The 72,089-nt window shown below is 46.6% G+C and overlaps 2 protein-coding genes across 2 annotated transcripts in view; one reads left to right on the top strand and one right to left on the bottom strand.

Moving 5' to 3' along the window:
- Positions 1-2,423, top strand: part of LOC119456482 (translin-like) — a 20,428-nt gene extending 18,005 nt beyond the window's left edge. The window contains exon 6 of the mRNA XM_037718293.2: positions 2,046-2,423. Coding sequence (XP_037574221.1) covers positions 2,046-2,285 — 240 coding nt within the window. The 3' untranslated portion in view covers positions 2,286-2,423. The remainder of the gene's footprint in view (positions 1-2,045) is intronic.
- A 38,214-nt stretch (positions 2,424-40,637) lies between these two features.
- On the bottom strand, positions 40,638-55,359 carry LOC119456480 (lysM and putative peptidoglycan-binding domain-containing protein 1). The gene is made up of 3 exons (XM_037718292.2): positions 55,165-55,359; positions 52,588-52,850; positions 40,638-43,099 (listed from the first exon to the last, which is right to left on the bottom strand). Exons 1-3 carry the CDS (start codon positions 55,330-55,332, stop codon positions 42,958-42,960), a joined length of 573 nt encoding a protein of 190 aa, XP_037574220.1. The 5' UTR covers positions 55,333-55,359; the 3' UTR covers positions 40,638-42,957.
- Between the last annotated feature and the right edge of the window lie 16,730 nt (positions 55,360-72,089).

Raw genomic sequence — 72,089 nt, 5'->3', positions numbered from 1 at the left:
TGAAGGCATTTAGAATCGGAGGCATGCTACCGGTTTATTTTTGTTATAAAATCAGGTGCTTGTTACATTGGTGTGCACATTCTTTCAATTCAATTATGGGGTTTTACGTGCCACAACCACGATCTGACTATGAGTCATGCCGTAGTGAGGGGCTCCGAATTAATTTTGACCTGGGGCTCTTTAACGTGCACATAAATAAAATGTAAGTACACGGGCGTTCTTGCATTTTGCCCCTATCGACATGCGGCCTCCCTGGCAAAGATTTAATCCTGCGACCTCGTACTTAGCAGCGCAACACTATAGCCCCTAAGCAACCACGGCGAGTGTCTACATTTTTTACTATGAAACAAAAAAAAAACTCGGTGCGCTTTAGATTCGGGGACATTTATAACTAGGTAAATACTACCGAATGAAGCACTGGTGTGTTTTTTTCTTCGGCCTTTTCTTATATTTTTGACCTGGCAGATGATTTGGTCAATTTTGTGAAGTCCTGTTAAGGTTGAATTTACGGAAATCGACTATAGCAATGAGTTCAGGAACAATGAAGCTGCAGTCTAAACAAAGATTCAGTTTTGGGAAAAACTGCAGCGTAGGCTTGAAAACTTACCCTGCGTTCTGTGAATGTTATAGGTGACCGCAGTACTGTGGTTACTGCAAGAGCACAGCTATATGTTACACGACCCACGTAGCTGTGCTGTCTCTGTTTTGAAGTGGATTTACATACAAGAGATGACCACTCTGGAAACATGAGCAAGGGGCATCTGACATGGGAGTGCAACGAAGGCACCTCCAGCTGATTACGAGGCGTGTGCCATTCGTGTATTCAAACATATTTTGGTAAAGAATTGACAAAAGCAGTAACGAAATTGCAGATACAGTTGACCCATTGAGTTCCGAGCGATATTGTTCACAATGTTAAAAGAGGTTTGATTTCAGTGTCTTATTCACCCAGCTTCTCAAAGCAAGAAATAGTCACTGTGAGAAACATCTCCATTATCACATGTAAATTGATCTGAAAGTATACTTGCAAAAAAAAAAAAAAATAGAAAGCCTCATAGCCAATGACTTTAATTATCTATTGAGTTTCAGTTACACATATGAAAATGTAGTGCCATAGGAAAATTTCATACACAACCAAATCAAATTCAAAATCTCACAATTTGAAAGGTGCTGGCATAACGAATTATTTAGATAAATAGTAAATACTCGCATTGCCTTTTGATGTGAAATAAACATTGAGGTTGTAGTAAAGATGCAAAGAACACAACCTAACAGTGCTTTGGCTTAGAAAATTGCCCAACAAGAAAAACAATTACAAAGAGCCCCCCCCCCCCCACTCCAAAAAGTCTGAGCAACCAAAACCGTTGTACCTGCTCCAACTGTGTGTGCTCTTGCGTTCCGAATGTTCTGAAAAATATTACCGATTTGCCTTGATTTAACTTATTTGTTATGCTTACAAGATGTATGAGCCAACTAACTTTATTTTTTTGCTAAGGTGCATTGCTGTGGTTACGTTGTTACAGTGGTAACCATATTTGTAGCACTAACAAACCAATAGTGCATTACCAGCTGTCCACAATATTGTGCTTCACGAAGGTAAACATCACAGGCTTATGGAAAGTGTCCTCTTGTATATGTAATTCACTCCTTGATGTCCTGTTGATTTTCAATTTCACGCATAATTCATAGTGTGTGCAGGCTAACCATCTGCTGAAGACCACGCTGACAGAGTACACTCAGTTTATGGTGCTTGTCTTGATGTTTTGCCACTCACTATTTCAACACATTCATATTGGAAAAGCAAATAAGCATTCAGCAGCTGTAGGGGGCATGTGTGTATAATTTCTTGCCATTGACGTACGGTGTTGCAGTGAGCAGAAAGAACCCATGACACTTTAAAAACAAGTATAGTACACGAGAGTAGTATGTCATATTATATTTTATGTGGTTAGCGCTGCTAAGCTTAAAAAGGTTTAAACAACGAGGATAAAGTTGCCATTGGGTGGTTATGATATACGAGCCTGTAATATTATGTTCTTCCACAGAGCCGCTTCGCTGTGAACAGTGTGACAGCTGGAAACTACAGCTGGCCTCTGAAGATCTCTGCATTTGTGACTGAGATGAACTTGGGTTTTCGGCTTCTCAACCTGAAGAATGATAACCTGCGCAAGAAATTTGACGCGCTGAAGTACGATCTCAAGAAGGTTGAAGAAGTTGTCTATGATCTGTCGATCCGAGGACTCAAGCCGTCAGGTGATGCTGACTTGATGCCCAAGAGTGGCTGAGTGTGCGCCATCTCATTCAGACCTGGCCATTGACTGCCTCATCTTGTTCTGTTGTGTGTTTGCAATCACATTCTTGTTCATTCATTTAGTGGCAATGGAAGCCACTGAATAAAATGGTGTTCATTTTTGTTCATTGAATATGTGAAGTGTGCGGGCTTTATCTATAGGGGGTTGTTGGTCTTTCTTTCTTTCTTGTCCCATTTTTTTTCCCCTGTTTTCATTCTTAACAGCCTGTACAAACTAGCCTAAGAGCAAGCACTTCTTAAGTTTATCAGCATAATGAAAGTCAGAAACCAGGGAAAGAAAACTAAAAAAAAAAAAGTGGGGGGTGCTTATGCATTTTCTAGACAAGCAAGTCGCAATATTTTTGGATTCGGAATGCTTTTCTTCCGCGCAGCGTGGTCGACGATTGTGTCAAGTACCAGAAGTGAGAAGCTCTTCGACGACACGAAGGCCTGGTGGGGAGGAACAACGCCCCTAAGTTTGACGCACGTGCTCATCCCCTTTTTATCTGTGTGTGCGGAATTTTTAGCACTGCTCCCCCTCAGCAGTTATGGTTAACACGATCCGGAATGAGGTAGAGGCGCGTCACAAGAGGTCCTGGAGCCGTAATGTACTGTGCATGGGAGAGGGAATCGCCTACAGGACAACACCCCACCCCCTTCGAACCGCCACTAGCCCTCACCTTGCTTTCACATTCAAGCTTTCCCTTTTATCCATGTCGCTCTTTAGGAGCCCACCTGAAACTTTCTGTTCCGTGAGAAAGCAGGGAATAGGGGGGGGGTTCGTCCCCCTAAACCCCTCCCCTGGCTACACCAATGGGTGAAGGACATTGTTTATGATGGCGTGAACAGCACTGGAAAGATTATGCACAAAAAAAATTATGCAGATCCAACGCAAGTGTTAGAATCTATGTGAAGTGAAGCTTTAGTGGATAAACGAAGGCACGGCCCCAGCTTCAACGCACTTCAACACTTTCCACAGAAAGGCGCCGTCAGCACACAAGTTTCCTGCCATGCAAAGGCATGCGTTGCAGTGAAGGTGCACTGCTGGAAACGGCACATGGATTAGGGAGCAAGCTTCAAAATTTGTTTTCTTGCCTGAAACAAAAATGACTGATTAAATGATTAAACTTTCTATAACACATTGTTAGGTGCTCTATAAAATAAGAAACGTTTATTTAAGAAACAATATTTATAGGTAGACCACTTCAATGCTAAATTTACAGCTGATAACTTGAAACAAATGCAGTGCATGCAAATTCGGGATCATTTTTCTCACATTTCGCTGTTGAATGCCAAAATACTTTAGTCAATTATTTGGGTACAAAACTGCCAAGAATAGTTCACAAAGCAACTGTACATAAATCTAAACATTAGGTATAAAAAATCTCAAAGGTGCCCAAACTGGGCTTTTTGCCCGCATTAAAATTGTATAAAAAAAAAAAAAAACTTGGGGCCTACAAAAGACAGTGCATAGTAAAGAACAGTCGCTCCAATGTACAGAGACGAAATTCTCACTTTCCCTCAATCAAGCTTTACTTTTTGAGATTTTTTCTTTAACATCTTATTTTGCTTTTAATGGTAGAGTTCAAATAGCTCTAAGGCAGACAAACATTTTTCGCAAAAAATTTCTTGGGGATGCATTTCTTTTGGCCTACTAAATGGCCACAATGTTAAAATAGAAATTGGAGAGGCTCGGGTTTCTGGCTAGTGTATTTCGCATAGAATGATCCAGCAGCTAAACACGTCCGCTGAAGTGCTATTTAAAGGATGCTAAAAAGAAAAGTAGACAATTACCAGCTCTGCAGCTTTGCCAAGATTGCTTTTATAGTATATATCTACCCATATATTACCAATTTAGCCAAGGTGAAAATTCTTTGTAGTTGGCTTTTGAAGGATTCTGTAGCTCTGATGTCGCAGTGGCGCAGACCTATTCACTCTCATGTTCCCACTTGCCGATTGTGGTCTTAGCGTCTCACGCAAGGTCTGGCCGTGCATTGTGGTGTCCGTCGCAGAGCATCTGGTGCATTGGCTGAGTGAAAATGGCTAGGAGAAGGCCTACATCATGTACTTCTTGAGACATTTGTAGCGAGAGTCGCTACGGCGGTATCCATGCATCGTGTTAGGCACCCTGAAGCCTGCATGTATTAGCAGTTCATCATGAGGATATACGGCGTGGATGTGGCCCATCCTGTGAAAATTATCTGCAGTTGGGCCTAGATCGACGCCACAATTATTGTTTGCTAGTTGTTGAGACGGATCTAGAGCTCCACTGTTTATTGTGCATGCTCTTCAAAATATCCTGTTGGCGTTTGGCAATGCGAGGTTCCCTGGAGAATGTAAACAGCTGCCTCAGCTTGGATTGCACTGGCTTCTTTGGGCCATTCGTGTACGATGTTTGAGACAAAGCAGCCTTAGTATTTGCACAGCCTTGGCCCATACTCCGCGTGTCTCCTGGAGCAGGATTGCAATGTGGTTACAGTTCAGCCCAGCTTCTTGAGCTCTAGTTCAGTCCAGTTCAACTCGTTGAGCTTGACTGTTTAGGCGTTGAGGCCTCAACAATACCATTGCAGAACAGTCGACTTATAGTTAGCAGTCGTGTTTGGGCGAGCTGGTTGTGTTCTCTACAACGATTTCGGTGTTTGTAAGCTTTGTATACTTGGCTGTACGTCTGGCCTGAGTCTCTTGCTTATTCACCTGAGGTACGAGTTCTGGCACTGTGCCTTTTATCAGTTTTTGACCAAACCTTCAATCATCATCATCAGCCTATATTTAGAAAGAAAGAAAAAGAAATCTTTATTCAAGCACAATACTGTACTACAAAATGGTTGACAGTGTCATCTGGATTCTTAGCTTATGTGGCTAGTTTTGGATCCATACCATAAATGTCAGCATAAATTGCAATCCAAAACAAAAAGCAAAAGTAGGTAATCCTATATACACGCTTTAAAGTGATGTTTTAATGATGGAATAGCTAGAATGAGAAGCATGTATAGCATACCTGATTAAGCAGGCAAGGGGACTATTTGTCACCGCCCCATTTCAGAGGGGATGCCAATAAATCATCATCGAGATTGAGGAGAGCGTGTCAAAGAAGCAGGGAGAGCGGAGGGCCGCCGGCCGCACGATGAACTTATTGAACAAACCTTGATGTTTGTTCAATTCGGAAAATGTGCACAGCACCAAAAATGAAAAGGTGCAGGTGGTGCCAGTTCTGGTGTGGTGGGCTGCACCCACTCAATGCAAGGTTCCGGAGTGCACTGCACTGCGACAGCACCTTGCCTTACAGGCCGTGCAATCGAGCACGGTGGTGCAGGGTGCACCGCTAGTTGTACCTCGGGTAATCGAAGGCCTAGGTGCAGTGTACCGTTAATAGGTACAGAGAAACATGTTTGAATCAAATAAACCTTAAAATTGAAGGACACTTTGTAAGTTCCAAAGTGTGTGTGGCGAAAGCCTGTGGTCATTCGACTGACTATGCCCCCATGCCTTTTTTTTTAATGCATGACACTCCCAGTGGAATGGATAGCTGAGAGAGTAAGGGGATAGGCCACAGCTGGCACCGTTCCAGGGCACGGACGGTCGGACGCCGCGAGTATGAGCCATTAAAGGCTTTTGCCTTAATAGTGTGTGAGTGGTTCGCAATTGCAGCATTCCACCGCGTCGCAATACAGCTGTCAACGCGGAAGAGAGGAAATGCAAGCGCTGAAGCATTTACTCTTATTTTTATTTTATTACTTTTATTTATCTATTCAGACCAGGGTAACAGTTTACCAGCCCGTTACAAAGGAAAGTTCACCCATGATCATCATCATCAAACTGGGACAGCCTGCCTAATGCATTTTGGACACACGCGCGCCTCGGGTCAACAGTAAACAATTAATAAAATAATACAGAAAAGTTCTAGGGCCTTCACATTTTGATATAAGACGGCTTATATTGCCCCCTGTAAAAATGTCTTCCCAGCAATGCATTTGTGTTTAAAAGTGACGACTTTAAGGGCATCAGTGTAAGCTTGGACTTTGTAAGCTGGCTTTCCCACGTTGTGTGATGCAGTGAAGCCTACTCAAAGAAAAATGCGATGCCAACGGGGCCCGATAGCGCTATCGCGTTCCACTCAAAGGCGAAGCTTAAGCGTCCTCCAATTTTTTCAAAGCGAGTTTCCGCTGTCATCGAGCGAGATGTGTTCATGTTTACCAGTGTGTGCATGATACCGTGCTTGTGAATTTAGTTAGTAAGCGAATGTTTGCATGTTAAAACGGCCGATAAACCTAATATCCTTACTTCGTAGAGCTGTCTACTAATTGGCTATCGCAATCTATGCTTCACCTTTCCGGCGAAACTGTGACTTTTTTAATGTAAGTAGTACTTTAACTATCGAAGATTTGTTAGAATTAATTTTGCCTACCTGTGTATAGATCTCATCACTTCGTATTCCTTCCATGGTATCCCCCGTAACAACTTATGACGGCGGCTTTCTTCCTTCGGTAAGAACACGGGTAGCTGCAGCTCGTTGGAGTAGTTGGCGCGGCACCTTTGCACACAACGCTTAAATGCCATGGCTCTCACGTTTCACAAAGCAGTAGCACAACCACACATGCAGTGAACGCAAATAGCGCGCACTCATCACACGCCGAGGTAGTACGCTGCAGACATGACGTGCCACGACCACAAAAAGACGCGTTCCCAAGCCGGCGGCTCGTTGCCTACTGCCGGCGGACGGCACGAGAAAAACAAACAGGCTTTCGTTATATCTAGGAGGGGTTGAACTGGCGCGGAAAACCAAAAAGCGCCTGTGATGTCAATGGGCATCTTCGATTATCCGCCCCTAACAATCCCGGACTGCCCGAGGCGGTGCTTTCAGCCAATGAGCGTTGCGTACGCAGCGGCTAGGACAGTCCGGGACTGCCAGCGACGGAAAATCAAATAGGCCCAATATTGCTCCCTGCATTTCGTCATAATGGCACCGTCACAGCCCCGCGAGGAGCTGATGATGATGACCTTGAAGTCTTTGGCACATACCCAATCAAGGTTTGGTTTGGTTTGCTTTGGTGCCTATAGAAATAGCACAACCCACTACGGGGGATTGGCCATGAATCGGGCGGCAGTGGGAAGAAAAATGAAGGATACCTAAATGGGATTTTCTTACTTAAGAATGAGACAATAAATGAATTATAATCGAGGGGATCGGAGCTGATTAGCGGTTCACCTTCGTTATCTTCCTTCATTCGCCGGCAGTGCAATATATGTCGATGTCGGTGACGCGCTAAATTTGCAACATCATTGTGTCGTGCATCCCTTTCGCGGCGCAGAAAGCTTTTGGCGACACACGTTCGCTGCTATATAAACATCAAAACTTTCAACTGCTTGCCTTTAAAAAAAAAAAAGAATAAAAAACATGAAAGTGGGCTGACCTGCTCACGGGGCCGTGTCTTGGATGACAATGGCAACATCACAAAAGGCTTTGCGCCGTAACGTCGACGTTATAGGCGTCCTTTTTCCGCTTTAGTTACGCTTGCGGAGAGCCTTTAAATGTGAAAGATTTGTTCCGATAACTGTTACAAGAGCTTATTTAATAAATAGTTCTTTCGCTCAGTCGGATAACGTCGAGGACGAGCTCCAAACTACTCAATTGCTTTAGCCACCTAAGATCTATTATTGAAAACGTTTTACGCATAGAACTGCACAACTTACTCCGTATCTATGAGTTACCATTCTGAACACTGGAATGATAAGAATAATGTCACCAAGCGTTATATTAGTCTAATTTTTAAATTTAGTCTAGTTTAGTTAGACAAGACGTTAGACAAGTACCGCTACCCCAAATGACGTCAGACGACGTTACACAAGCGACGTACGTCACGCGCGCACGCACGCGTGCGGAAGTTAAGCATACATTCTCATTCTTCTAGGCCGTCCGCCAAGCGCAAGTGCCTTATTGAAATAAATTAATGTTTAAAGGTAAAGGCGTAAAGTGCACACAAGCTGCAGACATGATAGCTTCGGATTGTTACTCGAATATAGGCGGAAACTGAACGACAACGTCCTTTCCCAGCTGCCGGTCGAGGTCTGTCTGAGCGGCCGCGGCCGTTAGGTGACGGTATCGTTAGCACAGCATATATCCTCATTCTTGTAGCCCTCCGCCTAGCGCAAGTGCGTTATTGAAGTAATTGAATATCTCAAAGTAAAATGCTTCAGAAAATTTGTAAAGTACGAATTAAACACAGCCTGCAGATAGCATCGGATTGTAATTCGACTATACGAGAAAACATAATTCTGTTACGCGGAAACTCAAGCCCCTTTTCCAGCTGCCATTTTTGGGTGAGCACGCCACGAAAAATCCCGACCAGAGGCTAACAGTTTCGCTGTAAAACTGCAGACATATTAATGATGCAGTACGCTTCCAATAAAGCAAGTGCGGAAGCTTGGACATATGTTTTCTTGTCGCAAATGAAGTTCATGAACCTAAACGTATGTGCCAAACTGGGCACTTCTGCCTTTACAATGGAGTGCCCTACATTATACACGAATCACCTCAGCGTTACGGTGCATCACAAAAGGTGTGCGAGAACACTGTGGGCGCTCCGGATCTGATTTCTGAGCGTTGGTGGCACCGGGCTCGGTGTGCAGTAATAACTTGCAAATAACTCCTGCAAATAATTCCTCGGGAAAAGCATTGGGTAATTTTTGAGCTTCCGCAATCGCATCACAGTATGCACGAAATCGCAAAAAAAAAATATACGATGTATTGAAACGTTACTTTAATAAATGAGGGCGTGCAAGGTCGCCCGTGAAGCGCACGCGCCCAGCTGTCGAGGGAGCACACTAACGAGGCATCACACTAGGGCCGGTATTTTGTAGCGATGCCTTATGACTTATTCTATATTAGTCTTATCATCCAACGCTCACGGCCGGCTGATCCATCATCCCGCTGATAACGCGAGCGGACCGTCGCTCTGACCACTGACAAAGCGCGATAAGCGCGAAAAGGCATTATTACCGGAAAGGCATCGCTACAACATACCGGCCTAGCTCTATCGCATACTTAAACAGCTAGCGGTATAACTATGCGAGACTTACACTTTTCTTTTTTTGCATTCCGGCCGTCTCGATCAGATTGCGGCCGCCGTGGTCGGGAGTCGAAACCGCGACCTCGTACTCAGCGTAAGAACATTGTAGCTACTGAGGTACGTCGCAAAACAAACAAGCCCAAAGACCTTGTAGGAATTAACGTGACGGCGGCGAACGAGCCGTGCCGTCGTTCCTACTCAGAAGGCGGCGAGCCGAGCGGAGGCTGCGACGACCAGCGTCTCAAGCACCTGGAACAACACTGCGCGTGCCGAGCTTGCGCCTCGAGCACGCGCTGCGCTTTATTTATTTTATTGCGATAGCAATTATATGGACACTCAAAAGCAGATTTCTGCCGTCGGCGTCGCCTTCGCCGTTGCCGTCGCCGTCGCCGTCGCCGTCGCCGTGAGGTTCCGTATGACGTCAATGGAGATGAAATCGTCGCCGCGCGCCGCCGAATGCTGTATGTGCGAGTGAAAGGGCGCGAGGGACGCGCTCTTTCAAGGGGAGTGAACGCACGGCGGAGAACAAACGCGCGTTCTGCGCCGTGCTTCCTTAAGGGCTGCAGAAGTAGGCGTCTCTTTCCTCTTTTACAATCACCATATATGTAGAGCAAACGCGCCTTCTTCTCACGCACGAAAGGCCGCGGGGGGGGGGGGGGGGAGAGGGAAGGGAGGCGACGTTTAGCTGCGGCACCAAGTGCCTATTTATATCAGAGGCTCCGGCAACAGTCACCAACGCCGCAGGAATTTTGAGCGAACGCGGGCAAAACGCCGACGGCGTCGACAACAGTTCAGCGCGTTGCCGGTGCTGCTGCATGTCCAAGTTTATACAGCTGATAAAGCTAATATCATTACTCCGTATAGCTCTCTACAAATTTGCTATCGCAATTGATGCTTCGCCTTTCAGGTGAAACTGCGACAACTTTTTTATTGCGATAGCAATTATATGGATACTCCAAAGCAGATTTCTGCCGTCGCCGTCGTCGTCGCCGTCGCCGTGAGGTTCCATATGACGTCAGTGGAGATGAAATCGTCGCCGCGCGCCGCCGAACGCTGTATGTGCGAGTGAAAGGGCGCGAGGGACGCGCGCTTTCACAGTGAACCCACGGCGGAGAACAAACGCGCGTTCTGCGCCGTGCTCCCTTAAGGGCTGCAGAAGTAGGCGTCTCTTTCCTCCTTTACAATCACCACATATGTAGAGCAAACGCGCCTTCTTCCGACGCGCGAAAGGCCGTGGGGGGGGGGGGGGGGGAGGGAAGGGAGGCGACGTTTAGCTGCGGCACCAAGTGCCTATTTATATCAAAGGCTCCGGCAACAGTCAGCAAGGCCGCACGCATTTTGTACGAACGCGGGCAAAACGCCGACGGCGTTGACAACAGTTCTGCGTGTTGCCGGTGCTGCTGCATGTCCAAGTTTATACAGCTGATAAAGCTACTATCATTACTCCGTATAGCTCTCTACAAATTTGCTATCGCAATTGATGCTTCGCCTTTCAGGTGAAACTGCGACAACTTTTTTTACTTCCTTGACAGTGGGCGCCAAGGCACCGGTTGAGAGCGCCGACCAAAGGTTGCAGCGTCGGTGGGCGCTACAACCTTTAGCAGCCGAAGTTGGTGCGACAGTAAATCTTCACCATATTGCAATTGCGAAACCATTGTGTGACATGATTTGTTACACAATGTAGTAAGCCAAGATACAGTATGAGCCGCCATAAGACTTATTCTGTGTGTTCATAAACACGGCTTCGAGACGCGTGCTGAACCCTGTCGGTATATGAAATTCAACGAGGGGATCACTATCTTAAAGATCTGAAGCCTTAACAGTTCCATCGAACCGCGTTCTTCTTCTACTGCTTGCAGATGTGTCGCTTAAAACAAAATAATACCTAGTAATGGAAAGTGTGGTGAGCCGAGGCATGAAGGAAGCCAGTCTCCTCAACCTGATCAACGCCTTCGTATTATGCCACTTCACGTACACGATTTCTAGGCACAACTGGCTCAGAGCAGAGCGAGACAAGCTCAACGCTCTCATCCGCAAAGTAGTCAAAAGGGCTCTCGGGCTACCCATTAGGACCCATAGCGAAGATCTCCTCAAGCTGGGCGTACACAACACCGCCGAGTAGTAAGTGGTTCGTGTGGAAAGGGAAATGTTGGCGCTATCTTCTGCAGCCCTTGAGGGAGCACGGCTCAGCGCCGCCGAGGAGATTGCCGAAGCCCAAGAACGCGCGCAACTCGCTCTCCTGACCACCACAGCGGCAGGTAAATGCATCCTCGAAGAGCTGGGTTACCCTACTGCGGGATCCTCGAGGGTCAGTACCCCGATCCCCAGATGCATTCGAGACCAGTTCGAAATGGCCCCCGTGCCTCGAAACGTTCATCCCGTCCACAACGAGGGCAGACGCAAGGCGAGAGCAGTAGCGATTCTCAAACAGATGAAGCAACAAGGCATCAGAGCAAGCTTTGTCGACGCCGCAGAGCACAGCGATGGGAAGACCTTTGCCTTCGTCGTGGTCGACTCCAGCGGCAAGATTTCCAATAGCGCTTCGATTCGCACTTCAGACCCCGAAGTCGCCGAGCAAGCCGCCATCGCCCTCGCCCTGCTAGACGGTCGTGAGTCCGAGATCTATAGCGATTCCAAAACGGCAGTTAGGTCCCAGACGTGTCGCTTGAAACGCAAAATAATACCTATACCTAAATATGGCACGTTGTGCTGCGGCACCAACTGCGTATCTTGCGACCGGGCCCAAGGGGAACTGGCGACGCAATCTCTCACGCGAAAGGAGCAAAGCGAGAAGGCAGTGCGGTAGGGAGGGGTGTGGCTTCTACTCTGCCAGCAACTGCGTACTTGTACTTTGCGCGGCTGCGGGCGGTCACGCGCACCGTATCTTGAAAGCGATCTGCACACTGCTCCTACCTTTGTATGCGCTGTGCTTTCGCGCCGCCGCTCAGTTTTCGTTGAAGCGATATACCGCACGAACCTTCGCTCGCTGCTGCAACCGCGCTTGTTCACGCCAGCGTTTTGACAGCGGTTGTCTGCGGTCATCGAGTGTGATCTATTCATGTTTTCTTGTGCGCGGTGACACCATGCTTGTTAATTCAGTTAGTCGAATGTGACCAAGTTTATACAGCCGATAAAATTACTATCCTTACTACGTATAGCTCTCTACTAATTTGCTATCGCAATTTATGCTTCGCCTTTCGGACGAAACTACGACTTTTTGCTTCAGTGCATGATATTCCTGTCGGTAATGACACTCACATGTCGCGCTTGCCACGACAATCGTTTTATCTTTTCCCAACTACATCCACTGAAGCTTTGCACCACAATTATGAATTTAAAAAATTTAATTCCTGGTTTAGATTCCATAGGCTCTTGTCACATCAAGGAAATTGTTGACAGCATATGTGAAGCTTTGAGTCACGTTGTCATTTATCTTTAAAACGGCTGTTTTCCCAAGTGACTTCAAAAGATTAAAAATAATTCCTGTCTATATAAAAAAGGAGACTTCATGACCTTATTATCAAATTACAGACCTACACCAATATTGCGCGGTTTTAGTAAAGCAGTAGAAAAACTAATAGAACAGCGCCTCTCTAACTACTTGGACAAGTTCCAGCTAATAATAACAAGACAGTCAGGTTTTCGTCCTGGATATTGTACTATCCTAGGTTTAATCACGCTCACCGAAAAGATCAAAGCGGAAATAAATGGGGGCAGATTTGTAGGATCTGTCTTTATCGATAAGTCAAAAGCATTTGATTCCCTTTATCACAACATTCTCGTTACTAAACTCAGCGCGTATGGCATAACAGGTCCATCTTCAGAGCTACTGCGAAATTATTTACACGACAGACAGCAACAGGTTTGCATCTCAGGAGTAATGTCTGACACAAAATTAATTAACACTCGTGTTCCACAGCGGGTCCATATTCGGTCCCCTCTTATTTCTTATATTCATTAATGATTTTCCAAATTGCCATAAAGTACTCCAACATGACCACCTGAAAGATAATGCATACCAAGTGTTTCATTTTTATCTTTAGCTGCACCAAGTTTTTTTTTATTGTTGTTGTGGCAGACAGCACAATTCTAACCCTTGAGTTAAATTACTCTATAAAGTGGTCATTACCTCTACGAGAAATCAAAGTGTTTAATTCAATAATTAGCATAATTACACTAATTAACGTATTGAAATAATTACTTTACGGCACCCATTTATATTTTACGAATTGTAGCCAATGAGTTCGCAAGGCGTATCGAATCCACTAGAAAAAATTCTCAGGGCTACACCAGTTTCGAGATAATTTTCAAAGTGTCCGACGAAATGCATTTGCGTTCATCATTCATTCATCATTTATTGTACCCTTAAAGGTCCCGTCAGGGACAATTCATAAAATGGGGGAGACAGGGGTGTGAAGCGGTCATACATGGGCATGGGAAAACAGAATGTGAAAAACAAAACAATAATAATAATAAGAATAACGAAGGGGTACGTATGACAAGCAAAACACCAGTATATAAAAGTAAATTTTTCAGCTGTGCAGGCAAAATGAAATGCGCTGCGCAAAAAAAAAAAAAACACTAAATGGCCAAAATTGGCATAGGTGTGAGGCGGTCATACATAGGCGTGGGAAAACAGAGGTGAAAAACAGCATATAAAAAAAAGTCAAGTAATTCAATCAGTACAACGCAAAATATGACAAGCAAAGTACCGGTATATAAAAATACAATTTCAGCTGTGTGGGCGAGATGAAATGCGGTGAGCCAACGAGGTGGCGGAAGATAGCGAAGCAGAGATAGGAGATGACGCAATATTATGAGCAGATTATACTGCTAGGAGAGGAGCATGAGGGAAGTAACTATTGTATGGTCAAATGGTCAGTTAGTAGCTGCCTAAATTTGGAGGGATTAGATTCGGTAACAATTTCAGTTACTTTTGTGCTTGAATGCATAAAACAGCGTTTTCTTAAAATATAACTAGGACAATACATTTTTACCGCAAGTTTGACGGCGCATACCTCGAAGCCGGTGCCTTGCAAACTCACTAGCTACCATTCGTACATTGAAATATGTGCCGTAAGTTAATTAAAAAGATAGTTAGTGTAAATATGGTAGTTATTCAGTTAAGCATTTTGATTTCTCGTAGAAGTAATGGCCACCTCATTGAGTAACGTAGTTCAGGGGTTGGAATTGTGCTATCTGCAACATGTTGCTAAAGAAACACCCTATAGAAGGAATGTCTATAATTTGAATAGTATAATGTATGCGGGCATGGTGCACATGTTGTTTTCACTGTTAGTACATATGGTTCTGGATCTCTCTGCTGATGACTTTTAAAGGGGTCCGAACGTTTGTCAAGTAAGTTAACTTGCTATATAAATTCAAGTTCGTGTATAAAAAAAAGCATGGCTCCCTCCTTTTTTTTTTCTAGCATGACAGGCAACAGACTCTGCATAAATGCAAAGATTTCCTAACTTTATGGTGTAATTTACCATTCCGCATGTGTAATTAGAATATTGCTTTTCTACGACGTCACAAAAGGCCACAGCTTGACTGAGAACTACAACACTTGATTTCTTTGACTTTTATTCATCAAAGCTTGTGACCTAAAATGGAAAGCAACATCGGTGATTTCGTTACCGGTAGGTATTTGGCACCGATAGAAAGAATTAACAGTAAGTTATTCTTGTTGGTTCATTTTCTATTCTTTGTTCTCTCTTTATGCAGCGTCATATACTGGGAGTCAAGAGGGTGATGTAAGGATGCCGAGATCACCAGCCGCTGTAAAACTGAGAGTCAGGACTCTGCTCTGGAGGCCGCCTTTTTTCTTCTTTCTTTCTTTTGGCGAACCTGAAAAATATGGTAAGGCAGTTCTTACATTCATATAACGGCAGCGCAAAGTTCACAGGCACTGGCATTAATATATCTTACATACACGCAATCTCAATAGCGCTAGAAAAAATTGAAGGACGCTTAAGCTTCGCATTTAAGAGTCTAACGCGATAGCGTTATCGGGCCCCGTTCGTATTGCATTTTTCTTTATGAGTAGGCTTCACTGCAACACAGGTTGTGGGAAAACCAGCTTACAAAGACCAAGCTTACACCGATCCCCTTAAAGTCGGCTTCACTTTTGAACAGAAATGCATTACTGCGAAGTCGTTTTTCTAGGGGCAATATAAGTCGTCTTATATTAAAACGTGCAGGCCCTAGGACCTCTTTATTTTATTATTTTATTAATTGTTTGCTATTGCCCCGACGCGCGCGCGTGACCTGCCGAGGATGCGAGCACCATCTGGATGGGATTTTCGCAAGTAACCTACCAGAGCGCGCCGCTGTTTGTATATGGTATAAATGCTGGAGAAGGGGTTTGTGTTTGAATTTCCTCGTAACAGAATTATGTTTTCTCGTACATCCAAATGACAATCCGACGCCACCATGCCTGTAGGTTGTGGTTATGTCGTACTTTACCATTTTTCTGGCGGATTTTACTGTGAGAAATTCACTTTTTGTTCACTAACACCTTGCGCCACGCGCAGGGCCTGCGCAGTCGGGGTGGGTCGGGATGATTTTTTCCGCCACGGACGCCGGCGCTTACGCCGACGCCGGATTTTCTGCGACACGGGGCCCTTAACGCTTTTGCGTTAAAACAGCAACAGATACAGAAACGACAGTGCGTTGTCGTTTCTATGTCTATTACTGTCTTTCTCGCGCTATTGAGGTTCCCAGTATGAAAGGCCAACTGTAGCCCGAGTCAATGCCTTGATACATAGCACGATTCATTTGTCTGCAAATGAATCGCTTGAGAGGGATCACGATTTCACATGTCGCGTATGGCACCACATTTCACTAAACTAACGGTTATCTCGTGAGCGTATTATCGCAGAAGTAAGCGGAGTTATTGCAACCGCAGTGAAATGTGCTTTCTGCTAATTCACATCAGCTTCTTTCGTGTCGTGGCACCGTTACAGCTCATTTTGTTATCCTGTGTACATATATGTAGAACGCCCTTTGCAATAAGTATGAACTGATCTTCAGATATTGCAAGCGATGAAAAGTACCGCGACCGTATTTAGCGTCAACGCAAGAAAACGCAGCGGCAATGCGGCTAATTATCCCGCGCACGTAAACACAATATCAAAACACACACGTTTCAGAACTACCATCGGGTTTTGAGGCACGCCGTAATTGGGGATTCCGGATTAGTTTATAACTACCTGGGCTTTTTAACGTGCACCTTAATTTAATTACGCGAACGTTTTTACATTTCGCCCCCGTCGAAATGCAGCCGCCGTTGCCAGGACCGAGCCCGCAACCTCGAGCTCAGCAGCGCAACGCCACAGCCCATGGGCCACCGGGCCGGGTTACACAATAGGGTGATGCACCCGTACGTATGCTTGCAAAGTGTATAGGGAACCAGAACGCAGCGTTGCATTAAGAGTGCTGCGCACTCACAGCTTGCAAGTGGGACTCCTGCAAGGCAGAGCTACGGCCTCCCGGAGCGCGTCCTCGGTTCCACCAGTTCCGTCTTCGAGGGCTGCGCCCGGAGTGTCCTTCGCTCCTGGAAGATCGGAAGGCAAGGAGTTATTACCGCCTATAAATTCGCAGGCGCTGATCAGACTGCTCCTTAGACATCCTAAGACGAATTCCAGCAAGGTAGCACTATAGAATGCGAGGTCTCGGTCGGTGTGACAATCATAAAGTAGCAGAGGAAGCGTTCACTCCTACTGATCAAAAACAATCATAGACATCAAGCTGCTGTTTTACAGCGAATGTTTCTTTGGAAACTTTCCCGAACTTTCCTGACCGTGGCTGATGTGTGCTGCTGCTGTCCTTGCTGAATAATTTATATTTAAATAGTATATTTACGCGCCCATTAGTATATTTACGGTCTATCCATTAGGCCACAATCACACTTCTTTATTTTTCTTTATTGCACGAAAATATCAATAATGTCGAGCAAACATTATTTCCATTACATTTAGACATAAACACGAAAAGCAATCCCACACGTGCTACACAGTCTTAGTTCAAAAATGGGACAAACAAACACAAGCGTCCACATGGGAAATCCACTCAGGAACGGGATCGAAGGTTTCAAGCACACTACGCACTTAGGCAGCCTGTTCTCGAAAGACAGACCTTGTCGATCCAGGTGCCTCGGGGTGCTTGTCGATCGTGTGGCTCGTCCATAATGATTAAAGTCGTAATAGCTCGAATGGTGTATTACACGTATATTTCTATCGCTCCAACGCCAACTAGCAGCTTGAGGTGATGGCCACGTGTATCACATTGCGTAGCACGGGGGCGCGAGAGCACAACGCAAGGGCGCCAGTTTCCTCTGCGCAAAGACGCAGGAATGAAGTGGGCAAATTTATAGCGTTTCATTAACCGCTTCCCATAGAATCCAAGATGTGTGCGTTGGATTTGTATATACTTTTCTAAGTATTTCGCCCTCTTTTTATTTCTTTCATCATTTTTTTTCTCCGCAGGAAGGGGCATTTAAGTCACGCTTTTTCTCATTATCCAACATTGCTTCGAACAAATACGCAAACCACATCATCGCAAATTCAATACAGTGAGATTATTCTAGCAGAAAATTTCTGGAATGACACAGCGTATCATATCAGACCCCGATTCGCATAATGCATACAACGTTTCGTGCGTGCTTATGAGGCGCCTTAGAAGTCTACCACAATGTGCCTAGCATTCATTCATTCATTCATATTCATTCATTCCAGTCATCTACAAGGCATTGCCCGCCGGTCAGGACGAAAGGAGGTGATCAACCTCCTGACGGGGTTCTGCTCGCAATGGCTACAATAGTTACAAGAGACGAAGAATGCCTCGCATTAAGAAGCATAATTTAGGTACAAAGTTGTCACTAACCCTTTTCGCACCAGGGGGAGCTCAGCTCGAGCAGCACGCAGACAATGCGATCCAGGTTCCCGTTCTTCACTTCCACGTCCCTCCTTAGGCGGCGAAAGGCAGCTGCGGAGAAGGGCGTTTATAAATTATAGGACGTCAAGGTTAATCTAAAACGCACGATGATTGCTAACGAAAACTATTAAATCGTGGGAATTGAACGTCCCGAACTTTGCACAGTCGGTTATCAGGGAGGGCTCCGGAATAATTTTCACTGCTTGCTGTTCTCTAACCTGCGCCTAAATATAAGCACTCGATCGTTTATGCACTTCGGGTGCACTGAAATGCCGCCGCCGCCGCCGCCGCCGCCGTCGCAGTCGGGAGTTGAACCCGCGACCTCGCGCTCAGCAGCAGAATGTCATAGTTGCTTAGCCACCACGCCATATTGAACAAAAAGCTATCAAGGCAGGCTCACGCCTGGGTGGATTGAAGCTGACCTAAGAAATGACCACAGCAGACTCATTGCCGGAATCGCACCTGCAAGATGTGGTTCGTGGGGGAGACGAAAGTTCAGGGACAACTTCGCGAAGCCGTGGAATAGTGACAGACATGAAAATGCACGGAAAGCGCAGTTTTCAAGTCAAAAGCGATGTTGAAAGCACGAGCACTTAGACGCTTGACGAAGGCTTCATCAACAGGGACATGCTGGGATGAAATTATCACATTTTAACCCATGCTTTCATACAGCAGTGTGTTAGATATTCAAGATTTACGTCACGATAACCTCAGGTGTCGTCGCACAAGCAACTTCCGATGGATCTAAAATAACGATGATAGATGGATATGATTCAGAAACTTTTGCGAGAGTCATGAGCAAAAGCTGATTTGCGAGATTTTTCTTGCAAGTCATCTGTGAAGCACGAATTTATTGGTAACTTTTTTTTAACTTTTTTTTTTAAGAAAGCAATCATTCATGTCCAAGATAGCGGCTGCCTGTATAAAGCTTCCTGAATAAGTGTATTTGGTAAAGTTTTTTTTTTCTTCAAATTTTGGTCTGAAAAAGACAGCAATTTTTTAATTGTCTGTTAGGCTTTTGCGCAAGATATATTCTTTACGCAAGCTGATAGATAAGCCATTCTGGTACTCCATAAGTTTGCCTCTGCTGACCTCAACACGAATATCCTATAGCTCGATCGAGGGCGTGCTCGAGGAGTTGCAGCAGGTCTCCGTCGAGCAGCATAATAGTTCCACGATATCTACTTACCAGCCTACCATTGAAACACGTCCTCCCCCCCAACATGCCCTCCCACCACAAATTACCACATAGGCAGTTATACGTAAGCTTATTGTCGCTCTCGCAATACTGCCTTTCAGCTAAGAATCCTATAGCATATTACCTTTCAGATCTCGAAAACATATGTCTGACAAATTTGTTCTGTTTATAGTAGAACTTATTCATTGTGGGAAATGCTGATACGCGCGTTATTGCGACGCAGTGCATCTTAGAGGGCTGTTTCACGTCATTCTAATTTATGGCGCACAGCGGACGCGTTTTTTTTTTTTTTTTTCCCTCTGTGTTTGTTTTCCAGAGCTCCGGAAAACAACAGACATGTTCTCTAAACTGCAGTATACTAATATTTTTACGCATTTTTAGCGGTCACAAGAAATTACAGGAAGAAAGTACTTAAGATAATCAGTCACTGATTAGATTAGAGTTGGGCAAGATACGAAATCTCTCTAATCGATTTTCCTTTGCCTTGCATCGGTACGAATATTAACGTTGAACTATGGAGCTCTAAAAGTCACTTCATAAAGGCCTTACAGGATATACAGCTCTTGTGTCGCATAGCGTCTTCTCCTTCGGGGCCAACAAAAGTTGCATAATTGACGCGCTATACGTGTGAACAAGAATGTGGCTACCAGGCTACACTGATGCATATGTACCCGAAAAAGCAAGCATAATATGATTTATACCGACAACCCGCATATATAGACCAACAAGTTTAGACACGTATGGCTATGAGCAACTTAAGCGCAGTATAAGCTCCCATCTCGAGAGGTGCAGAAGCTTAATGTATAGTTGTGTTCTTATGGGCTTGTTTACACCGTAAGTAATCTGTTATAATCGTTATCAGATTACGAAAAAGATTGAGCTCTACAGGCACTTCTAGAACAATAGTAATTGGTTCATTATATAACAAATTCGTAAAATCCGGTTTGAAATAACGGTATTCGGCTGCAGTTCCGCATGACGTGTCTTGAAGTGTTACCTGTGCGAGCCAAGTTCATGTCGCGCCGTCCCGTCCAAGTTATGGCTTGTCGCGGGGACGCAAGAGCTCCCACCACCACGTTCAAACCGATCAGCAGAAGAAGCGCCATCGCCGTCGCCATCGCGATCGAGTGTGCGGGTCTGGCCGCGTTAGCGCCCTTTGTAGAGCTTCCAAACCCGCATGCAATTTCCGGGTCTTGCCGTCCAATGGCTAAGCGCCGCTCGTGCGTCATCGCGCCGCCGTTGTCCAATGACAGTCCGCGGTGCAAGTGGGCAAGAAAGGCGGCGTTACGTGGTTGCCAGAAGGACGTGTGATTTCCAATCGACAGATGGGCAGACATTCTAGCAAAACAAAATAAGGGACGATAAAACGTCCGTCAGAGAGCAGCAGACGGCCATCGGCTATTCTTGACGCCGGCAGCACTCGCTCATCTCTCCGCTTTTATTGGGCGCTTATTTGTCATCGCGGGTACTGGCGCCCGAGGAACCTTTTACCAAAGGTGTACGAATCGAACACGCCACGTCTCACGCAAAGATCGGAAGTGAATAGCGGTGAAAGCCTGAACTATTTAAATATATGGTTCCACTTGCCGTTGACATATTTATGTTTTTTCACCCAGCCATATTGGAGTGATGTCATTGCTTCGAAAGGGAAGAACGGCACAAAAGAACGGGGTCCGTTTGCTGCAACAGAGTAGAGTATCCAAAGTTCAACTATATTTTTACCATTAGCAGCACACCTACATTCGAAGAACTGATTTTCTTTACACAGCACACCTGTATGAAAGTCAGTCAAGAGCCCGTGCAACTTATTTCGCATTCCTTGCATGTGGAATAGAATAAACTGAACCATGATATCAATACCACAGTTCGAACATTACACAGCCAGCTTCTTCCAAAAATACGGCCAATTGAAGTCATCGCATGAAAAATGGTTATGCCAGAGGAAATCCCAGAGGTTATCTATAGGGTTATCTTAACTGCGCATACGTAATGAGCGGCAAGCAATATCGGAAACGATAGAACCGTAACGATATGCTAAGATACCCTAATTTCTGTGGACGGTGTACAGTCGTCCTAGCGTCAGAGGCGAGGCCTGGGGGCAGTGTTCGGGATGACTGCGACTTCAGATACAAAGCCCAGGCAACAAGAACCCCCTCCTCCCTCTACCTCCAACTTGATTGCACACCACCTTCCCCCAGCTGCGAAGCACTTCAGACGTACTTGTAGTCATCTGCAATGCTCAGTCCCAGTCAGCTGTGAGAAACAAATAAGCGGGCCAAACAGTCACGCGAGTCGGCAATATCAAGTTCCGCCTCCATGAACGAGCAGTAAAGATGCGCCAGAAGTGCATTCGAATTAGTACCGCAGACTTTCTTGCGTTAAGAATCGGCTTTTAAACAGGCGTATTCAGAAGTTCAACACCGCCCGAATGGTGCGGCCATGCACCTATATATATATATATATATATATATATATATATATATATATATATATATATATATATATACCTATATAGAGCCGCCATTCTGCGGCTGTGTTCGGTCGACAAACATCGTGGATAGCAACCGCCAGCAAGGATTACTCCTGACGTATCCTGGCACGGAGCAATCTCAACGTCAGGCGCTCGATTTTAAATTGTGGCGGAATGGCAGCATGTACTAATCCGTTCAATTTTGGGACCTTGGTCGGAACTCGGACGAGCCGCAGATATTCCGCAATTCAGAACGCGGTCGCCGGCAGATGAAAACTCGTTAAGACATCTCCGCGCTGTGCCGCTAATCATAGTTCTACTCCTGCTCACCGTCTTGGAGGCTTGAAAAAAGTTATTTTTACCGGTGAGGAAAACAACGTTGCAGCACGTACCCGTGCCTATTCGGTGATCAAACTGCAGAAGTACGACACCATCGGCCGCGTATAGCACCATGAATTTGCAATAATAAATTGATCACAACTGGGACGTCAAACAGATTTCAGGCGGTGTATATGTCGTGCACCATAATAGTCATAGAATATTATGCACAGTCCCGCAGTCTCGCAGAAACTCGCCAGACACTATACTCGTCACATGTCAGCACGTAATGATTGACAAGCACTTACGTACCCCTGGTTGGAGCAAGGAACCAAACCTGCACTTCTCGATTCTGAGATGGGAGTTATACATATATACTATACCGGATAGCCACAAGCTCATCAGCGCCGGCATGGGCCGATGAAATATACCGATGACGCGACCACCGCTGTAGCTCACTGGCCATTGCGTCCTGCTGGTGAGCGCTTACATAGTGACACGCATACTTCTTTCTTCGGTCACCGCTTTTCACCGGCTAACATATGTTAAACGCTATCGCTCGGCGCAGGACGCGAATGCATGTATCAGAAGTTTCTGGAATGTTATAGGTAGTTTGATCCGTTGGCTGTTGTCACCAAACCTTTTGTAATCATATTGTAAGGGCGCCGCGGATTGTGTAGTACTTTTTGGAAGCCACGCGGGCACCAGCGATTACACTGGAACCGTCGACGAGTCATGTATAAAAGCCGACGCGCTTGACCCACAGATCAGATTTTCGATGATCGACGGCTCTGACGCCCCTATATGGTTATCTTAAGCATAAACTAAAACAAGCACCTACAAATAAATAAATGATAGCTTGCACATCGATTATAAGAACCAAGATTACGCAAGCTTATAAGATGCTGAGAACGCATACACCGTCTGGAACTCCTACATTAAGCGTAGCATAGAGGCACTGGGAAAAATTCAACGCTTAAAGCCGTTCGATTCGCATTTTCTAGGTATCGTAGAATTGACTCGCCAACTAACTAATGAAAGAGCACGATATTCCAACATTACAACTGCGAAAAAAAATTCAGACTATCTTTTTTTAATAAACTACAACGAATTGTCACTTCGCTCTGAATCATATATAATACCACTGAGAACCACATAAAGCTAACAGACAATGAAGCCAAGGAAAGCATCGGGGAAATTAAGTGTGGTTGAAATTGGAATGTAGAACGCGACACTGAGAACTGAGAACCACTGAGAACGTGACACACAAGACATCGCCATGCAGAATCATTGACTCCCTTCAACACCAAAATAAATTATTTTTGATATTCTTCCCTCACACCATCTCTGAATGGAATTAACAGTTTACAATCTGACAACACTACGCAGCACTGACTCGATTGCACAAATTATAGCATTAACTTGTTACTTTTAAAAGTTTTTTTTTTTTTTTTTTTTGTATCTAGCCACAATGTTTATTTACTGTTCTATTATGCAGAGCATTTGAAAAAAAAAAAAAAAACTCGGTATTAGTTGGAGGTTTCCACAGCGTGTTTGCTTGTTTAGCTTTGTATAACTACTGTATGTTGAGTGTCTATATTTATGTTATTGAAATTTCTCCTACTTGATGCACCTCCTGCGAGGGCCCTTTCCAGGCCTGTAGTATTCTTGTAAGTAAATAAAATATATGGGCACTCCAAGGTATGGGCATTTTCGGCCTCGGCATCGCCGCGTGTTCCGTATAAAGTCAAAGTGCGATAAGATCCTATCGCACCCCGCGCGCCGTATGCTGTCGGTGCGAAGAAAAGCATATGCGTGGGTTAGCGGAGAGGGGTGGTGGCTTGATGTGTGCCCAATGGCCACGGTCACGTGGTCAAGCGCGCGCTAGCGAGGGGAATCTACACCTCTGGCCCGGCCGTGACTGAGCATGGCTGTCCGCCTGTCTGAGCGCATACGCGGCCTACGCGCCTTATCTGCGACGGATGCAAGAGTCGAGTGCGAGCCATGATGGCTGCTGGCTTTGTGCGCGGTGTGTTCCCGCGCGCCTATTGTTGGAGGTCGCGTAATCTCAACTTTCCGAGACGTTGTGAAGCGAGAGGCAGCACGAAGCGGTCACTTCCCCCTGCCGGTGCTCTTTGTGACAGCGAGTGTTCGTGGTCATCGAATGTTGTCTGTTGTCAGCCTGTGCGCTTGACGTCATAGATGCTTGTTAATTTAATTAATAAGCGAATGCTTGCTGCAATTTATACGGCCGATAATACTACGAATCTTACTTCGTGTAGCTGTCTAATACTTTGCTATCGATATCAATGTTTCGCCTTTCGGGAGCAACTGCGACATTTTGACAAAACCTTCCAATAGAAAATTTCAAAAATAATGAAGCTTCAAGTTTACAACTCTACAACTCAGCTATAAAATTGCAGTTATCACAATTCTGTAAACCGAGTTTATTGGGGTATATCTAAAGCGGAAGAAATTAAAATATTCTAAACCACCTCGAATTATAGCAATAATTTGTGAATAAGACAATTACAGAACTCTCGCAAATATTTGTCCGCTTTGGATGGTTTTAAATGAACAGTTTATAGAGGTGCGACATGTACGCTGCCTTGTATGCTCCTTGACGCATGCGCGGATCCAGGGGGGTCCATCCTGATGCCCTGACCGCCTCACTCTTAATAATGTGAAAGCAGCATGCCCCATTACGCGAAAATTCGTCGTAGTCGGTGGCGTGACCGAATGATGGTACCAAAAATGGCCGACGGCGTAAAGAGTAACAACACTTCCACAAATGCTCGGATTGGCGTCACATTTCTCGGGGAGGCTCCAGTAAACAAAGTAAATTAATGGCCTTGAAAGGTAATTTTGAAAATTTCGGTCTGGGTGGGAATCGAACGCGGGCCGCCGGGGTGCCAGACGAGCACGCTTCCCCAACGCGACGGCAGCTCCACGGTTCGGTTGACTAAAGGTGTGCCTAGTGCGTGCGTCACTGTACACATCATGTCGCAGCCATGAGTGTATAAAATGAAAATTCGGCAGACACACTTAAGATTGCTTACGTGTGGGAATGCGAAAGCATTATACCGTTTGTAAACCTAGGAAGGTCTCCTCCAGATTGGTCCAGCAAGCTTGGAGGATATTTCTGGCAGGCGCGTAGCCAGAGGGGGGGGGGGGGGCTGATGGGGCTTCAGCCCCCCCCCCCCCCCGAAATTTTTTCGTGCCGGCATGCACCGCCGACCAAACCTACCACCGACGCCGGGAATAATAATAATAATAATAATAATAATAATAATAATAATAATAATAATAATAATAATAATAATAATAATAATAATTTACTTCCCATGAAAATAATGACATGGTGGGGTTCTGGATAAAAAGTTGCATGCAGGCAACTTGACCAGCCCAAAAACCCATCAAAGGCAACAGAGGGCGTCGGGCGCTCACATGTGAGTAAACAGATGGGAAGGTGTCAATTAAAAAAAAAATGTGTATACGAGACAGGCAGTAATACACTTTAACAATTAGAAAAACAATTAGTCTGCATTAACAAAGAAATATTGAATTTATACATGAGCATTATAGATTACATAAAGAAAGTCTTATTATACGAAAACAGGAAAAAAAATAGGGAAAAAAACAAACATAACATAGCACTATATTCAGTGCAGCATAAACTAAAGCAAATAAAGGGGGGGGGGGGGGGAAGTCATTCAGTATTGCATATGAACAAACTCATCAAACAACAAGGATTAGTTTGACTGAAAGTAGTTGTGCAGGCTGCATAAGGACAGAAGGTCTATTTCTCGTAAGGCGAGGTTAATGAGGTGAAGTCGGAAGTGTATGTCGAAGCATTTGTTGACCATAATTCGTTCTTGAGTGCAGAATTCTCCATTGTTCAGGTGTCCTAGTGTCATAGGCCGCGACATGTTCGTGTAGGCGAGCTATGTTCAATCATTCTGGATTCTGTCTACAATGTCTTTTTCACGCTCGAAAGACATTTCGGCACGAACATTGCGAACTCGGGCTGGATTTCGTGGCACCTGTGGTGGATTTCGTGGCACCTGGGGTCACGTAACGCAAGGAGCCCCATCCGAGCACAAACTTTCAAGGGCTTTTAGATAGCTAGCGGGCGCGTTGCGGCACCTCGCAGCGGCCGCGGAATCTACGGGCCGCATGGATTTCAATTCCGAAATTTGATGGGTGTAAAGTTCTGATAAATTTTTGACGCGAAAGGTGCACTGACATTTCCAAAGGCGTGCTTCAAAAGATTTTCAATTCTGGAGCTTTTTGGGGTTAATGCTGTTATAAACTTAGACCAACATGCGTGCACTGGAGCCCTCGTGTCCAAGCCGTTCCAGAAATGAAAGCACGCGCTCGCAATCTTCCACACACACGAAAATACTAAATATTACCGTGACTGTGAGCTAGCAGCTGATAATTTTCTCCAAACATTTTCAGGACGCGTGCCCAATGTGATCGATCAGCTGGACCAGGACAGGCAAAGTAAAATTTGAGAAAACAGGAGAAAGGAAATGGCCTATTATTGAGGAAATTCTTTTGCGGGCTACAAGGTCTGGCTCTCGTTGGCCAAAGGGACAGTGGCCCTATGGATTCAAGCATAGGCCCCCCTGAAAATACAGGTATTTTCAGAGCGCTTCTTCGCATGCGAGCTGATTTTGGAGATACATATCTGAAGAACCGTTTGGAAAGTTGCCCCAGTAATGCCTCGTATTTAAGCCCAGATGCACAAAACCAAATTATAGAAATTTGTGGCGAAATTATCAAAGAAAGCTTAGTTGCATACGCAGGCTGCTTCTCCGTACTTGCTGACGAAACGACGGACATCGCCGGAATCGAACAGCCTACTGTTTGTGCAAAGTACCTAAACAAGGATGCCACCGACATCGAGGGAGTGTTTTAGGTTTTAGCACCGGAATAGATGCCCATCTCTCATTGCGACTGCAGATTCTATGTAAATGTGTACAAACTGTTCCAGATTCTAGTCACCCTTCCAGTGACCACTGCCAGCGCAGAGAGAATAATTTTTTACAAGAGTTTACTAAAAAAAACTACTTGCGCTCCACAATGCCTGTGAAACTCATGGTTAGACTGGTGCTTCTATACACCCACAAAGACGTCGGCATCAACGTGTCCGAAGTCATTGACCGCTTCGCTCAACTTCCCCGCCGAGAGAAGTTTGTCCTTTAGATGGCGAAGCAGCAAAAATCAATGCAACTAAAAAGCTCTATTCCTTCAGGTCCATAAGCTCGTAATTGTGAAAACGTATGACTGTTCGTTAGCTTTTAAAACCGCAGAAATTTTAGCCGTTTATTCTAGCAGTTAGCATCATGATCAAAATTATCATACGAATACGAAAATTACGAGGACATCAATAACCAATTTTGACCGACCTTGCTCATTGAAAGCCCGGCCCACGATGCGTTTGCCAAAAATACACTCGGATATTGGGTAGTAACTTGCCGCATCATCTGTGTCTTTCGCTTGTCCTTTTCTTTCCTTTTTAGCTACCTGCTTTTATTTCTTTTTTGAATCGAAGCAAAACCCTCCTTTAATTTTGGCTGCAGAATAATTGTTGCCACTGTGCAGGCAGTTAAATTACACATTTTCGTACTGATTTCTGCATTATTCCTCTATTATTCTACCTGTATGGTGCTGTCGCGACCGCTGCATGGCCCGAGTACATATCATGATGTCTGCGATCGTAGTTTTGTTCTTGCCTAGATCATCTGTCTTTCTGTGCGCAAAGTTTACTATCTCTGACTCCGCAACGTGTTTATTTGTCTTGTTTGGCGCATAATATACAGTGACGTTTGCTTAAATACGTAGATTTATTGGAGACTTAGACGTACATTTAAATATCTTGTTGCGAGGTGTTGTGTATACACGCAGTGAACTTTGTTCCTAACGACTCTTTTTTGCCCTTAGCTAGTTGTATCTTCGCATTTGTATATTCCATTCTATCTTCGCATTTCTAATGTATATTTTGCAGAACTCCTACTTTTATGTGACTGCCACAGTTACGAAGATGAGAGCATTGCCCTTCGGACGGCTTTGGGGCACTTAGACGACAGGTTTTTTACGGAGGAAAATATCTTGGGCGCGTGGCCTCGTGCGTCTGCTATGTGCAGGGCTATAAAGGCGCTGCTGTGTTTTTTGAAGTGCACAAGTCTGTATGACCCCTGTGACAAAACTCAGCGATGAACGCTTAACTGTAACTGTGAAACGTGTGAACTGTGAAATTCTCTCTTCCTTCTCTTTCAATCCCTTCTCCCCCTTCCCCAGTGCAGGGTAGCCTACCGGGCTCAGCATGTTTAACCTCCCTGCATTTCCCTTACGACTTCTCCCTCTCTCCTACTTTTTTATTTGTACTCACTGTTGCGAGTATAATCTCGGTGTAATTACAATACACGACCGGTAACAGCTGCTCCTGCGCAATCTATTGCAACGAGGGACAGCGTTATTGAGGTTTTTTCCTGGCCGTTGCATATGTGCAAAAATGTAAACAAGGTTCTTGAATGACGAAGATTCATCAAAATATTTGTCCTCAACTTATTCATTAGATGGCCTTTACGTTCTTCATATCAGCTGTATACATTGCTTTGCTGGTTTCGAACTCATATAGTCCTAATGTCCGTGTGATATTTTCTTTCCTTATTAAATAGACGAAAAAAAAAAACGCGGCCGCATTGACATCAGTTATTTCTGCCAAAATTTTTAAGACATGCGAATATATTCTTTTATGAAAAAATACATATTTTACTTGACAGTGCGTAGCGTTCAATAATTCGTTTGCAGCATCTAATATACAATGGCATTGGCAATGCAGTTATTATTCATGTATTTGATCCCTCGACAAATTCTATAAGGAGGAGGCCGCGCTGCAACCTCACCCCCCCCCCCCCCCCCCCCCGAACAAAATTTCTGGCTACGCCACTGATTTCTGGTGAGGGTTAAGTCGGGGTTCGTGTCTCTTGTAGCACTTGTGCCGAGCCTCGTGCTATTCCTTGGATCGTTGACGAGTGTGAGATCCACGTCCTCAATAACTTTGTGAAGCAGGTTCACCCTGGGGTTGGTGTACGTATAACCCCAGAGGGAGTGGGCTACATTGAAGTCGCCCACTATTAGAAGCGGATGGTTGCCTGCTACGTGCGTGGCTTGCTCCAAAACATGTTTGAGGACCGATTGCGGGCTTTACGGCCACGTTTAGAAGGAACATGGGACCCTTCTTCTTTGTTGCCTGCGGGATAATTTCGAGCAGAATGGCAAGCGGTTCGGATTGTTGGAAATGGTGTTGAATGGCCACTAGCCTCTTACTGACCAGGGTGTCAGTAAGAGGCGATACGGGCTGTCACCCGTATCGGTGCCAAGCGTGACGTATCCGGGTAGGCGGACGTGTGCGTTCGTCTCTTGCAGTGCGATGATTTCAGGTGGTCTTGTTGATGTAGCGATGTATTGTGTGTATTGTAATCGAGAGGACTTTTCTATGGAGACTAGCATAGCTGCCCGAAAGAACTACTATGGCAGAGCCGAGTGAGGAGACGCTAGCGTCCGTGTAATAGAAATAACGGTTTGGATGAGTGTGGATGAAATGCTGAAAATAGCGGGTTCTAGCCGCGCGGCGTTGTGCATGTACACAGGGATTCATGTTGCGACGTAATGGCGCGATTCTTAGAAGTACCGCGCAGGATGACGAAAGTGCGGTAGAGGTGGTGGAGGGGGATGTGGAGACAGAGGAGCCGACATAGGGCCAGGATGTGGCGTCCCTGAGTGGTAGTGCTCAGGCGAAGTTCCTGGTTGCGACGATGAGTTAGGATAATGCCTTCCGTAGTGTAGCGGACGCCCAGCTGAGCTAGACGGTCGTTGCTGGTACTGATTGGGAGGCCCAAAGTAATTTTTGTTGCTTTGCGTACGAGTGCGTCAAGACGATTAAGGTCCTGTTGGCGAAGAGTTAACTAAGGGAGATAAAGGAGTGCCGTCGCGAAGACGAAGTTCAGATTCGCGTAGGCCTCTAACCAGGTTAGTGACGCGACGGATTAGATGTAGAATTTCTTCCCCTTGCTGGAGAATGTGTCGGATGGCCGAAGACGCTCCGCCATCGGCTTGGATGTGGAGGCCGAAAATTTTTTATGGATTTTACTAGAGGAATGGGATGACGATCCAGTAGTAGTGCTAGGGGAGGGGGTTGCCATCGACGATGGTGGACAAGGAGAAGAGCACATTTAGCGGGTGGGTAAGAAAGCCCGATTGTTTTGGCGGCAGCCGAAGCGGTAGCAAGGGCATCCTGTAGGCATGCAGTCTTGTATGTATCCCGGTGAACCTAGATACGACCAAATGGTTATGTCATCTCATCTGCATAGATAGTATAGCGGATGGAGGTTAACGGTTCGAGGGCGCGGTGAACGACGCACATGGCGAGGTTGAAGAGCAGAGGAGAAAGAACTGAGCCTTGCGGTATACCGCGCTGAGGGTGCGAATATACGGATAATGTCGGCGCATCGGCGAATCGTAGGGAGTAGGAGCGACCGTGTAGGAACGAGCGAACATAATTGAACATGCGAGCGCCACAGCCCGTGCGAGCACGTTCCTGCGGCATTGAATCGTGTGTTAAGTTGTCGAAGGCTTTTGAAAGGTCCAGAGCTAGCATAGCGCGCAATTGCGAGGTGCAGAGAGAATGTCATGTTGGATTTGTAAAAACGCATCTTGCATGGAGATGTGTTCACGATAGCCAATGAGAGTAGGAGATAAGTAGGATTTATTCTCTAAGAAACGCTGAAGACGGCGAAGTACTAAGCGTTCCATGAGCTTACCTATGCAGGAGGTGGGAGAGATGGGTCGAAGGGATACAAGTGCGGGTGTTTTCCCTGGTTTGGGTATGAAAATGATTTCGGCATGCTTCCATGCAGAAGGAAGGTCCCCAGTATTCCAGGCATTTTTCATAACAGAGAGTAGGAAGTCGTAATCCGAGTCGGCGAGATTGCGAAGGTGATGACAAGTTGGAGACCTTGTCCTGACCCGGACATGTATTACATTGGAGAGCTGAAACAGCTGCTCGGAGTGAAACAGCTGCTGACAACGTCGTCGCCAATGGAAGTGCGTGCTGTTATCCGGTATGAATGTGCACGTGAGACTAGTGTGTCCGTCATCCATGAACGCCTACAAATCGTGTATGGTGAAGAGGTCATGTCTCGTCAAATGGTTGGTCGCTGGTATTGCATGTTCAGTGAAGGACGGCAAAGTGTGGAGGATGAAGGTCGAAGTGGGCGTCCCTCCACATCCACGAATGAAAACAACATTACTAGAGTATAGGACAAGCCTCACTCTCGGGACGTCACTTCCAACCTGTGCCCAGCTCACCTGCTGCGTGACCTGTGCTGCTCCCTTGCTTCCCCTCCTGCCACTTGCGGAACAACTACGGCTCGAGGTCCTGCCATAGGATGGCGTCCGTCGTCGCGATGAGGTCCTGCGCCTGGAACCAGAACCGGAACGCGGCCTGGAACTGCTCCTCTCCAGGACAGCTCCGCGTCATTTCGGGGATCGCGACTTGCGCGATGCTGAGCGCTCGCCACGTGGCCTCGGAGACGAGGAGCTTGCTCTCAGGGCCTGCTGCGGCTTCCAGCGGTTCACGGGTGGCACGAATCTGTTAGGGCAGGTTTTGGCTAGCGTCGGGTGATCCCCGCCGCACAGAGAGCACCGAGGGTGGCACTCGTGCATGCTGCTCCGTTACTAGCAAAGTGCCGCACTCCCTGCACTCGGGTGGGGCGGGGGGCCGCGGGCAGGCGTCCTCTCTGTGGCCTGTCTCGTTGCAGGTTCGGCAATGTGGCACGGTCCTCTTGTAGAGGTAGCACCGCAGAAAAATGCCGGAAAATTCGATGTATATGGTACTATGTTTACCAGGAATGTGGTCACCATGGTTGCTGTGTCTCCCAGCCTTCTACATGTTAGCGCCTCGTATCCGGGAGATTCCAATGCGTTTAAGTAACATTTCGGGCATGGTGTCGTGATCGATGTTGTATATCACCCCTTGCACGAGTTATCGGGGGATATTCCGTATGATGCACATCATATTATATATTATTATTATTATTATTATTATTATTATTATTATTATTATTATTATTATTATTATTATTATTATTATTATTATTATATACTGTTGCACCAATCGTAATTTTCTGCATCTTGCAAAGTGCTGAGGCCGTAGCTTCTGAGGCAGTGCTCAGAACAAGAATTTTTTGGTCTTCGTCTATGCGTATTTTGAATCCGGTGGAGCCGATTTGTAGCTTTGCCTCATTTGTGATGGCGTCCACTAACTTCCCTGGGCTCACCTTGTTGACCTGCAGGCCGTTCCGTTGGCGACCCGCCAACTTGTAATCGTCGGCAGGTAGGGGGCGGGGACGTGTTGTCGGGGCTTGCGCATCGCCGGTCGGCTTTGGCGGAGAACGGGCTTCGGTGGCGTTCGGGATAGCTGGGGCGTGGTCGAGCGTGGCTGCACCCGACGACGACGGGCACGACTGGTAACATTGATCCAAGGCTCAATGTCTTCTTCGTTCTCCTCAGCGGCCGGAAGAAGTTCTTGCGATTAGCGAATTTCCATCTCCTCGTACTCCGAGGCCCCGGTGGACGATTGGTGTCCAAGAACGGGCGGCGAAGCCAGGCGGAGTCGGAGCTCGGTGAAAGCTTTGCTGACGCCGACAAAGCTTTCACCGAGCTCCGACTCCGCCTGACTTCGCCGCCCGTTCTCGGACACTTTCACGAACAGGCCGAGACTGAAATTCATACAGACGCCAGTAGCATTGGTCTGGACGCGGTACTCGTACAACGGCAGGAGGGCGTTGAAAGAGATATCGCTTTCGCAAGTTGCACTTTATCGCACCCAGGGTCCAACTATACACCCCTACGGAGAAAGAGGGCCTTGCCGTCGTATGGGTCTTTGCAAAGTTTCGCCCTTACCTTTACGGCTGCCCATTCAAGGTCGTGACCGATCACTACTCGTTGTGCTGGCTCGCAAACTTAAGGGATCCTTCTGGAGGACTGGCACGGTGGAGCCTACGCCTGCAGGAATACGACGTAACCATCGCGTACAAGGTATACACGATGTCGTGCGCGCCTGTCGAACCTGCTGATAATGACATTGAGGACGACAGCGCTTTCCATGGGGCTGTAAGCGTGACGTATTTGTACAAACAGCAGTGCGCAGATGAATTACGGCCTATTATCGACCATCTGGAAGGCCGCAACGCCTCCCTGCCCCGGAAAATAGCTTGCGTACTGTCGTCCTTTTGTTTACGACAAGGCGTATTGTATAAAAACAACTCTGCTGCAAGCAACAAAACCTACCTGATTGTCGTAGACAATCATTTAATACCTCAGTGATCTGACCGCGCGTTCTATGACCACGCATCAGCGAGCGTTTGTGTGTGCATGTAAATGCGCCTGTACTTCTACATTCCCCTGTAGTGTGTGTGCTTCGTTTAGGACAGAGTCGATGCTCTTCCTGGGGGAGAGAATAATACCACACCTTGCAACAGGTGCCGCAGGATTAGAAGAAAACGAGCGCCAGTCCATGCGCCACGTGCCAGCACCGGCTTTGACGGACACCAGTGAAGGGGCAGACGAAGACCGTCCGATCCACGCGCGGTCGCTTGAGCTTTTCGTGTGCTCGGTCGACGGTTAGAAACCCGAGCCCAACGCTTCGACTAAAGGTCACCTGTTTCCATAGAACGTGAAAATATCAGGATATACATGACAAGAACGACCTACATTCATGACATGAATGCCATGACAAACATCATCAAAACGCAAGAGAGGAGCCCGGCTGAATACACGCCTCATATATGACGCGCGTTTTGCCATTAGCAATACGTTATGTCGCTGCATAACTTCAATGCTAATTGCATTAACGTCGACAGCGATCGTGAAATGGGTTAACCCGGATTTTAAGTGCGAAGCATTTCCTGGCGAACATTTGCCACTTTGACAGTATCTATCTATCTATCTATCTATCTATCTATCTATCTATCTATCTATCTATCTATCTATCTATCTATCTATCTATCTATCTATCTAGCCGCCTACGTCTTGGTGCTCTCATGGTGGTTCCGTTAACTTCGTAGATACCAAAATTGGCATAGCATGACAAGACTGTATGGCGAACATAAATGATAGGTCATGACATTCGTGTCATGTAGGTCATGAAACATTCGCCTAAAATGACAATGACTCAGCGAAAAAACGGTAACACTCAAAGACTACTGAAATGTGCTCGAACGTAAGTGCTAAGGGAAGGGAACACTGAAGGATGATCGTAGAAGTCATAGACATGACCATGACTCAGCAAAAATGGCAATGACTCCGAAAAAAAAAAGATTACCACTCAAAAACCACTGAAATGAGTTTTGATGTAGGTACTAAGTGAAGGAAACACTAAATGATGATGGTAGAAGTCATAGTCATGAGCATGACTCAGCAGAAATGACAATGACTCAGTGAAAAATGATTAACACTCAAAAACCACTGGAATGGGTTCGAACGTGGGCACTAATGTAAAGGAAACACTAAAGGATGATGGTAGTCAGTCATTCGCATGACTCAGCAAAAATGAGAATGACTCGGCAAAAAATTATTAACATTCAGAAACCACTGAAATGAGTTCGGACATGGATGCTAAGTGAAGGAAATACTAAAGGGTGATGATTGAATAAAGTCATAGTCATGAGCATGATTAGGCGAAAATGACAATGACTCAGCGAAAAGAGACACTCAAAAGCCACTGAAATGGGTTCGGACATAAATATGATAGGTCCTGACATGACATGCGTGTCATGTAGGTCATGAAACAGCCGCCTACGTCTTGGTGCACTCATGGTCGTTCCGTTAACTTCGTCGGATCCCAGCACTCTGCTTCGCGCGCATAACATCGATTCCCACAGGGCGTGGGATCTGCTGGTTTTTTTTATTCAGCGATTCTTTGCAATGGTTGTAGAAGTTTGAGGCCCTAAATAAACTTCCTGCTTTCAATAATCATATATTTACCTTTCTCTTTTAAATGCAATGAATTCCATTCGAATCATTTCGGCAGTTGTCTTATGAGTATTTCTGCATTTTACAATGAAGTTGGCCCCAAGCTTAAATTGTTAAACTACCCCTCCAGAAACCTCCCAAAGTATTTATTTACCTTTAGCAGTTGCAAAGAAAATCATGAATAACGTGGCCACTCAATTCCTTCGCAATTCGTAGTCCTCGTGAAAGCAATATCTTGCATAACTGCACGGGCTATCAGGAGGTCATGATTTGTCCTTGGAGGAGACACCTGCACAGAGGGTATCACAATCCCACAAATCCAATAAAAGAAGCCAAACTGCATTTTTTTTTAAGTTGAAATGCAACGCAATGAGCTTTTTTTCTTTTTTTTAAGTACGAGTGGTTAACTGCAGTTAAACATTTAGAAAGATATAAGTAGGAGTGTGCGAATACTTGAACATCACCAAATCGAATCGAATATCTACTATTCGGTTTTCCGATAACTCGATGTCGTGTGCGCCGCCGAGCCCTTCGTACTCGATGCGAGCGTTTCACTTCGTTTTCGGCGCAATGGGAGCGCCGAGCCGGCCCGGCTGACGCAGTAACTAAGGTCCCTGCAGGGACCTTAGCAGTAACGGACTGCGAGCGCTCCCCGACGGCACGATGCGGGGAACGGCGCCGCGTCGGCCGGGTCCGTCTCTGTCGGTACAAGGTTCGTCCGGTTCTACAGGACCGATCGAAATGATAACGCGACACGGACAGAAGGAACGGCAACAAAAGCAGCGCGCATTTTGGAAAATGCGATAACATGCGATAGCCACGCAGATCGTGTTGGAATGCGGCGACGAACTTTACGCCACTTCAACAGCCGATTACTGATGATGAGCCAACCGTACAACCACATTAGCGGCAAGCATTCTGTGACGGCCTGCGTCCCGCTACCACATCGGCCAACAGCGAATTTGCGCCACGGCCATAGGCCTATGACCTGACCATAGGCCCGGTCATTAGGCCTATTCGGTGATGCTTCGCGGGCGTCAACAACTAAAGTTACGGTTAGGTTCGACGCAGATGTATCGAAGCAGCCGCGCGACACTTGAAAAGCCGACAAACCGCCTCACAAACGAAAACGAGTACCCGGGATGGCAACAAAGTTGTTCACGACCGACATTCCTTGCGACACACCGTACGGCAGCCTCTCGTTACCGATGCCGTTTGTAGACGCACATCAGTCTCTTTTATATCTTCGAGCAACCATTCACAAAACTAGCTTTGGATCACGGTGTAAGATATATCTGTTTAGGTGAGGACACTCGCCAGACTCGATCGACCAGATAAAGTAGCAAAGGCTCGCGCCGATCGGCGCGGTGCCGGCAGCGGGTACCTATCGGCAGTACGACGCAACTTCAACACAGAAAGCTTTTTATTGGTTTAATCTCCCGTTGTTATAGCAACCGGCCGTTCGCGGGAAATCCGAAATGATTGAGTGACGCACGAAAGTAGGTCACCGTGGAGAGGGCATGCGCGCGTTCCTTGTCGGCGCACGCTCTCGCCTGCGTTCTTAACTGAAGTTGCGTCGTTCCGCCGAATCCGATAGGTATCCGCTGCCGTCACCGCCCCGATAGACGCGCGCCCTTGCTACTTTATCTGGTCGATCGCGTCTAGCAAGCAAGCCGAGAAGTGTCCCCACCTAAAGAGTATATATCTTACACCGTGCTTTGGATTTACACGGCGGACGTGAAAGTGTCATGACCCGGTTGCAGTATATTTGCGCAGACGGCGTATGAACGAAATTGAGCTAAGGGGGTCGAGCGGCGCGCCAACTTTACGTGACCCTCCCCAGATTTCAGGATCTCTGACAGGTGGCGAATCACGCAGAACTAGGATAGAGTTACTGTATAGGCTCCCCTAAAGAGAGCCTATACAGTAACTCTAAACTAGAACCCGACAATGAAACGGCGCGGACGGCGCCGGCTTTTAACCGCCAGCGCCGACTGCGCGCGGAGCGGTGATCGAGTCACGTGGTGCGCAGTCCTTTCGTCTGTCGCGCAGGTTGGCCTTATGATAACCCATTTGCCGTAAAGTTGGGATAGCCCTAATGTATTTGGAGAAAGACTGGAAAGCAGAACTTCCTACGCAATAAATAAAATATTGCCCAAAACACAGGTCGGCTATTAAACGGTGAACCTCAATGGCATTCAGTACAACAGAACGTCACTAATTCATTAGTTTCAGAGGAAGAAAAGCATTCGATTCTATTGAACATAAATACAATTGATAAAAAATTATTTTCCAGACCTTTACATACCAGAACTGAGCTGTAATCAATGCTGGTATACTAATTTGGTATTCCTTTAAATAAGAGTACACCGCACAATATCTTGACTTATATGTAATGAAGTTACTGGTAGCTTGATACATTCTTGTTATGCAGTGCTAGAAGGCTCCCGAGCATGTTCAGCAGCATATTTTCTTGCACACAATTTGTAAGCATTAAATTTGGTGAAAATTTTTCTGATATATAAATTCGACATTTCTTTTTTCCTCGATTCGATTCAAAATCTGCTATTCAGTATTCGCACACTTCTAGTTACGAGCTACATCGAAGTGTAACTCAATAGGATTACTTTAGCTTTAGTTAATTGCTATAATTAAAAATAAGAGAACATCTAAGTAGACTTTGTTGCTGCAACTAAAGGATTATGAACCTTTCTTCAGCCCTCAATACAATTTTAGACATTACATGTGTGTCACTTATCTATTTTTGCCAGCAAGCTATCCTGACTATGGTGTTCGGCTGCTAAGCACGAGGTCGCAGGATCAAATCCCGGCCATGGCGGCCGTATTTCGATGGGGGCAAACTGCGAAAACACCCGTGTACTTTAGATTTAGGTGCCCATTAAAAAACCCCAGATGGTCCAAATTATTCCAGAGTCCCCCACTACGGCGTGCCTTATAATCAGATCGTGGTTTTGGCACGTAAGACCACATCATTTTTTAAGCCATCCTGAGGAGTGCAAACGGCTTAAGCACTTCAGGTGCAAGAAAGAAAATGAAGAAAAAAAAAAAAAGAAAAGAAAAACCTTTGTGGGCAGCCCTTCTTTTGGCTAAGACTAATGTTGCAGGAGATTAACCAGTTCTCTGCATGTATTATCACCTTCCCAAAATATGTCAATCACTTTCTGTGAGGGCTTTAATTAAGCTAAGTTTTCTTAAGGGAAAGGTCCTGCTTCAACAAGTGGGAAGTGAACAAAGCTATGCAAGACAAGCAATTGTAGTACTGGGCCAGTATTTTGTAGCGATGTGTTATGCCTTATTCTACACTAGTCTTATCATCCACTGCTCACGACCAGCTGATCCCGTTCGTGAGCGGACCGTCGCTCTGACCAAGCGCGAAAAGGCATTAGCATCCGGAAAGGTATCGCTACAAAATACCGGCCTTGAACAAGCACGTTTGAAGCTACGACCCGTGAAAAATTAATCCAGTCTTTTTTAGTCATGATAAATGGCTCTTAAACTGAGACATTGAGATATTTATTTTGCATCATTCACTGAACAAAAAAAATATAGAATTTTGGCCCATTCATCAGCCTTTATAAAGTTTTTACTACACATATGACAACATGCTTAAGCAGAAACTTGCATTGATCATGGGAAAGCTTTTCCAGCCTTTCTAACAGATAAACTATAACTAAAGCTTAACACATGATTTCAACAATGCTTAGATCCTCTTGCTACCTTGCAAAAGGCTTGTCAGCCTGTTTTCTAGCACACTAAGACAATCCACAACACAATACCACCACCATATACACATTCAGAGCACTGCCACTTTCAGAAAAATAATGGGAGAACTATAATTAATCTTGTTCTAAGATATGTAGTCAACCTCCAGCAGAGTAACAAGCTTACTTGCCATCAAAGGATGATTGCTTCTGTATTATCCTTTATTTACAGTTCTCACATCCATAACTAGTTACAATAATTACAAACATCCCAGACATTTTCGTCAGAATGGAAACAAGGAAGTCCTAGGAAAGCATCAACAAACTTCCACACGCTCCTTCAAATAGACATCACAAGCATAATCCACAGCTGCACATTGCTGCAAGAACAGTTAAGAGGCCTCACTGGCATTGATGAGCTACACACCTGACAACAGCAGCAACACATCACAAATAATAAGCTGATGCATGTGTGTTCAATAGGACCAAGACGAATTATTGCTTGCCAGCACTGTCCCCTGACAGCATCTTCAGTTGATGGTGGTTGGGAGCAACTAATTTAGGTCAAAATACTAAACCTATTTTTAACAGCTAGAGAACAACTCATTCATTGTGAGTTGCAGAATAAATGCCCTTCCTGAAGCTCAGTTGAAACCATTTAGCTGCATTTTGACCTAAAGCCCATATACTTTCAACGCCACAGCTCAGGGCTTCACTGCAACTGACTAGCAATTGCTTGGGAGCACTGAAATACAATAAAAAATGCATGACCTTGTTGATGTTGCATCTCACAACTGCAACATGGAACTACAATGCCATGCAACTGCATAACCAATAATTTTAGAGAGCCAATTTACAGGAATATATAGCGAGACTGCTCACTTTAACGCTACACAGGCAATGAAATCAACATTAATTCAAAATGGTCATAATGCTTTTGTCTGATCAAAGATATGACATTCAAAATTTTTGGCTGATAGTTCAATTGAATAACATTCACAAATGGTTGAGCAAGAAGCTTTCAGTAATGTTTTTTTTCCTCAAGTTGCTTATGCAAAATTATTTGATAGCAAAATGGGTGAATGCACAAATATTTCAATTTTTGCAATGTCGAACTTTAAACTGATCTTTATTATGTGACATGTGAGATCAAGTAACTTTCTGCAAAGACTGCACTAACCACACATACCTTAAGATAATTCTCCATCACATGCACATTCAGCAAGGAAGTTTTTATAAAAGCTTTTTTAACCTACAGTGTGCTCGGTGCAAAGTGTCAAGTGCACTTGCGGATATGGATTAGCAGGCGTTGCACAGAAGGACATTTGTCCTTGTTGCAAACTTCGGCCTTTGCAAGGTAACAAGAGGCAAGCTATATTTAGCACACTAGTTATGGTCACAGCATAAGAACAAGTTTCACAGTCAGCATATGTTCAGCAGCTTAAAATGCTGCAGGTTTATTAAGTATATTCTTGCAGCCCTGCCTTATGCATGACAGAGATTTTAAGGCCACCCAGGGCCTTTGACTCCAAGGTCTATGAAAGCTGCCCGACATCTCGAGGAGCATTCAAAAAAGAGCATGTCAAACAGACAACACAATTCAACACTGCTGTATCTTCATAGCAGGCTATTCCACACAAGGATAACAGTATAGTACCCTTTATACACTTCAAGACATCAATTGTTTCTTTCTAGATGCATCATGCATATTGTAAACCAGATGCAGCACATACCAGAGTAACACTTCAGCGTCAGTAATGTGGCAATGATGAATCCTTTTCACCTCCAACACAAACATGATGAGTGGTCATTAGATATTAGAGCACCAGCTTAATGCTCTCCCAAAGTGTTGCCCTTCTTATATCTGAACTTTAAAATAATGTAGTCTTGGAGCAAATGTCTATATGAACAAGAATCCAAATTACAGTATTTATGTACGTCATAATGCATGTAGTAGACAAAATTAATATTCCGTGTACTCAGAGCAGTTGCACCACTAATAAAATAAAAATGTTAACCTTAGAGCACAAGCACAACTCATAAAAAATTCTGGCTAATGATGTCAATTCCGCCCACCGAAACAACAATGCCCAGGATTTCACTGCACTCATGTTTCATATATAGCAGGATATGCCTCACAAGCTAAAGCAACTTCTTGCACTGCCTGCATTTTTTTAAAGTAAAAATAGCGCATCAAATAAGCAACAAAACATGAGAATATGTACCTGGATACAAGAGAAGCAAGGGCCTTAAAATAGTATGCAACTGGATGTAACATCCACTCATTATAGTCTGAACACACAATGGTGTTATTACGAGGGCATAGTGTTTAACCTTTCAGAAAAGATGCTGTAAGGTCAAAAAACATCTTGCACCAATTTTTTTGCAACTAATTACTTCACCAGTTTTGTAAATTGAGGATAATATGCCATTGTTCACTGGCCGTTTTCTCAATGCTTCAGCGAATGAACTGATTCTTTATAGCCGAGTGAACGTGATCCTGTGCTGTGATGTATCCAGACAGCTCACTTTGCGTTAAAGCATCCACCGAATAAGAGTTCGCATTCAATAAAAACCTAGCAGCTTATTGCACGACTCGGCAGCAGCTTGCTGCAACTAATGAAAAACAGCTGAAGCAGTCAAGTTAACACAAAGGTTAGAGTGAAAGGCATAGAATCGCACTGTCGGTGAACACTTTTCTATAGTACCTATACATTTGCATCTGAATGTTTCACAACACTTCTATTTCCTTCTTTCTTCCTGCCTGTCGTCTGAAACTGCAACTATACTTTAATATTCACATCCTTATCCAGCATGCCAGGAAATATGAGGTTTGAAGGGGTGGTCGGTCAAGTATGCTTGCAAATCTGTCCAACATTGAAAATTCACATACACCCTACTCCAAGACGTGCTGCATAGCCTCATGAAAAACATAGAGTGACAAAACATCACAGGAAAAAGGTGCAAAGCATTTCAAACATCTTTTGCAAGTAGAGGAGACTGATGAAGTGCGAAATTATGCTACCAATTTGGCAATGCAGAGTCCTAATGATATGCAATTCTCATGAAGTCATCCACGTCTTGCAAACAATAAACACCCACGCACCGACAGTCGAGGACAATGGCACTTGATGGGTCATACTAAATAACAAGTTTCGTTTATACCGACAGTCGGTTTAGAACAACATAACTTTGAAAAATACAGCAAAATATTTAAGGTAGTATAGTACCTTGCGCCATGAAAACAGATGGGCCTTTCATGATCTACGAGAGAATGCACAGCATCTGTCAAAAGAAATCACACCCCTGGAAGCAAGATCACTGCTGGGTCTTGACTGCATCACTGTGTGATTATGCAAGTCTTGACACTACAAACTTTCGAGGGCTAGCAGCTATTGTTTGGTAGTTTTGTGTAGTGTGAATGTGACAGAAGTCCGACTAGACATCCTAGTGTCAGCTGCAGTCATGCACACAGTGGCTCAGTTTCTTTTGACAAAAGCTACACCATGAAAGACAGTCAGGTTCCAATCTGGAGCATTTTTTGAATTCATGCAGGCATTCAGCAGACCCCTGCCTCCTGACAGCGATGTTCCAGCATCACCACATGCCACTTCTGATGAGGCAATGTTATTACTTTACTTCACAACAGGCAAACAAATTGGAACGTGCTTGTCTATTCCAGCTGCGATAGAATGGGCAGAGGAAATGGCAGGGCTTTATTACAATGTTCAGCAAGCAAGGACCTGCCATTTCCAGAACATGTCAACGATGACAAAAGGATCATAACTTGACAGCCCTTTCAACAAGCACAGGTAGTACCAGCCAATTTTGGCGGAGGGTTCACACACACACAGGAGCACACACACACACACACACAGAGCTTGGGTCCTTGGCTGATTGGGGGAGCACTGCTAGAGCTGGAAGATCTCCTCATGGTCCCGCTCGTGCCTCTGGAGCGAGTGCTTCACCTGCCGGGTCATCACCACAGGTGCTGGTGCTGAGTCTCGTGCTGCTACACCAGCTGTGGGCTCCTCAACGCTGCAATCTTCAAACCTGCAAACACAGCACAGACAAGCTGTTAATGTCTGAATTCAATTGGCCAAAACTGCGCAATTTCACAACGGAAGACTTAAAATATTAACTTACCCACTCGCAGCCTTTAACACACATCAAAATGCCCCAACCAGAATTATAACCAAACAGGTTTTAAGAGCTTTTAAGCCTTCAGACAAGCAAAAATTGTCATTTATCTGGCATGCTATGAAGAGAGAGAACTAGATCAAAAGGCTAAATTCACAATGCATGAAAATTTTGCCCTAATCTAGAAACTGAGACCAAGACCACCATGTGACCAGTGAATTTTCCTTTCCAAATACGTTAGCCAGAGCGCTAGAAGGCTGATGCCAGGCCAATTTACCCAACAATTCAATGTGCAGAAAGCTTGAAACAGTAAGTTTACGAATGATAAAATAATCTCCACTCAAACCCCAGAATTTGTTCCACTTCCTTCTCTAGCATTCTGCTACAATCAAGTGGATAGCAATTCTTCACATGCCCCTATAAGAATACAGTTATTACAGCAGGGGACAAATGAGCTCTCCCCAACACAATCACTACTTTTGTGAATTCATTCATGCAATCATTGTGTTTCACTTCTCTTTGCATGCATAACACTGCCACCGCATTTCACCATGTACAGCAAAGATGGTGCTAGTGTGCACAGTTGAAATTAGCCATAGTGCCACACCATCCTATAGGCACACTCGTAGATAAGGGACACTTGTCTTCACTGAACTGTCATAATGCTTTGCAGCAGCTGCTGGCCAAAGCATTTAGCCATCAGTTATTCCCTCAGGCACTGACTAGGCCTATGATAACTTTAGTTTCAGTGCATCAGATGCATCTTCAGAATCACTTCTATAGGCAATTCTATACTTCTATCTGCTTTTGAAATTTGAATCTAGGTTCCATATTTTGCAGGTTTTATGCTTGTTTAAATATGTATCGAAACACTTTTGGACACTGTAAGAAAATATTTGCAATCTGTAGACAATGCTGCCTAGAACAAGTGAACCAAATACTATCCTGCTTCATGCAGCAGAAAGCCTATAACTCACACAATAGATTGCTTGTTCTCTCCCATGGCTTTCACGACTACCCCACTCGTTTTCTGTTGTATGTTATGTCGGCAATGATGTTACAGACAGTGTGACAATGCATAGAAGACAGCCAGTGAGTAATAGTTCGTGGTTATGAATTATTTATGAGCAAAAGCTTGCGCATGCATGCCCACCTTTTCAGATCTTCTATGAACAAGGAAGCGGGGGCTGTTAACGCATCACGCCCATCCCGTCACTGCTCTTTTGTAGCTCTCGCGTACCTCTGTCAGATGCCAATCTCGAAAAGTTACCATAGGTGCATTGCAGAAAGAAAAAGAAAGGAGCAGTAGGCAGGGCACTGCTATCGGCACCGTTCCAGCTGAGAATAACCAACAAGTTATGGGGGAATGGGGAAATAAGAACTGAGCTCATAATATTTGCATTCATATTAGGTGCTTTTAAAAAATTTATTCAGGCATAAATTCGCTTAAAGCCATCACACTCCCTCCAGAGTGTTTCTCAGTTTTGAAAAAAAAATGTGTCAAAACCCCTTTAAACACATGTTCCTTGAAAAACTCGGGCTGCAAGCATTTTTACTGCTCAGGCTCTTGATTCCACAGTAATGTTGCCAATCAAAAGCAAGGTACTAATAACAAAAGGCACTACCGGAACGACGGGCAGTGTCACTGGCATGGTTTCGCTTCAGTACACTAACTTAGCTAAATAGCATTGTTGAAATGGTGGCAGACAAGGAGATGCCTGCATGCAAAGTACTCAGCAAATGGCCTTTTCTTTGAATGAAGTCTTTCTTTGAATGAGATAGACTGTTCCCGCATGCGATCAAAAGCGTTAGCTCAAAAACTAGCTACAGTGGTCAGAAAAACAGGTTAATGTGTGCATTCCTTCAGGCCATGACTGATCGCACAGTTTTAACGCACTAGCGTTTAGGGCCCGGTGTCGCAGAAAATCCGGCGTCGGCAACCGCGTGCGATCGCGGGTGGCGGAGAAAATCATCCAACCACATCGACCGCGCAGGACCTCCACGTGGTGCAAGGTTTTGGTGAACAAAAATTGAATTTCTCACAGTGAAATCCATCAGAAAAATGGTAAAGTATGACTTTACCATTCGGCGCCGGATTCGCAATCGGATTGTAATTTGAATGTATGAGAAAACCTCATTCTGCTACGAAGAAACTCAAACATTTCTACCAGACCTGCGCGCGTCAGGGCAATAGCAAATTAATAAAATAAAAAAAAGGTGCTAGGGCCTTCCCATTTTAATATAACACCACTTATATTTCCCCTGGAAAAATGTCTTTCCAGCAATGCATTTCAGTTTAAAAGTGAAGACGACTTTAAGGGGATCATGTAAGCTTGGTCGTTGTAAGCTGGCTTTCCCACGTTCAGTATTGCAGTGAATGAAGTCTACTTGCTGTATGCGAACGATGCGATGCGAACGGGTCCCGATAACGCTATCGCGTTCTACTCTTAACGGCGAAGCTAAAGCGTCCTCCAAGTTTTTAATTCACCTCACATTGCAGAGTCGAAGCACCATGTAGGCACCAATACATCTGTGTATTGTTACCCACAGCAAACCACATATATGCATAGAAGCAAAGGCCACATTTTGCATGAAATCAGTGTGCCAGTGCCATGATTTGTTTATGCTTGCATTAATTAATCATAGATAAAAGTATACAGCATACTAATATGTCACCACCTTTCCTTTTTGCCTTCTGGATGCATTTGTTTGCAAATGTGTCGTAGTCATCTGAAATGTAGCCAATATCTGTGGCCAAATCGCAAATCATGGCAATGCGGACACAACTGCATTCTTCCTCAGCAATTATATCGGCAGAAACATGGTGCTGATGGCCGATAGCAGTGCGGCACCAACTGCCTGCTGGCAAGGAAGCAGAATGACTCAGCATGGTCACAGCCTGGACATGCCACAACAGCTCAGCGACTATCACAATCTGCTGCTAAGCACAAAAACGCCGCAGTTTTGCCCCAAAGGCGAAGCATTGATTGTGATAGCAAATCAGTAGACAGCTATATGAAGTAAGGATAGTAGTTTTATCGGCCATATAAACTTGTAAACATTCGCTTACTAACTAAATTAACAAGCATGGCACAAGGCACGCACAAGGAAACATGCACACATTTCACTCGATGACTGCGCACATTCGCTGTCAAAACGCTGGACTGAGAAAGCGTGGCAGCAGCAGCGAGCAAATTCACCATCGTGCTGCCACTCGCTTCAACACGAACTAAGCGGTGAGAACACAGCACACACGAGGATTTCAGCACTGAAGCTATCAGCACTCGGCACACTTTGTCCAAGACAAAGTGTGCCGAGTGCTTCCTCCCCACATTCTTCCCTTGCGCGTGAGATTGAGCCACCATCATCGGCTCACCCTCGCACGCTTTCACTCGCATATACAATATACGGCACGTGGCGACGATGTTACCACTATTGAACTTTATATGGAACATCACAGCGACGCCGACAGCAGAAATGCACCTGGAGTGTCCATATAACTGCTACAGTAGAACCCCGCTGTTACGTTCCCGGGTGCTGCGTTTTCCTGGCTGTTCATTGTTTTCGGCCGGTCCCGGCACAGCTCCCTGTCGCGTTTTTTTTTATATGGTCCCGTGAAAAACGTATCAGCGGGGTTCTACTGTATAGCAATAAAAACACTCATATGGCATGCTTTTGGTAACCCCGCTGTTGCGTCGCAACTGTGGGACCGTTCCCGCATCATACGTTGCGAACTGTCACCCCGCGCTGGCCCGAGCGGCCATTTTGACTTTTTCATGTCGCTTGGCTTGGTGACTTGACGATGGCATTGGCCGCCCAAAGTGCCACGGGCGACATCTATGACGTATATTTTCGGTTTCCGCCAGCAAATGTGTGGCCTTTGAGATCCGTATTTGCTATCACAAGATGGTGTCTATGACGTGTTGTGGCCATAAAATTGGTTTTAGTGCATAGATGTTCCATATAAAGTCCAAGGGCGATAATGCCGTGGCCACGCGCTGTATTCTGTATGCGCGAGTGAAAGCGTGCGAGGGGAGCCGATGACCGCGTCAAAATCTTGCGCGCGTAAGGAAGAAAAGGAGGGAGAGAGCGCGCCTTCTTCCGTTGCGCTGGAAGCACCGGCGAGGGAGCGAGGGGGGAAGGATAGCGAGCGGCGTTGTACTCTAGCATCAACTGCGTACTGCGCGGCAGTGTGCGGACCGTATCTTGAAAGCGATCTGTGTTGGGGGCAGAGTCTAGGCAGTGTAGGTGCGTCGGCGGCTCATAGCTTTGTGCGTACTGTGTGTTCTCGGCACTCAGTTTGCATTGAAGCGATAGACAACAGCACGAAGGTCACTTCGCTCGCTGTTGCAGCGGCACTTCCTCACGCCAGCATTTTGACAGTGCGTGTCCGCGCTCATCGAGTGTGATGTCTGATCATCGAGTGTGACGCTGACACCATGCTTGTTAATATAGTTAATAAGCGAATGTTGACAAGTTTATACGGACAATAGAACTACTATCCTTACTTTGTATAGCTGTCTACTAATTTGCAATCGCAATCGATACTTTGGCTTTCGGGCAAATTTTTTTTCACACGTAAGAATTGAAATAAAATTGTGTGCAGTTCAACACTACTCTCATTTCTAAAATTTTCCTGTTTCTTGGCTGTCGCGTTTTTTTTTTTATATGGTCCCGTGAAAAACGTATCAGTGGGGTTCTACTGTATAGCAATAAAAACACTCATATGGCATGCTTTTGGTACAAGCTAAAGTGCCCCACATGGCCAAAGTTTTTAAAGACAAAATTGTCATCCTCCCGACAGTAGCACAATTTTATCACCACTTGAAGGGACAAATTTTTCTTCAAATGCGTAACTTTCTCTCTGAGAAACCTGTATGGGTTTCATGCAGCTTCATGCTACTTGTGTGTGGATTACAATTTTCCTTCTCATGAATATTCCTCCACCTAGCGAGTTTCTACAGAACTGATTGGCCAGGATAGAAGTTAATATGGAGCTCTCAACTATGGCACCTCTCACAAATTCTGTGTTGCTCTGCGAAATTAATCCTCACCAATCAATCTACAAAAACATGGCCCTGTTCATTAGCCGTGCTCCGAGAAATGGGTTCATTCTTCTTCTTTCTGGGATTTTAGGTGCCAAAACCAGTTCCAATTATGAGGCACGCCATGGTGGAGGACTCTGGATTAATTATGACCACCTGGGGTTCTTTAAGGTGCACTACAACGCAAGCACGCGGGCGTTTTTGCATTTTGCCTCTGAAGTTAGTGCCCCGTATATAATATTTAGGGAGGAGTGGCCACTACCACAGTATGTGTGGCAACAGCATGCTTCAGCGTGTCCCTGCTGTCAATGAAGTCACGCATACAGGGTGCTTTTTTTTTTTTAGACAATACAGATTTTTATAAAATGGCAATGACCGTGAGACACCTGTCTTTACATACGAGCTCTATGGTGAGGCGGAAATACTTTGCTGCTGCTTAAGTTGACTTCACTGAAAAGACTAATTAGCAAAAATTCATTATCTTTATATTATTAACTTGAGGGCAGTTGTTTATATAAAAAACTTGTAAGGCATCAAAAATTATGGCACACCCATTTCTTAGATATTGAGGTATTCTTTGAATTTCAGATATTCTTCATTTAAATTGAAGGCCAAATCCAGGCAACACTGAGACTGAGCGTGTCCCGCTGCGGGTCAGACGGCAAGGCCCGTAAAGAAGTGTGGGGCGAAGTTTGAATGATAGCATGCCACAGCAAATCCTGACCCGACACAGAGCGGCACATGCCTGCCAGGCAAAGCGTGCCATTATCAGTAGCTGCCGCGCCTGGCCAGGACGTTCAGTTTCTAACTTTCTCACGCTTGTCGTCAAGGGGCGTTTTGGTCTGATATGACAGCGGGGCCGCCTTTTCTGCACTCCAGCGACGCTCGGTTTCGATATTGCCTGGATTTGCCGTTCAAAATTGCTGATAAAAATCTCAAATTAGATGTGATTTTCAAGAACTTAAAAAAATTAGGGTGAATTCAAGTGTCACTGCCTTCAAATTCGCCATTTAAACAACTGCACAAGTTGGCACAGCCATTCCTTACGTCTGCCAGTCTCATTCTGCGAGACACCAAAGATCTGTATCCACTGCCCAGGGGCTCTGGAACTATATCTGCTGTGTGGGGGCGACGTGTCTGGGGGCTCATGTCGCATCGTGTAGTTCACCTCTCTCTCTCTCTCTCTCTCTCTCTCTCTCTCTCTCTCTCTCTATATATATATATATATATATATATATATATATATATATATACACAGTGAGAATGCCAACATTATTAGGGGCACTGTGGATGAAGACGAGGGACGCGCGAGCTACGGCTGGGCGCCCTTGGGTGTGGCCGGCAGAGACTAGAGCCTGCTGGCGTGGACTGGGGGGCCGAGCTGTTTCCCACATTGGCGCCCGTAACGTGGGGCCCCAGCTGTGCTCCGGGATGGACCATGACGAGGGCTTCCGCCGGTTTCTCCTCCATCTCCGTCATCGAGCCTGGCGTGGAACCTGGGGCCAGCGTAGTCTCCTACGCGCTGCTGCAGCTCCCAGTGCCGCTGTTTGAGAAGGGCACCGCCGGCGCAGGTGACGTCAAGAGCGTGATGGCGCCGACACCACCTCAAGAGCGGCTCGGTCCCTCGGCGCTGCAGTGCGTGTTTCTACACAGACGGCTCGAGAGGACATGGTGAGCGGCATCTAGTGTTCCAGTGAGATTTCGGGACTTTGAGGCCAGCTGCCAACGGTAGCGGCAGCTGCACCGTTAGAGCGATGATCGGCATCATCTGCGATCTTCCCCTCCTGTGGCCTGCGTGCTGCGGTGCGGTCTCTGTGGTGGCAAGGCATAGAACATGCGGCGGCTCCTTCCGACAACCTGCTGCGTGCACTCGTCAGAATGAGGCCGGAGAGGAAAACCAGACCAAGTGTGTGCCAGGGGACGGTTTAGGGCCTTTCGGTTCCTGCAAGACCTCAACTCCGAGGCTGCCCAATCTTTGCGAGGAGTCCGTCCTGGAAGCCAGCCAGGTTTAGGGCCTGTAGGTTTCTGGAAGACCTTGGTGACTCAGACATGCCAGCTCCGCTGATCCTCGTTCGGTACATTAGCAGTCTACAAGGTTCGTCCGCCAGTAGGAGTTGTTGGGATATGGGCGGATTGCCCAAGGCACCCTGCCTCGACACACCGAGCCCCGCGGTTGGGCGCATGCCTGCGCATCAACCGCGGTCCGGTACAAGCTCGAGGAAACAATAGACGACAACCACGTGTACACTCGGACAGCATTTATTACGACTGCAACTAACACTTCGAGCAGGCCAGCTAGCTATAGTTGACATCGCTGAGGGTTCCCTCGAAAAAAATAATACACTAGGTAAAGAAGGGCTTCCGACTTACCAACTGGGGAATACGGGGGGGGGGGGGGGGCATGGCAAACGCCGCGGCAAGAACGTGGTTGACTAACCACGTGCGGGAATACGGGAGCAGCGGCGGAGACTGCTGCGACGTTCGCTACGCGTGCGGCGGTCATGGGACCCGAGGATTCCCACAGTGTGTCATGCCGTCGCTGCCAGCCATCGTGGACCAGTGCCGTCAACGCATTCGCAGAGGGAGGGGCAGAGTGGGAACGCCGACATTATTAGTGGCACTGTGGACGAAGAAGACGAGGGACGCACGAGCTGCGGCTGGGCGCCCTTGGGCGTGGCCAGCGGAGATTGGAGCCTGCTGGCGTGGACTGCGGGGCCGAGCTGTTTCCCCACAATATATATATATATGCGTGTGTGTAATTACTATATTTAACTGCTTTTTATGAAAGAAGACAATAATAAAATACAAAAAGCGCGATTTATTTAATGTGCGGTTAATTCTGGTGTCCAGCACTGTTTGTAAAATCTGCGGATTGTGGGTTACTTTACGTATGATATATCTAAGAAATTTCATACATTCTTCAAATGATAACTGCTGACGAGTTGGTAACGAGCTTCTCCATCGCAACCCTTTAGCAACAAGATTGTGGGCCGCGCTTACCCTTTTATTTTCACTACGGTCATTCCGTGTGGCGGAACCTAGGAGGATATAAAAAAAAAATATCGTCTTAGGGGGGAACCAAGGCGGTTTGGGCCAAACCAGAAGAAAACGCACATTTCAAGCTTCACGAGTGATAGGTTAATGATTTAAATCGTGCTTTTCTAGGAACAGGCTTACACCAACCTTTGTTATCTTCTTGCTTTTCATGGGCTTGGATAGGGGCAAGGAAAAAGGGAGAGAACGAGAGGCATCCTAAAGTCGTGGCACTGAGACATGCTCCTGCAAGGGCTGCAGAATAGAGCGCCAGCCTTCCCCTCCTCGAGAAACTCTTCAGGATGAAAGATACGTTGAACCAAATGAAAACAGGCTGCGCTCTCGATGCAGAAAAAGCACTGACAAATAGAGTCTCAGAAATCACAAGCTTCCAGAAAATTTTGTTTCCTTTGTTGAAGGAAGGGAGCACCCTTTAACCAGTTAAAGGAGTCCCTAACCTCACGGGTGGTGGGAGGGGTGAAGGGGGGGGGGAGTGCGGGATAGCTGCGAGTGTGGGGGGCATGCCCCCACTGCGCCCCCCCTCCCCTGATTCCGGAGCCCCTGCCACTGCCTAACGGAACACTCGAGAGGTCGGCCAGCAAGGCTGAGAGGAAGATCCTGGCCTGTTCTGGTTCATGGCTGCCCACAAGAAGAAATGTTTACTCAAATGATGGGTGCAAGCCAATATGTAGTAAGCGGGTATCAATGGTGTCGAGCACGAGCTGTATGGTGTCATGAACTTGAACAGTATTGAGGCTGGTGTATTTTGGATCGACCAACAGCATGATGCCACCAGGATAAACTTTCGAGCAGAAGTTCCACTGCCAAGCCTCGCATCATTATGCCAAATAGAACTGGCAAAACAATGGCTCCTTGTGGTACGCCTCTACCGTGACGAAATATGTTAGACTGCTGCTGAGTGTGGCTTGAAAAGGACAGGCTGATGCACATCTCAAATGTGCTAGGGACAAAGGGACATGTCTCTCATTCCGTAATTGTTTTCAGTGCACTACCCACATCAAATCATGCATTATCAACTCACCCAAACCACTGTATAGCTTATCCGATAAAACGCAAAAGGAAGGGCCCTATGTTCTAGAAATGTATTTAGGAACACACTGTTGGGCTAGTGTAACTAGATTTTTGTGTAAAACAGACAGGTAAGTTTTCACCACCTGGGGTTCTTTAACATGCACCCAATGCACAGTACATGGGTGTTTTTACATTTTGCCCCCAGTGAAATGGAGCCATCAAGGCCGGGATCGAACCTCAAGCAGCAAAACGGCACAGCCACTGGGCTACCGCAGCGGGTAGCTGTCTCACCTCGTATGAGAAAGTTGGCGCAGCTGGCTGCGCGACTTGGCAATGGAATTGTCAATGCGGCCCAGGAAATCTGCGATGCTCTCGTCAGACTGTAAAGGTGTGTCCTCAGAGCCTGCCCTGTCCCCACCATTGGTGTCTCTGCCTGCAGAGGCTGAGGCACCACCTACTGCTGGTCCCGCCTCTACCACAGGCACTGCCAGCCATGTCCGCAAAAATAAGCTGTCACTTGTCCAGAGGCGGTTCGCACGCTTCAGCTCTTCCGTCTGTAAAAGTAATCCATTCTCGTAATCACTAACTTTGACTATGGCATCACTGCTAATATTCTGAGGCAAATCATCACTTACATAAACTTGCATCAATATGGAAAGACAATGAGAACGAATTCGCACTGTTACCAGAGTGAATGAGCAACAAGATAAAGTTGCACTAAGAAAACCAAGCTGTAAGGAAGCGTAACGAGAGGCAGCGTAACGAGATGTTAGGGGGCAAGCTGTTTAGCATATAGAGTTGACAAACACTGTTCTTTATACCTGTAACCATAATAAGAATTTCGCAAGAATGTGGAATTCTTTCAACCATGTTCAACTACTGAAATTAAAATTCTTTTTGGTCAGTGAGCAGCTGAACTTCAGCTGAAGATAAAAACTAGCACAACAAAAGCAGAAAGAAAGGGAAAATAAGGAGAAGTGCGAAAAAGTAGGAAGAATTCTGCTAATACATAGCAACTTTAACGCTGAAAAAAAAAAAGAAGAAATAAAGCTAACTCACATGCCGGAACAACAGAGATGCTGTTATGCTGCTTCTGTGCAAGCAAAGAATGTTTCTCTTTTGTGGTTTTGTTTTGCTGGGGTCACAAAGCAATTAAAGCACATCAAAGCAGCTAGTATAAATACATTTAAGGAACACAGTTTGCATGCTTTGTTTTTTTTATGTGCTGATCTTCCAGTTTGAAAAGCACAGATAACCAGATGAAAACTGACGCATGAAGATGTGTCAATTCTCAAGTAACCGAAGTCACCTACAAGCATCATGAACTTATCGTGTATGCCTAATTCAGCCATGCACACTCAAGAAACTGATGAATATTCAACCTCTATTTGTTGACACCAAAAACACTTAAACTGGCTTGCAGGCAAATGGGAAGAAATCCAGGCTTGCAACGCCCTCAAGGGTTCCATGTCTACCAAGAACACGTAAGTGATGATACAACAATACTGAAACTAATATCTGCTGAAGTAAAGTGTACCCGAGTCCACACGATATGGCAAGACGGATGAAACCCCACCTCTTCATCTGCAGTCCTTATCTGAGCTACACTAGGACATCTGTAAACAGCACTCTCGCGAAGGCCGTTTATTACACCACATGCGACCTATCAGTTGCTGCAGCTTGGCACAGCAACAAAATTACGAGCATACATCTTCACTTGCGCTACCATCTCAGCAAAACTGCAAATGGGTGATCTTGTCTAGCAAAAATAATATCCGCTGATTTTTCAACAGCACCAATGGTGAGCGCAGTACTGTGTATAACACTTTGGCTATACAGCCATAACGTGCTATACAGCCACCACCTTCCAATTGAGTACCTGAGGCTTTATGTTGCAATGAGCATGATTTGAGTGCCTGTCCAGAGGAGAGAGGTCGTGTTAATAGCCGACCAGCATACTTACTGCTTATCTCCTAACAGATGAGAGGGGGGGGGGACAGGTGCAACATATATTATTGTGGCAGATGTTGTGCTTTCGAGTAAAAAGAACCTCCCGATGAAAGTAACTTGCCGCCTTTTGTCAAATCTCTTCCTCAAGATGTATGACGGGAGATAGAGCAACGGAAATTCGTGGTGCACATTATCAGGGAAAAGGACCTTATGAACAGCGTCAAAGGTACAAGCGTAGGTTATACGCAAGTGTCTGCTCCCTGTTCCCGCTTTTCTGTTTTTCGTTCTATTAAAAGTAAAAATTGCGAGGATTGGCGGTACACAGCTCACGCCCTGGTCGCATGAGAGACAAACGAAACTGTCGCAACTTCTCGAACCGCTCATAGGGCCCAAATAGTACAGAGGACTTGTATTGCACCCAGATACAAGCTTCGCCTCATTCTAGCGAGCCACACCTTCGACTATCCGCGCAGCTGGAACGAGAGAGCCGACACATTTTTAGCTTGCTCCTACGAGCTGTTTCCTCGATAACTATGCCAGTCCCAAATGCGCAAACCCACCTTAGACGCAGCATCTCCTCCTCGACCTACATATCACTCGGCCTCGATCCTGTGCTCCTCTCAGAGGCATAATGCTAGTTCCTGCTTCAATTTATCGCATTTTTCCCCGTCGACCAGCGCATGTCCAAGCTTTAATTGCAACACTGCACAACGGCACATACTGCGTGTTGGCCGCGAGCTTCATTCAAACACAGCTCGCCACTCATGTTTCACGGTACTGACCGACCACCTACAAAGTTATGTGGAATCTAAAATCGTGAAATCTGACACAAAAGCGGCAGTTTCGTTTCTGGAGAGGCACTGTGGGTCGACGACCGCCTGCACTCTAGCGAGACTGAGCGATGCACTGTCTGCTCACCGTGACTCCGTAGCGCAGCGCAATGCCCTGTAGCGTGTCGCCCGGCTGTACGACGTGCTTAATTGTCTTTCCGCTGCGCGAGACATACTTGCAGGTGCTGCCGTACTTCACCTGCTTCCTGGCGAAACTTCCGAGCAAAGCTGTCTCATTCCCACCAGAGGCGGACATCACCCCGCTGTCACCTAGCGAGACAGGCCTGGCAAATAGAGTTAACGGCCTGGTATTACTAGATAACTCACAGAGGGCGCTGCAAAACTTATACTTTAAAGCTATCGACGACACAGACGCTCTTTTTTGCTGCGAGTTTCGGTTTCAAGGAGCCTGCCAAAGGGAACTAATTGTTCGCATAGCTCCCACATGGGCTCCACTATTCAAAATTTGTTCGTTGAGATAGGTAGTGTCGAGGACGGGCCCCAAAGTACTCATTTGCTGTAGCCACCTAATGTTGATAATTATAAAGTTAATTACCGTAACTTCGCTAATTACGCACGTAAGTGCGGAAATTGCTATGTATCTAGAGGCCGTCAGTCCGTACACTCGAATGCTAAACATAACGTGACCAAGATATATATTTTCTAAGTTCAAAAATTTGGTGCAGCTAAAAAAAAAAAAAAGTTGTAGTTTCACCTAAAAGGCGAAGCATCAATTGCGATAGCCAATTTGTAGAGAGCTATACAGAGTAATGATATTAGCTTTATCAGCTGTATAAACTTGGACATGCAGCAGCACCGGCAACACGCAGAACTGCTGTCGACGCCGTCGGCGTTTTGCCCGCGTTCGCTCAAAATGCGTGCGGCGTTGGTGACTGTTGCCGGAGCCTCTTATACAAATAGGCACTTGGTGCTGCAGTTAAACGTCGCCTCCCTTCCCTCCCCCCCCCCCCCCCCCCCCCCGCGGCCTCTCGCGCGTCGGAAGAAGGCGCGTTTGCTCTACATATATGGTGATTGTAAAGGAGGAAAGAGACGCCTACTTCTGCAGCCCTTAAGGGAGCACGGCGCAGAACGCGCGTTTGTTCTCCGCCGTGCGTTCACTCCCCGTGAAAGCGCGCGCCCCTCGCGCCCTTTCACTCGCACATACAGCGTTCGGCGCGCGGCGACGATTTCATCTCCATTGACGTCATACGGAACCTCACGGCGACGGCGACGCCGACGGCATAAATCTGCTTTTGAGTGTCCATTTAATTGCTATCCCAATAAAAAAAAACACCCTGTATAATTTATATGTTGATGACCTATAGCTGGTACATGACTTGGAAAAACGAACAGCGCTAAGAACGGGGCCAAGCAAAAAAAAGTTGTCGCAGTTTCACCTGAAAGGTGAAGCATCAATTGCGATAGCAAATTTGAAGAGAGCTATACGGAGTAATGATAGCAGCTTTATCAGCTGTATAAACTTGGACATGCAGCAGCACCGGCAACACGCAGAACTGTTGTCGACGCCATCGGCGTTTTGCCCGCGTTCGCTCAAAATGCGTGCGGCGTTGGTGACTGTTGCCGGGCCTCTGATATAAATAGGCACTTGGTGCCGCAGCTAAACGTCGCCTCCCTTCCCTCCCCCTCCCCCCACGGCCTTTCGTGCGTCGGAAGAAGGCACGTTTGCTCTACATATATGGTGATTGTAGAGGAGGAAAGAGACGCCTACTTCTGCAGCCCTTAAGGGAGCACAGAGCAGAACGCGCGTTTGTTCTCCGCCGTGCGTTCACTCCCCGTGAAAGCGCGCGTCCCTCGCGCCCTTTCACTCGCACATACAGCGTTCGGCGCGCGGCGACGATTTCATCTCCATTGACGTCATACGGAACCTCACGGCGACGGCGACGCCGACGGCAGAAATCTGCTTTTGAGTGTCCATATGATTGCTATCGCAATAAAACAAGAAAGCGCATTATCGTTTGTCTTCTTGTTTGCCTTTTGCAGTCCAGACTTGTACCATCCCAGGTAAGAGTGGAGATAACCGTTGTTTTCCAGTCAGATCTTCTAATGAGTGGTACATTCACGGCTACGCACGGAAGAGGGCGGGCACTATTTTGCAAGTCGCCTATCAATCGCGCTTTCGGCGTTGTGGGTATGCTATATTATTCTAGATTTAAAAATACAGGAACGAAGCTTTGCGCTTGAACTTCGATAGTGTCATATGATGCAAGTTTCGCTCACTTTAGGTGACCTGCTGTCCGACGTGTTTGAAGAGATGTTGGGAGGAAGGAAGGAGGACTAGACGTAATAGACAGGGAGGCTATGGCCAGTTCACAAACCGGTTGGCTACCCTGTGCTGGGGAAAGAAGGTAATGAGAATAAAAGATAGGAAGTAACTTGGAATCAGTATTTGGCGCTGAGCCGTGCTCCCTCAAGGGCTGCAGAAGATAGCGCCAACCTTTCCCTTTCCCTCAAGAACCACTTATCATCATCATCATCATGGTATTGTAGTCATCACGCTGCGCATATTGTTATTTGATCCCACTCGGGAATTGATGAGGCAGGCAGTCGAAGCAGGGCTGCTTCCTGTTTAGAAGCCTTTGTGAAAATTACGTCATCGTAGTTCACAGTAAAATGAGGGCTAGTAGCTCCGAGAGAGTTGAAAGTGTCGTGTCTCCTGACACCCGTCTATTCTGAAAATTGCCGAGACGATTAGTTAGGATGGGCTCTCCGCAGCAAGCAGCACGTGCGTTTTACAACGGCGTATGTGAGCCTCAGCTAAGCGACTGGCCACGGCCGTCTAGTGTTGAGCGATCGGGCAGTGACGAGCCACTCTCTCTATGTCCATAATTATCCGCCAATTTCGTTCTTTACGCCTTTTATGCGCGCCCCTCCTCCCCCCTTCTCGAGCGCATCACCCCATCATTTTCCGTTAGTCACTGTCGCACTCTTCGACATTCACCGGATTGTTGAACGGCACGGCGGCCCTTAGCATTCCTATAATTCTGTTTCTGCGTGAACTTCGAGGCCTGCCTGCCCTCCCACCTGTTGGTTGTGGCGGTTTACTTATTTATTTATCTGTCCATACTGTGAGCCCTTTTCGGGCTGTTACAGGGATTAGCTTCCCTATTAGCATTCTGTAGGTCTTGTCCGGTTTCTTGCCCTGTTTTAATTCTTGACAGCGTGTACAAACTATAGCCTAAGAACAAGCTGTTCTCAAGTTTATGAACATAATGGAAATCAGAGACAAGGGAAAGAAAAAGAAAAAAATTACTCCATCTCCCGCTAAAGGGAACCATGTGTGGATGCGTTAGCAGCGGGGAGGTGGTTAGCTTGAGCGGGAGATGGTGTAATTCCTCGGGATCCACCGCTCGACGATGACGTTTCGATTCGGCTTCGCGTTGCCGCGCCGCCTCGGGATCCAGCGCTCGACGTTGACGCTTCGATTGGGCTTCCCGAGCCCGGAGTTCAGGGTCCACTTGCCGCCGTTCACGTTTCCTTTCGGCTTCGAGAGCCCGAAGTTCGGGATCGCCACGTCGCCGCTCCCGCTTCCGAGCGCTCATCGCTGCGCTGCACAGGAGAGAGAATGAGGCGCGCGCGCTCCGTCATTTTCATACCGCGGAACTACCGTGACGCCCCCAGCAGAGTATGCAGCTGTCGCACCACCTGTCGTGCGCGCCGCTCCGCAGAGTAGAGGATCCCTAGAGGAGAGAAAGGGGGGGGGCGTAGGGGGAGGGGTCGCGCATGCGCTGTGGGGTGTGGGACGCGGACGCCGCTCCGTAGAGTAGAGGATTCCTAGAGGAGAGAAAGGGGGGAGCGTAGGAGAGGATAGAGAGGGATAGGGGACGCACATGCGCTGTGGGGGTGTGGGACGCCGCGGGACGGAAGGAGGGACGGACAAAGCCCCTGCCATAAGCTGCTTCGCATTATTGCGACTCGGGGTCGGGGACGAGAGACGGAGTCTTGAAGCAGGCGAATAGGAGACGAAAACTTTATACAATATGTACAAATATGTACAGATATAGCAGGAATAGCAGGTAATAGCTGGTAATAGCTGCCATTAGCTGGGGATAGCTGGTCAAAGCAGTCAGAGCTGGTAAGAGCGCACCAGACCGACGGGGCGGCCGGTGGCGACTCTCTCGCTTAACAATGGGCCAGTTCCTCCTTAAATCCCCTTGGCGGCGGCTCCTCGTCGACAGGAGGAAGAGGGGACGGTTGCTGACGTCACTCGCGTCGCATTGTGTCGTCGCGTCCCCCTGGCGACTCGTCGACAGGACCCCGAGGTGGCGATGATGGCCGGGGCTGCTTGCACGTCGGCAGGACACAGACGGGGCAGTTGCCGAGGTCCCCCCGCGCCGTATTGTGTCGTCACGTCCCCTTGGCGACTCGTTGACCGGATCAAGACGGGGCGGTTGCTGAGGCACCCGCGTCGCATTGTGTCGCCACGTCCCGTTGGCGACTAGTCGGCAGGACCCAGAGGGACGGGTGGCGATGATGGCAGGTGCTATGGCACAACAGCACCCCCGCCGCCAGACAATGCATCCAGAGGTCGAGCTGTCCGACGCAGCTCGGAAGATTGGATGCGCCGGTTGGGCGACGTCTAGGATGGTCTGGAGGTATCGGCTCTGCCGCTTTTCCCGCCGGTGGTCTTTTCTGCTGCTCGGTCCTGATAATGTCCACTGGAACGACCAAGAATCAACAACGCCAAACCACTCCGGCCAAAGCAAGCACCCTCCGAATGCTCTCCAAACCGCCAGACCAAAATCATCGAACAAAGCATTTTCGAGATCTGGCTACGCTAAACAAAACAAAACAACAACAACAACAACAACAACAACAATAAAACAACAACAACAAAAAATCCCGAACAACACGAGACACGTATCTGAGAGAGAAATTCGAGATACGGACCTCCTTTTTTTTTTTATTGTCAATGCGCGAGTCTTAATCAAATCAGAATTGCGTCGCAAGTGATTCTCAACTGTAATGCGGGCGGGTTGGCAAAGATCAAGGTTGCCGAAGATGACTTAATTTTGCCCCCGAAAGCCGTGACGCAAAGGCTGAACGCCGCTAATGTTTGCGCTTGGGCGCCACTTCACAAAAGCGCGGAATGACATCTGACTGTAAATGCCAACCGAAAGAGCCCGCCGCTTAGTGTTGTCTAAATGCACTCGGCAAAACGAGCGCCACATTCTTACAGCACAGAAGCGGTCCTAACAAAACAAACAAAAAAAGATACTAAAACTCACACTAATGACACGAAAGCAAAGGTGAATCAAAATTATACACTGACACTTACAACTAACGCGTACAATACAAAAACAAGTCACAATCGAAATTAAGCATTTAGGCTTTTCCTAGCCTAGATATATGTAAAAACAACAAACGTGAAAACACTGACGCTTTCTCTACTTGAGCGTTCAGCAATCAGGTCTCAGTAAAAATGATTAACAAACTAAAAAATGTTGGTGTCTCGCGAAAAGAAAGGACCAAAGCCTTATAAAATGCGCTCTTGGCCTATCCACCCTTTCCTACGCTCAACACGCGACTCAAACTTATCGCAAAAAACACTCAGAAAATTTAATACTAAAATGACATAAAACAGAATGCGCTTTCAAAGTACCGTGTTACTAATCACTTGGTGTTCGCAAACATGTTTTAGACGCGCTCGTGCAGGTCGCCCATTCTCGGCCCTAAGCGTCGTCCAATCGCGACACCAGAACAAAATTGATTTGCCTGAAACATGTGCCAATTTCGACCCGCGGCCTCCAAATACTCGGAGAGCGGCTCCTTTACAGACCCGCGTGCACACCGCCTTTCTACCCGCTAGGCACTTGCCTTTCTTTCCGCGAGAAAGTGAACGGCTATTGTAGCAGATTTTCGAGCATACCCGACGCTTCGCTATGCTCTTCTGCTTACAATGCCTTGACAACACTGAGAACAGGCGGCATTTGCGGCGTCTGAATTTCTGCGAAATCCTTTCTTTACTGACGCGCGTCACTCCTATTCTAGATTTCAGCAGCCGCCTGAGCTTCGGGTTCACCCTACTCTGCTTTTTCCTAACGGCTAGGCTGTTGGCGCGCTTCACCCGGCTCGTACCGCTGCCCGAGTCCGACTTTCTCGGCTTGCGCCTTCGTCGTTTGCCCTCGGCGCGGCTCGCAAAGCTCGCGGTCTCGGCACTTGTACTCGCAGGTGCCCTGCCTTCTCGTCGCAACGACATAGCTCCGGGCGGCAAAACCAAGCTAGCCTCGTGGTCGTCGCTAGATGTCTGCACTTCTAACAGAACATAACTGCATCCGACGCCATCTGAGCTAGCCGGCTTGCCCTGCGGTCTCTCCTTGACTAGCCTGAGCGTATCGCTGCCATCAAAAGGGCGCACAATTTCTTTCTGACCTTCGTCGTCGGCCACAATTTCCAAAGCGGCTTCTTTAGACGGCGACACAACAATGTGTTCCCGCTGGTCGATAAGCGTGTGCAACAATGGCACCATAGCATTTCCCTGGCGTACTGAGCTAGTAGCCTTCTCAATACGCGGTCTCTCGGGAGTCTACGACGCTGAGAGCGTATGCGTTTCGATGCGGATACTTGGCCGCGTCGGTGTAGCGGGCGTCTGGGTCTTGCTTGAATCTTCGTTTGATGGCGTTGGCTCTAGCTTGCCTTCTACTCTTGTGGTATATGGGATGCATGTTGCGCGGGATGGGTGCAATGCAGAGGGACTCTCGAACGTCCGATGGAATTCGTTCTTTCTTGTCCGTGTCTGCGACGTACGTCTCACTGTGTGAGGTTGAGGAAAATAGAAAAGATGCATCACAACCGCTGTCAAAACTAGAGTGACCTAGTACACTGTAGCTCCGGCGAGGGCCTTTTTCTGGGAACTGCTGCGCCGCGCCGCTGCTGTTCCGGACCTGTGGTGGAGTATGCCACCGCCCGATTTAAAGGGTTCAGCCTCATCCATCCATCCATCCATCCATCCATCGTGAGAGTGATCGCTTTTCTTGCCTTTTCGGAGCCGGCGGAAATGCCCAACTCCTCGCAAATTTGAATGAGGTCCTGAACTTGGAATTCCTCCATCGCGATCTCGTTCCTCGTGTTGCTTGCCCACTAAATTTACCCTACTTTAAACTAAAATCGACTGTTTAAGGAAGGCAAATTCGCAATCCATAGCCTACCAACAAACAAAACACTCTACTAACATCTGTCTGTGCTAGAGAGGTCTGGCGACATGAAAAGCAAACATCGGGCACTCACCCAGCCAAAGTGGTTGACGCCGGTCGATCTGGTAGCTGCCATCGAGCGGTGTAGCAGGCGTCTTCGGTCCTCGTATCTCGCAGCTTGCCATCCGCTGTTCAGATACTGGTTCGCCAATCCCATAGCTGCCATCCACTATTGCGACTCGGGGTCGGGGACGAGAGACGGAGTCTTGAAGCAGGCGAATAGGAGACGAAAACTTTATACAATATGTACAAATATGTACAGATATAGCAGGAATAGCAGGTAATAGCTGGTAATAGCTGCCATTAGCTGGGGATAGCTGGTCAAAGCAGTCAGAGCTGGTAAGAGCGCACCAGACCGACGGGGCGGCCGGTGGCGACTCTCTCGCTTAACAATGGGCCAGTTCCTCCTTAAAATCCCCTTGGCGGCGGCTCCTCGTCGACAGGAGGAAGAGGGGACGGTTGCTGACGTCACTCGCGTCGCATTGTGTCGTCGCGTCCCCCTGGCGACTCGTCGACAGGACCCCGAGGTGGCGATGATGGCCGGGGCTGCTTGCACGTCGGCAGGACACAGACGGGGCAGTTGCCGAGGTCCCCCCGCGCCGTATTGTGTCGTCACGTCCCCTTGGCGACTCGTTGACCGGATCAAGACGGGGCGGTTGCTGAGGCACCCGCGTCGCATTGTGTCGCCACGTCCCGTTGGCGACTAGTCGGCAGGACCCAGAGGGACGGGTGGCGATGATGGCAGGTGCTATGGCACAACAGCATCTAAAACTGTCAGCCCTTCCACTGGGGTGGAGATGGAAGACCAGCGAAGCTGTACTATGGTGGAAATTGTGTATTTCCAGTTATGACTATTAAGATGTGATGGTGTAATCGGTTATTTGAATTATTAAAGAATGAGAAATACATACGATCCGGCTTTTTTATTTATTTAGTGACCACGGGGACCATGGCCTTATGGTCGCTACGGTACACCACCATAGGGTGTACGGCAAAGGTTGGCACGTTCTTCATAAACACGTCACCAAAGCCTCGCGCGTTCGGTGCGAACGCGGGTGAAACGCCGCCGCCGTCGGCGAAGCGGACCATCTGTATCGTCAGTGCCCTTATCGGAGGATGGGCCTTCAGGGATTTCACCCTAACGCGCGTCGACCAAGTAATGGTGAGCGCCCACGCGAGATTGAGCAGTTCCTGGCCTCTCAACAGCCATGTTCTCCCGCACAAAGACGCCAATCACGTTCCCCATCTCCTCGGCGCATCATCTCGCCTAGCCGTTACTCTACGTTTTCTGATGTTCGCAACAGGTCCCCAAGTCCACGCCCACGCCAGGAAAACTGAGGACAGCGACCTCCGGGGGTGGGGCCGCTGCTGATCGTCCTGACAAACACCCTCCGACACAAAAAGTTCACGACGACGATTTATCCGCCACGCCATGTTCTGATAACGACGCAGTAGTTTCCGCCGATATTACAGTAACCGTCGACAATTACCAGGTCACCGCCCTCGTTGATACCCAGCACCTCCACCAATTTGTCACGGTAATAACAACACAAGCAACAACCGGTCACACAACAGAACAGCTCCGATCGAGCAGAACGTCTTCTTCGTCGTCTTTGTCTCTCTCGCCCGAATCCTTCACGGCGCGCAAAATAAAGCGCAAGCAAACTACAACTGCACAACACACGGAAATGTACTGAATTGACGTGTCAATATATATATATATATATATATATATATATATATATATATATATCATTTTTCATGCTTTTTTAGTTTCTTGGTTATTTTGGTTGGATGTTGGTAGGCAACGAATAGTTGTATTTTTTGGAAGCGGGTTGTGGCGCACGTGTTGCATGGTGAAAGCAGTGTAAGGCGGCAGTTTTAAACCATGTTAAGGGAAGCTAGCGGAGGTAGCCGGATAGCGAGATTACCGTAGGGCTTACCGTGGGGCTTTGTTCAGGTATTTTGGCGGGCTTTCTCGTTAGGTGGTCGGGCGGGTGATGGCGCGGCAGGCTAGGAAAGTCAGGGGTGATGGCGAGCTGGTGCAGTGCGAGGAGTGCAAAGTTTGGTGTTATTTGGACGAGACGCACTTCGCAAGTTTAGCCGACGCTGAGGAGACTAGCTTCGCGTGCAGGCTGTGTGAAAGATTTAAGGGGGCGCTGTGAGGCGGATAGAAGTAGGGTGCCTCGATGCCCAGCGCCGCCGTCCAGGGTGGAGACAACCCCGCTGGCGCCGCCGTATTGAGTCACACGAGCTGAGACTCAGCTACGCTTGCGTTCATAAATAGTGTTACTCGCGGCGCACTTCCAAGTGCTTTGCCTTGATGAGGATTTTTTTAGCGGTATCGCATCTGCACATCTTTATAACCAAGAGCCGTCAACTCGTCGAAGGTCCAAGACGTAAATGTATGGCGCCGGGAACATGCTCCAAGTTGCCTAATTCAATTTACATTTAATATGCCGTGTGTATGTTTGAAATACGCACTATTTTTTTTTTTTTGCACTTCGATGCTTGGTATATAAGGTTTGCGACCCCCTGTGTGCGGAAGTTTTTCTTTTTCGCTGTTGTATTTTGGTTTACACGTCACGCCTCCTTTACCGTAGCCAGCCACTCGCGCACGGCGGTTAGTTTCCCTTGCGTTGCGCGTGCTCTTCGCGTTCGTTGCAATTATTTGACGATATCTACGCGCAATTTTGCTTTTTTTTGCCCACAAGACTGTGTGCTGACAGGATTAAGCTGGTGTAAAAATAACTGCGATGTGAAAATAAGGTTTAGTTAGTGCTGTAGAGAAACATGTAACGTAACTTGTCTGTGTCAATCTTGCGTAGTACACACAAGAAACCAAACGATGCACAAAATACATTTACTTATAATGTATAGTACAATCAATCAGGAAAGAGATATGTACATGAAAATTATATGTACTGTGTGGCGCCTGAAAGTTATGTTGAAAGACGAGATAAAAAAAATGTGGTTGATCCCTCTTATATAGGAATCGGTATAGAACACGAAAGTGAAACGTGTCTTCACAGAAGTAGTGTAATGTTTATTGCACATTGATATATAATGTCTATTGGTGTTTTGTGGCTAAAGCGCCCTTAGGCGTTGATGCACCCACGCTGACGCCTGGTGGCACGTCTCCTCCATCACGACTACCAACGTCGATGACCATGAGCAACCGTCGTGCATATGGAAGCTGCACTACGCTGCACACGCTAGCACAACGCGAAAGACGAAGCACGTAACTGAATCGTCACCGAGTCAAATCAGCGCGTACAGCGCGTCGTAATTGCAGCCTCCGCGATCAACTTCAGAAACATTTTCAGAGCTGATTGCGGAGGCCACGCTCCGCTGTGCTGAGTACGGTGAACGCCACCTAGTTGGTAGTGCTTCTTGATGCCAGCGTCCCTTCGAATGCTGGCATCGAGGCGTCGTAGTGCTGAGACCACCGAAGCGTTCACTGTCGGTGCGCGTTAGTGTCATAATGCAGTACTTCTCTTTTCTGCTCGTAGGCGGCGGCACCGCCCCGAGCAAGAGCGCGGGTACACGGAGGAGTGTTATAATATATAAGGCGCGTCTGTGTAGCACTCTGCGAATGCGTTTGTGGCGCAATGGGTTAAACGCTCGGCGATCTATTGTCGCGGACCGAGAGGTCGTGGGTTCGATTTCCAAATTTTGCATGTTTGTGGAACTTTTTCTTCTGGTTTCTTTCTTTGTATTATGTTCTATGACGTATTTCCGTGACGGAAATACGTCAGTGAAGTCTTGGTGGACCCCGGCATAAAACACTTTCGTGTTAAAAAATTCGCAAGGTAGGCCCGACACACAATTCGGGATAGTGAGAGTTTTTTTAATTTATTCATCACATGGGGGGGGGGGGTTCAAGTGAGTACATCAACCTTATTACACACAATATAAATCGAAAACAAGAATGCAAACAAGAAAACGCCACCGCGGGTAATATTAATCAAGATATCCAGCCAGAATACATCAGCTACCATCGAATACGTCGGATCAGCCAAACACATCGATGGCGAGTACAGAACATTTTATAAATAACCATTAGAACACTGATAACTACATTGAAAAAATAAACAACACTGCATACATATCGCCTAGAAAAACCGTAAATGAAACTAAGACAGTCAAATACAGATTAGCAATGTTTTTCACTTCGAAAATATAGTCCATGATGATGTAGGGCTGTTGACTTTAACAGACGGCGCCCATCCTGTCGATTTCCCTCGTACTGGTCCTCTTCAAAGTGTTTCTAAGTACAAGTAAAACAACAAAAGTGATTATTGCTATGAAAAGTTGCCTTGTAAATACAGAGGACCCATTACAGTGCTTAAAAATAAATTTTCGCAGAAGTAATGCTGTATTACCTCGCTTCACACGTTTCGAAGAAATGCACAGCCTACAACAGACACCATGCCAGAAAGCGCCGAAACATTTTGGTCCTATGATGCTGCTTAACTCTACTACACCTGGGCATACCGTGCACAGGCATTTAAAGACCGTCACAGTACCCACTACGATCGGGAATGAGCACGAATGACCATCGGCTTACGAGCACCACGCTACAAATATATTCGTCTAAAAAATCAGCTATATAACGTAACAACCTGAGATCCGCAAGATATCTGCTGAGAATAGAGAAAATCACAATGCTTCGCTTGCCACGTACACAACAGCCGCTGTCCCCAGAAGAAGCACTGCGTTCTTTAGTCCCAAATAACCAGTAGCGAAAAAAGAAACTGAGGGAAAAAAAAAAAGAAACAAGAGACACACGATGTGTGCTTCCCGTAAAAACGTAAAATAGGTGGTTTACATGACGATTTGTAGCTAATGTAAGGCTATTTCGCGGCGAAGCATTTTCGTCAGTTCTTAAAATAAGGGTACTACTCGCATAGACTGCGCCGATCAAAACGGCAAAAGCCTATGCGACGCGCGCTCGCAAACCATAGGCTACTCAGCATCAGTGCAGTGCTTAGTTCGTGAGCGAACGTAGGTACGTGAGCGAGGATCAGAGAATACTTTATTTAAATGAAAAAACACGATGCGATAGTCTAAACTTTCTTGACACTTACCTCGCAAATGTAGGAGCTATCCGTTGCCTTCCAGCGATACCGCTTTACTTGGGCTTCCCATCTCTTCCTTCGCTCTGGGTCCCGGGGGAAGCGTAAACAACGAAGCCCTTTACGCGTCGATCCGGTGCACTTGGGAACACAACAGCCCGTCATGTGGACTCGATGCACTTGAAAAGCTTGTCATTCATGCGGCTGAACACTGTCCAGCAAGTAGAAGCGTCAGCGAAGCATCTGCGCGCACTGTGTCTCGAACTAAGCACCGGCACCAAACACTCGCAACCGCTCGCTGTGACTCAAGATGGCGTCGCAGCGAGAAAGCGGCGGCGCGGGTGCGGTCAAAGGATGGCACCACCCTGAACGGCGGCGCTGGCATCGAGGCACCCTAGATAGAAGGGGAATGGGCAGCTAGTGTGGAGGAGTTCAAAGGGAAGCTGAAGGTGGAGCGAGAGCGGAGTATTGAGCTCGAAACTCGGATCGGCGAGTTGCTTGACAGGGAGGGGGCCGAGGCCAACCTGGTTGAGCGAACAGCTGGCGAGCTACAAGAAGGACGGGATAAGCGGGCCGTGCTGGAAGAGTGGGTGGAGGCGCTAATGGCACAGGCGGCGGGTAATCCCGGGTCGGAGCAGCGTCAGGCGGACGGCGGGGACAGCGCGGAGTCTCAGGCCGAGGCATGCTATGAGAGCAGGGAGGGACACCTAGGGGCCGCAGAACAGCGGGCGAGAGCCGGCGGCAACACGGGGGCTCCACAACGCTACAGCGATGTAGCGCGGCAGGCTTCGGGTGGGACGGGACGAGCGGCAGGGAGCCCGTCGCCGCGTGTCAGTGGCGCACGGCGGGTGGAAGACCAGCTAGCGCGAACTGGAGGACAGCAATCGCAGGCGGGAGGCGAAAGTGTAGAGCGAAGGGTCCTGGTGGTGGGGGACTCCAACGTAGCGAGGGTTGAGGAGGGCGTCCTTACAAAAGTGAAGGCAGACGGGCGGGTGAGGGTGGAGGCCCAGTCAGGGAAGTGCATGGTTGAGGTTGCAGCGCGGCCTCCTCCTTATAGAATTTGTCGAGGGATCAAATACATGAATAATAACTGCATTGCTAATGCCATTGTATATTAGATGCTGCAAACGAATTATTGAACGCTACGCACTGTGAAGTAAAATATGTATTTTTTCATAAAAGAATAATTCGTATGTCCCAAAAATTGTGGCAGCTACAAATAACTGATATCAATGCTGCCACGTTTTTTTTTTTTCTCTCTCTATTTAATAAGTAAAGAAAATATCACACGAACTTTAGAACTATATCAGTTCGAAACCAGCAAAGCAGTGCATGCAGCTGATATGAAAAACGTCAGGGCCATGAAATGAATGAGTTGAGGACAAATAATTTGATGAATCTTTGTCATTCAAGAACCTTGTTTACATTATTTTCACATGTGCAACGACCAGGAAAAAACCTCAATGACACTGTCCTTCGTTGCAATAGATTGCGCAGGAGCAGCTGTTACCGGTCGTGTATTGTAATTACACCGAGATTATACTCGCAACAGTGAGTACAAATAAAAAGTACGAGTTCTGCAAAATATACATTAGAAATGCGAATATAGAATGGAATATACAAATGCGAAGATACAGCTCGCTAAAGGGCAGAAAAGAGTCGCTGGAAACAAAGTTCACTGCTTGTATACACAAAACCTCGCAGCAAGATATTCAAATATACGTCTAAGTCTCCAATAAATCTATGTATTTAAGCAAATGTCACTGTATATAATGCGTCAAACAAGACACATAAATATGTTGCGCAGTCACAGATAGTAAACTTTGCGCACAGAAAGACAGATGATCGAGGCAACAACAAAGCTATGATCGCAGAAATCGTGATATGTACTCGGGCCAGGCGGCGGTCGCAACAGCGCCATATGGGTAGAATAATAGAGGAATAATGCAGAAATCAGTACGAAAATGTGTAATTTAACTGCCTGCACTGCGGCAACAATTATTCTGCACCCAAAACTAAAGGAGGGTATTGCTTCGTTTCAAAAAAGAAATAAAAGCAGGTAGCCAAAAAGGAAAGAAAAGGACAAACGAAACCATGTTTTGAGGCAACAACAACAACGACAAACGAAAGCCACAGATGATGCGGCAAGCTGAACTACCCAATATCCGAGTGTGTTTTTGGCAAACGCCGCGTGGGCCGGGCTTTCAATGAGCAAGGTCGGTCAAAATTGATTATTGATGTCCTCGTAATTTTCGCATTCGCGTGATAATTTTGATCATGATGATAACTACTAGAATAAACGGCTAAAATTTCTGCGGTTTTAAAAGCTAACGAACAGCCATACGTTTTCATAATTACGAGCTTATGGACCAGAAGGAACAGAGCTTTTTACTTGCATTGATTTTTGCTGCCTCGCTATCTAAAGGACAAACTTCTCTCGGTGGGGAAGTTGAGCGAAGCGGTCAATGACTTCGGACACGTTGATGCCGAAGTCTCTGTGGGTGTATCGAAGCGACAGCCTAACCATGCGTTCCACAGACATTGTAGAGCGCAAGTAGTTTTTTAGTAAACTCTTGTTTAAAATATTCTCTCTGTGCTGGCAGTGGTCAGGGTGGCTAGAATCTGCAGCAGTTTGTACACATTTACATAGAACCTGCAGTCGCAATGGGAGAAGGCATCTATTCCGGTGCTAAATCCTAAAACACTCCCTCGATGTTGTTGACATCCTTGTTTAGGTACCTTGCACAAACAGTGGGCTGTTCGATTCCAGCGATGTCCGTCGTTTCGTCAGGAAGTATGGAGAAGCAGCCTGCTTTTGCAACTAGGCTTTCTTTGATAATTTCACCACAAATTTCTATAATTTGGTTTTGTGCATCTGGGCTTAAATTCGAGGCATTACTGGGGCAACTTTCCAAATGGTTCTTCAGATATGTATCTCCACAATCAGCTCGCATGCGAAGAAGCCCTCTGAAAATATCTGTATTTTCAGCGGGGGCTATGTTTAAATCCATAGGGCCACTGTCCCTGTGGCCGCGTGCACGCAGAGCCAGACATTTTCGACCGCAAATAACTGCAGGCCGTTAACTTTCTTCTGTTTTCTCATAATTTACTTTGCCTGCCCTGGTTCAGCTGATCGATCACATTGGGCCCGCTTCCTGAAAATGTTTGGAGAAAATTATCAGCAGCTAGCTCACAGTCACGGTGATATTCAGTATTTTCGTGTGTGTGGAAGATTGGGAGCGCGTGCTTTCATTTCTGGAACGGCCTGCACACGAGGGCTCTAGTGCACGCATGTTGGCCCAAGTTTATAAGAGCATTAACCCCATAAAGTTCCAGAATTGAAAGACTAAAGCACGCCTTTGGAAATGTCGGTAAACCTTTCGCGTCAAAAGTTTATGAGAACTTTATACCCATAAAGTTTTGGAATTGAAATTCATGCGCTCCGTAAATTCTGCGGCCGCTGCGAGATATACCGCAACGCGCCCGCTCGCTATCGAAAAGCTCTTGAAAGTTTGTGCACGGATGGGGCTCCTTGCGTTACGTGACTCCAGGTGCAAGGGCATTGCCACGAAATCCAGCCCGAGTTCGCAATGTTCGCGCCGAAATGTCTTTTCGAGAGTGAAAAAAGACATTGTAGACAGAATCCAGAATGATTCCCGGCGTCGGTGGTAGTTTTGGTCGGCGGTGCATGCCGGCACGAAATAATTTCGGGGGGGGGGGGGGGGAAGCGCTGAAGCCCCCCCCCCCCCCGCCCATGGCTACGCCCGTGCTGTGGGCAGGAGCAAATGCCAAAGAGGAGAAAAAAAATTCTGGAATGCATATCAAGTGACATTAATGAGCTAGGAGGGGGGTGCGAGATTATTATACTAGAGGACATGAACGCACACCTAGAAGACATGGACGGGTACACAGACTCAACAGGAAACATGATGCTGGATATGTGTGAAAAGCATGACTTAGTTGTATGCAACAGTACTGAGAAGTGTGAAGGGCACATAACATGGGAGGTAGGCAGCGTGCAGTCGACGACAGATTATGCACTAATGTCACATATAGTATACATGATAGGCTAAAGGTAATGAACATAGATGAATATGGCTCCGGAAGTCTAGGTAGTGATCACAAACGTAGTAAGGTGAGTTTTAGAAGAGAAATGAAAGTAGGTAGGAGGCAAGGTGAACAACAAGGTGGGACATTTTACCCGGAAAAGCAGCTGGAAATAGCAACCCAACAAATTGAGAAAATAATTTCAGAGGATACTAAAACAGAATGGACATATGCAAATTTAACAGAGCTATTTCAGCTAGAGCTTGCTAAGGTATGAGTTAGGCCCAAAGGGAACAGAATACGTAAACCCAAGAGCTGGTGGGATGAGGAGGTTAAGAAGGCCATAGAGAAACATCAGGAAGCATCCAGGGAACACAACTATTCAAAGCAGAGGAGTGAACCAGAAGCTGAGGCAGACAGAAAATGGGATAACTTCTTAAACTGCAGAAGGGAACATCCCATTTGATCAATGAGAAGATTAGAAGAAAGGGGACCCAATGGTTGTCAGAAGTAAACAAAAAGGATAGAAAAGCAGCGAAGAAATTTTGGAAACATCTCAACTCCTTGAGTAATAAGACTAGCCTAGAGCAGAGGTTTATAGTTACAGCTCAAGGTGTTCAGCTAGAAGGAGATGAGGCAATGGAACATATAAGAACAATGATGACAGAAAAATTTAA

Source organism: Dermacentor silvarum, chromosome 6 (assembly GCF_013339745.2).
Source record: "Dermacentor silvarum isolate Dsil-2018 chromosome 6, BIME_Dsil_1.4, whole genome shotgun sequence".
NCBI classification, from domain to species: domain Eukaryota; kingdom Metazoa; phylum Arthropoda; class Arachnida; order Ixodida; family Ixodidae; genus Dermacentor; species Dermacentor silvarum.
This window is presented reverse-complemented; position numbering and strand designations above follow the sequence as displayed.

What these genes read in the sequence shown, in the direction of transcription:
- LOC119456480 (XM_037718292.2), bottom strand. Translation starts at nt 55,332, where the DNA reads ATGTCCGCCTCTGGTGGGAATGAGACAGCTTTGCTCGGAAGTTTCGCC. An exon ending in CGCTGCGCTACGGAGTCACG is followed by an intron (nt 52,851 to 55,164) that starts GTGAGCAGACAG and finishes TTACTTTTACAG; the next exon opens with ACGGAAGAGCTGAAGCGTGC. An exon ending in CGCCAACTTTCTCATACGAG is followed by an intron (nt 43,100 to 52,587) that starts GTGAGACAGCTA and finishes CTGTGTTTGCAG; the next exon opens with GTTTGAAGATTGCAGCGTTG.